The sequence below is a fragment of the Pituophis catenifer genome, unplaced genomic scaffold (genome assembly GCF_029215685.1).
Source record: "Pituophis catenifer annectens isolate HBS135680 unplaced genomic scaffold, rPitCat1.0.hap2 SCAF_9, whole genome shotgun sequence".
In the NCBI taxonomy this organism is placed as follows: domain Eukaryota; kingdom Metazoa; phylum Chordata; class Lepidosauria; order Squamata; family Colubridae; genus Pituophis; species Pituophis catenifer.
Window position 1 is genome coordinate 26,553,755 of NW_027256889.1, and position 62,642 is coordinate 26,616,396.

General features: G+C 40.5%; 1 protein-coding gene across 3 annotated transcripts; it reads right to left on the reverse strand.

Moving 5' to 3' along the window:
- Nucleotides 1–18,961: 18,961 nt before the first annotated feature.
- On the reverse strand, nt 18,962–60,406 carry SPOCD1 (SPOC domain containing 1). 3 transcript variants are annotated; one of them, XM_070949787.1, is made up of 14 exons: nt 60,058–60,406; nt 51,773–51,826; nt 50,389–50,493; nt 47,630–47,708; nt 44,997–45,120; nt 42,713–42,872; nt 39,969–40,082; nt 37,607–37,732; nt 36,124–36,172; nt 35,305–35,446; nt 30,937–31,090; nt 28,162–28,251; nt 26,473–26,659; nt 18,962–20,602 (listed from the first exon to the last, which is right to left on the reverse strand). In XM_070949787.1, exons 1-14 carry the CDS (start codon nt 60,289–60,291, stop codon nt 19,677–19,679), a joined length of 2,544 nt encoding a protein of 847 aa, XP_070805888.1. In that variant the 5' UTR covers nt 60,292–60,406; the 3' UTR covers nt 18,962–19,676. The 3 variants fall into 3 exon arrangements, with proteins under 3 accessions (XP_070805888.1, XP_070805889.1, XP_070805890.1); XM_070949788.1 differs by lacking the exon at nt 39,969–40,082; XM_070949789.1 differs by lacking the exon at nt 26,473–26,659 and having other exon boundaries at nt 20,469–20,602.
- Between the last annotated feature and the right edge of the window lie 2,236 nt (nt 60,407–62,642).

Consider the following 62,642-nt stretch of genomic DNA (forward strand, 5'->3'; position numbering starts at 1 on the left):
CATTGTTTATCCATTATTGTCTGCAGGGATGCTACAGCACACACACACACACACACACGCACACACACACACACACACACACACACACAAACACACACAAACACACAAACAATCTCCCCCCCCCCATCCCACCAGGTCCCCTCAGGCCTCAGCCTGCTCACAATCATCCAGACAAGGGAATTGAAACTCAGTCAGCAGAAGTTACCAGCACACGGAGGACAGTTATGGCTTGAAGGTAATTCCCATCCAACCACCCAAGGGACTTGTAGAACTCAGACAGTCTTCTCGAGATAGGGAAATCCTTTAACTACATAAAACCACTCCCCATCCCAGAACACTCACCCCAAATTGCAAGATCTCAAGCACACAAAAGATTAAGAGTTAAACACGCCTCGAAAGTAAGACATCCCCTGATAATAAGCCCAATCAGGCTTTTGAGCGTATGTGCTAAAATAAGCCTCCCCCAAAAAATAAGCCCTCCCCAAAAAATAAGCCCTCCCCAAAAATATTTAAATGCAGAGCTGAAAATCAGGTAAGATGGCAAGAGGAGCCGCATCTTGCTCCACGCGCCCCAAAATAATAAGACCTCCCCAAAAATAAGACCAAGCGCTTATTTCAGGGTTCAAAAAAATATAAGACAAGGTCTTATTTTCGGGGAAACAGGTAGAAAGTATAAAGAGTCATAATGGCTAGAGCCTCGGTGGTGCAGCGGACTAAAGTGCTGTTAAAGTGCTAGCACTTAGCTGGCAGCTGCCTGCAATTAGTACAAGTTCGAATCTCACCAGGCTCAAGGTTGACTCAGCTTTCCATCCTTTCGAGGTAGGTAAATTGAGGACCCAGATTGTGGGGGCAATAAGCCAATTTTGTATAGAACAACACCACTTAGGGAGGGCCAAAAGCCCTAATAAGCAGGTATATACAAAAAAGTATATACAGGCTATTGCTATAATGCATTGTAAGCCGCCCTGAGTCTACGGAGAAGGACGGCATATAAATTGAACAAACAAACAAACAAACAAATAAATAAATAAACAAACTGGACACTGTTTTCCAAGTGAGATCTCACCAAGGCAGTATCTCTATCTCAAATATCTTATCAAAAATGTTTTGTTCAAAGTTTGTTGAAAGAGTTTGAGGCCAAAACACATTTTGTTGTACTGTTTCCAAATTTGGCCTTGAAATCCAGAAGGCAGCAAGGAGTTTTCTGTACCTCAGTGCTATCCTCTAATAGTAATCCTGGTCTCTACAGTTTGATCTGGCAAACCTACTTCTGGTGTATCTGTTGGTACATAAATCTTACATTCCTTCTACAGTGTCAGATTCTAGAATGGAGGTACAATACATTTTTTCAGGAGGATGGCCTTTGAGTGGGGCACCTGAAGACAGTTCTCCAAAACATATAAGATGTCAGGAGGGGAAAAAAACACCTGAATTCAAAATCATGTTACCGTATTTTTCAGAGTATAAGACTCACCTACCGTTTTTGGTGAGAGAAAAGAAGAAAGAGAAATCTCCCCCTGCCTCTGCCTCTGAGCAATTTTGCCTCGTTGCAGCAAACAGCAAACAGCCTGCTTTACTTTCATTTTCGTTTTCAGCATAGCTTGATTAGCACAAGGGAAAAGAAAATCTGCCCCAGCAATTTATCTCTTTGCAGCAAGCAGAAGAGCCCTGCTGCAAAACAGCTGAGAGCAAATCAGATGAGAGTCGGGAGGCCGATCCAATCAACTTGTGCTAATTAGGCTGTGCTGAAGCTGAAAGGAGCTGTTTTTTCTTGCTGTTTGCTTGCTGCGAGGCAGAGGCCAAAGGGTGGGGGCCATTGGGTGGGCGGGGCTACATCCGGTGTATAAGATGCACCTAAATTTTCACTTCCTTTTAGGGGGGAGAAAGGTGCATCTTATACTCCGAAAAATACAGTATTCACATTTGAAATAATTCAGTGGTGTCAATAGAGGTAGTCCTTGACCCAAAGGATCAGGGATGGGTTCTAAAAAATTTTAAATTTAAAATTTAAAATTTTTTTGGGCGTGGCTTGATGGTCATGTGACAATTCTTTAGGATTTAGCAGAGGAACTGGTCTACCAGGCTTTTAACTGCTTGCAGAGCTGTACCGATCTACCCATTTATTTTTTGCAGGCACTGGTCTACCACCACACTGCCTTTTAACACTGATCAGCTGTAAGGCCTTTGAAGCCCCTCGGCAAGAGTTTAAAAAGTTTTTTTCCTTCTAGCCAATCAGCTGGGACTCAGGAGGGAGCAATAGATTGGGGATGGGACCAAATAAAAGGTAAGAGTAACGCGGGGGGCGGGGAGGGGGGCAGAACCGGTTCGGTGATGTCATATCGTCACCGCTACTGGCTCAGCGGAACCGGGAGGAACCCACCACTGCAAAGGTGCTTTTGCAGGAGGGAACTGAACTTTCTTCTTGTTGTAGGTAAGTCTGTAGGATGAACACCCTTTGAGTGATGAGGGAGTAGGAATGGATTTCCAGAGAAAAAATTGCAGATTACAGGAACCAGGAGCATTACTCAGGTGACCCTGAGGACACAGATCAACCTCCAAGTCCTTCAACAACTCTCTAAAACAGTGTTTCTCAACCTTGGAAGCTTGAAGATGGGTGGACTTCAACTCCCAGAATCCCCCAGCCAGCAGCGCTGGCTGGGGGATTCTGGGAGTTGAAGTCCACCCATCTTCAAGTTTCCAAGGTTGAGAAACACTGCTCTAAAAGGATGCAAATGATCAGCTGTCTGCAAGGAGTTAGAGCTGTTAGAGCTGAAGGAGCCTCTTGGATGAGAAGTGAAATATCTTCAAAGAAAACCAAAACAAGAAAGTCCAGCTGCCTCCTGAAAAAAAAGCACCTTTGGGACAAATATGACCTGAATGACTGAGAATCTCTACTTGCGACAATTGAGCCCAAAACTTGCTAAGTGAAACATTCGTTGTGAGTTTTGACCCATTTTATGAATTTTCTTGCCATTATTGTTAAGGGAATCACTGCAGCTGTTAAGTTAGTAACATGGTTGTTAAGTGACTCTGGCTTCCGCATTGACTCTCCTGGTCAGAAGGGGATTGTGTGACCCTGGGGCAATTGTGACAGTCGTAAATATGAACCGGTTTGCCAAATGTCTGAATATTGATCATGAGACCCTGGGGATGCTGCAACGGTTGTAAGTGTGAAAAAACGGTCGCAAGTCACCTTTTTTTTCAGGGCCATTGTAACTTTGGATGGTCACTAAATGAATTGTTGTAAGTCGAGGACTTTATTATTATTTATTATTACTCCACCAGCCTGGAAATAAATTGATCCTCAAAGAATTCTTGAGACTTCTGGCTTGGAAAAACAGGCCTGGAGCATTTTCTCAAGGAGGAGGAGATGTCAAGATGGCCCAGGACAGTGTCCCTTGAAAGAAAGAGTGTCATTTTCTATTAAATTGCACCATCTGGTGGTCAGAGTAAGAGGTTGCTGCCTCAGCAATGGCCAAAAAGTGCGCCTGAAAACAACTGGACGAGAGATTTTCTAGAGCAGGGCTGTCAAAACTCCCAGCCCATGGACCGGATGCATCACACGGTGGTTATGCCCACACAGGGGTGAAATGCTCCCGGTTCGGACCTGATCCGGTAGCAATGGAGGCGGGTGGTTCGGAGAACCAGTAGCAAAAATCTCTGCCCCCCCCCATGCCCAGCTGAGCCGCACAATCATCAGAGGCTTTTTTTTTACTTTTAAAAACATTTTTTCTACAACCTCTTCGGCCAAAAAAATGCTTTTAAAAGTTAAAAAAAAAGCCTCTGATGATCCCAGGTGAGTTGCCTGATCGGCAGAGGCTTTTTTTTCTTTTAAAAGCCTCTGACGATCCCAGCTGAGTTGCCTGATCAGCAGAGGCTTTTTTAAAAAGCCTCTGATGATCAGGCAACTCAGCTGGGATGGTCAGAGCCTTTTGAAAGCATTTTTTTACAACCTCTTCGCCAAAGAGGTTGTAGAAAAAATGCTTTTAAAAGTAAAAAAAAAAAAATTGGCCACACCCACCCAGTCACATTACCCCCCACCAAGCCACGCCCACAGAACCAGTAGTAACAAATTTTAGATTTCACCACTGCGCCCACGCCTGGTTTAGCGAAGGGGGGGGAAATCCCGATACGTCACGTGATGCCGCCGTGACGACATGAGTTTGACAGCCCTGTTCTAGAGACTCTTTCCCTTTACCATCACTCCACAGCTTCCATTTCTCTTGGTGGGGGGCACCTGACAAGGCCAGTGGTTGGCATGAATTTCTTTTGCTGGTAGAATCTCACAGCAGCAGCAGCAGATGCTCAAAAACTCTCTCTGGTCGAGTCCCCCAAGGTTTCCTCACATTACAGGCAGTCCTCGACTTACAACAGTCTGTTTACGGACTGTTTGAAGTGACGTAGGAGCATTTTCCACTTACAGTCAAGTGCTGCAGCATCCAGGTAGTCACATGATCAAAATTCAGATGCTTCACAATTTGTTCACATTTATGATGGTCACAGTATCCGGGGGTCGTATGATCCCCCATAACAACTGTGGCAAGAAAGGTCATAAAACAGGGCCAAAGCTCAGCTAACAAATGTCTTGCTTAGAAACAGAAATGTGGGGCTCAATTGTGGTCGTAAATTGAGGACTACCTGTAGTAGACTTCTGTTGCCCATAATGGAAACAGTAAAAAAAAAACCATGAAAGAATTATGGCGGGCGGGGCGGAGATTTGTTTTGCAGAAAGAGAAAAGAGCTAGAAGAAAGGCAATGAGAAAAGGGGGGAGGGAAGCCTGCAGAAGCTACTTATCAGATGATCAGTGATGGTTAACCTTTTTGCCATCGCGTGCCAGGAGCTGGGGAGGGGGGGTGTTCGTGCACATGCATGTCCACACCCATAATTCTATGCGCCCTGCCCCCGCGCATGCACGCACGACACCCCCCCCCCACGTTCCCCATGCTCTTGGCACGTGATGGCATGGTAGGCCCATTTTTTGTTCTCCCCAGCCTCAAAGAGCTTTTCTAGGAGTCTGAGGAGAGCGAAAATGGCCTTCCTCACCACCCCCACCCCTGGAGGCCCTCCAGAGGCTGAAAATGGCCTGTTTGCCAACTTCCGGTGGGACCGGAAGGCCCAGTTTTTGCTCTCCAGAGCCTTTCTAGGAGTCTGGGGAGGGCAAAAACGGCCTTCTCCCCCCCTCCCGGAGGCCCTCCAGAGGCCAAAAACAGCCCGTTTGCCAACTTCCGGTCCCACTGGAAGGGCCTCCGGGGGGCTGAGGAGGGCCATTTTCACCCTCCCCAGACTCCTAGAAAGGCTCTGGAGGCTGGGGAGAGAGAAAAACAGGCCTTCCCCACCACCCTCCAAAGGTCCTCCGGAGGCAGGAAACAGCCTGTTTCCCTACTTCTGGTGGGCCCAGAAGGCCCAAAAATCAGTTTTACCCTCAACAGCACAGAGGTGGGTTTCAGCAGGTTCTGACAGTTCTAGAGAACAGGTAGCCGAAATTTTGAGTAGTTTGGAGAACCATTAGTAAAAATTCTGACTGGCCCCGCCCCGATCTATTCTCTGCCTCCCGAGTCCCAGCTGATCAGGAGGAAATGGGGATTTTGCAGTAACCTTCCCCTGCCACACCCACCAAGTAATGCCCACCAAGCCATGCCACGCCCACCAAGCCATGCCCACAGAACCGGTAGTAAAATATTTTGAAACTCACACTAAGTTGCACTCTTAGCAACTTTAAGAATGTGTGGACTTCAATTCCTCAGCCAGCATATTTGGAGTTGCAATCCAGCCATCTTAAAGTTGCCCCAATTAAGAAACATTGTTCTAATGCAGGGGTCCCCAAACAATGGTATGTGGACCAGCATCGGGCCATGGCATGCCAGAAACCGGGCCACGCAAACAAGCGAAGCCCCATGCAGGCAGCATGTGAAACCAGCCGTCCCTGGTACCTAAAAGGTTGGGGGCCGCTGTTCTAATGCATCCTACAATGAGAAGGGAGTTGGACTAGACCAGAGTTTCTCAGTCTTGGCAGATGTGGATTGCAACTCCCAGCATGCTGTCTGGGGAATTCTGGGAACTGAAATCCACATATCCTAAAGTAAGATTAAATTGCTCAAAACCCTCTTGCAACTCTGGGATTCTATTCAGAAAACAACTATTCCAGAGCCGGAGGAGGCAAGGGATTCTTCTCCCGAGCCGATTCTCCATTCGCTGTACCCGGCGGCTTCATTGAAGCCAACACCGAGTGGGAAAGCTTGGTGGAAAAGAGGGGAGTTTGCCAGCTCTGTGTGGAAAGTGCAGGCTGCACGAAGAGACTGAAGTTCCTCCCCGATGTCGGCACAGTGAGAGGATGCCTATTATGGCGCCCCGAGGCTGTGGCTATACTGCTTGAGGAAGTCTATTCATCCAAACCAAACTAAAAGACTGATTCGGTAATTTGAGACTGTGATTCGATTGGAAGCCGCAAGGTAGTGGAGTTTAAAACTTTTCCTACTCCCAGAGCCTAAACTGAGTGCGGTGGCAATGAAGTTAGTTGGCAGTTTGAGAAGATTATCAATTTTGGATTATAACTGATTACTGCGATCTGATTTCACCCTGTTTTTACGATTGGTGAATTTTGAATTTTGACTTACCATTTGGGAATGTGATCCCCCATAGACCTTGAAAGAAAGAGTGCTGTACTTCCTTTGATTTTCCTATCTTTGACTTAGTACTAACATTTTCTGTTTTTGAAAAACGCCATTTGTATGAGCAATCACTTTTGAATTTGCTTTCCTTGTAAGAAGAGCTGGAGAACTGGAAAAGTTGGTGTCTGCTGCCATCTAGTGACCAAAATTGCTAACTACACCTAGATTCATTATAGTTGGACTTTTCCCCCCTCCCTTTTTTCCCTTTTCCTTTCCTTTCCTATTTTTAGATAGCCAGTAGGAATTAGATACCCAGTAGCAATTAGTTAGCAAATTTACCCCTAGTGTGGTTTGGACATTGGATGTAACGAAGTAAGAGTGAATTTTGATAATAGGTGGTGAAACCATTTGGTGTTGTATGATTGCTTGGAAAGACTTTTTAGGAATATCCAAAATGGCTACCATGACTACTACTTTGAAGAAGAAGGCAATTACAACTTCTTCAGCCTCATCTCCATCCACTACCTCTGTGACACTACGAAGATCATCAGAAGACGTGGCTACTCCGGGAAAAGCATTGACGCAAGATATTCTCCAGTCTATACAGGAAACATTGATTAAAAATCAAGATTCAACATCAAAAACCTTGGAAGAGCTGAAGAGAAATGTCGAAACGTTAACTACTGAGACAAGATTGTTTCATGCAAAGTTTGAGGAGGTCCAAAATACTTTGACTAATCATGAGGAACGGATTTAAGCTTCCGAGATAAAGACCGAGAAGGTGACATGTAGGATGGAGCGGCTCGAACTCCGGCAAGCCTTGGCTAATAAAAAAATTGAGGAAGAGATTATATTCCTCGAAATGGATAGATCTGGCTACTTCTTACGGTTTCAGAATGTCCCTGAAGAGAAAGGTGAGTGCTTGGATGTACTAATGGGAGAGATCGTTGCAGGAATTACTGGAAAAGATTTTGCAGAAGTTTCAAGAGATATTGACGATGTGTACCGAGTATATACCAGCTATGCTCGGCGCAACAAGCTCCCTAAAGAGATCCATGTTCGATTTACTAGAACAGCACTAAGAGATGAAGTGTTTCAGAAAACGAGAGACCAAGCTTTTACCTACAAAGATAACCGACTAACAGTATTGCCCCAGTTCCCGAGACGAGTACGAGACATTCGAAGGAAATATGACTTTTTGATAACATGGTTGAGGAAGCAAGGGATACGTTATCGTTGGCTTTTACCGGAAGGCCTGATGTTTACCTGGCAAGAACAGAGGCTACGATTGGAATCCATACAGGAAGCACAGGACTTCGCGGAGGCCTATATTAATCTTAGTGACCCAGAGAGTGAAGGTGGTAACCTAGGTAAGAGCCAAGAAGAGGTAGCCCAGGGAAGAACAGCCACAGAGCATATTGGACATGACAAAGACACACCCCACTCTGGAGAAGAAAGAGGAACGAATTTCCAAATGGAGACCAGATCCCAGAAACTCAAGAACGCAGGCAAGTAGAGGTATGGATGAGGTGCTCAACCTATTTTCCGTTAACATCAATGGCCTGAATGCTCCCATTAAGAGGAAAAAGGTCTGGGCTAGACTTCAAAAAGATAATTCTGATATTATATGTTTACAGGAGGCCCACATAAGGAAAGACCACTCTAAGATTTTAATTTATCCTAAACTGGGGAAGTTGTATGTATCCTTGGCCGACCAGAAGAAAAGGGGAGTTGTTGTTTACGATCGGAGAGGCCTGGTGAAACGTCAAATATATGCAGATACAGAGGGTAGGATACTGATGTTAGAGATTAGTATTGGCCAAAAAATAGTATTGTTAGTAAATATATATGCCCCTAATGTTAACCAAATGGGTTTCTTTAAAGATTTGTATGAAAAAAATCAATGAATTAAATTACGAGCATGTATGCATAGTAGGTGACTTCAATGCGATTGCTGATACTTCAATTGATTATGATCCAGGAAAGGGCTCTCCTAAATATAAAAAAGGGCATAGGAAGGTACTCCGTAAAACATGGGATAACCTAAAAACAGAAATAGGGTTAAGAGATGTCTGGCGAGACTTCCATCCTATGCAAAAGCACTTTACATATTTCTCCCCCAGGCACAGATCATGGTCCAGGATAGATATGGTCTGGCGACATCAGATCTGAAAGAAGACATAAATTCGGTTGAAATAGGGACGAATATATGGGCAGACCACCACCCCCTGGTAACAAATTGGAAGGGGTCCACTAGAAGAGTGAGATGGTCTATGAGGACTGAGATCATGAAAGACGAGGGATTTATAAATACGATTAAAAAAGAATTAGATCATTTTTTTACCGAAAACAAGAGAGAAGATACTTCTCTTCAAAATATTTGGGATACTGTTAAAGCAGTAGTTAGGGGATTGGTAATAAAATATACAGCTACCAAATGGAGAAAGGAGAAAGCCAAAGGGATTGAGTTAATGGCTGAATTGGAGAAAGCTGAAGGAGAGCTGCGTTTAGATCCGCATAATAATTTGACTAAGGAGAAAATTGACTTGATTAGGCATGAGTTATCTATCCTAGACCAAAACGATTTGGCGAATAAAATCCGGAAATGTCGACAAAATCAATTTGAGCATGCTAACAAGCCGGGCCGGTGGTTGTCATATAGATTAAGAAAAGAGGCAGAATCTAGAAAGATTGAATTTTTACAGGACTCTATGGGAAATTTGGTAGGTACTTCAAAGCAAAAAGCAAAGGTGGCCCAAGATTTTTATACCTCCTTATATAGCCAAGAAATCTATCAGGAAGATAAACTCAAGAGTTATCTCCAGAATCTACAATTGGAGTTGATTCCGGATCACTGTAAAGAGATTTTAAATGCAGAAATTACAGTTGGAGAAATAGCAGTAGCTATCAAGAAACAAGCCAATGGCAAAACTCCAGGACCGGATGGGATTCCTAGTGAATTTTATAAAAGAGTCTTTGACTCACTTAGTTTGCATATTAAAGATCTATTTAATGAGGTTTTACTATATTCTAGGATACCCCGGTCCTGGACAGAAGCCTACATTTCCCTAATCCCGAAACCCGAAACAAATAAAACTCTGATCCAGAACTATAGACCAATCTCGCTCCTGAATGTGGATTATAAGATTTTTGCGACAATACTAGTTGAGAGACTCCGGGTGTTCCTGTCCTGATTTATCCACCAAGACCAGAATGGTTTCCTGCCTCATAGGCACCTAAGAGATAACGTAAGGGTGGTATTGAATGCCTTAGAATACTATGAGACACACTCTGATAAACCAATGGTAATGATTTTTCTGGACGCCCAAAAGGCTTTTGACAGAGTCAGCTGGAATTTTATAATACAACAATTAGAAGTGATGGGTTTTGGGCCTCAATTTACAAGGGCAGTTCAAGCCATCTATTCTAAACAGTCGGCAAGGCTATTGTTTAATGGATCACTATCAGATGAGATACAGATTTATAAAGGTACCAGACAAGGATGCCCTCTTTCACCGCTGCTATTTATTTTAACACTTGAACCACTTCTTAAGACGATCAGGCAGGATTCGGAAATTAAGGGCTTAAAAGTTAAAGGGGAAGAATACAAACTCCAAGCATTCGCCAACGATTTGGTTTTCATATTAAAAGATCCTCTTAATATGGGACCAAAATTACTTATGAAACTAGACGAATACGGGGAGATAGCGGGATTAAAAATCAATAAGGATAAGGGACTTCCGGTTGGTGACTTGCAGCGACAGGGTATTTAGTGAGAGCTCGCTGCTCCTCAACACCTTTTAGCACCGCGTTTTGGGGATCCCCTTGGGGGACGCGGGACCCGGAGAGCCCTGCGGACAAAAGAGGAAGCCAGGCAAGCGGAAAGTGGGTGCGATCACCTCTCGCTGGACCAGGTGGCTCTGTCTAACCAACGCGGTGAGCCGGCCATTGATGGCGGGCGCGAAGCAGCAATAGCCAACAAAGACGGGAAGCTAAGAAGAAGATCGGAGGTGCGGTGACAGATTTAAGCCTATTTCCCTATACCTATGATTGTGCGGTAGAGAGGGGATCGGTGAAGTTGGGAGAGGAGTGCTCGGAGCGGCGAGAGGCAGAGACGGAGAGGGTGGAGCAGCTTGCACTCCCGGCGATCCGACAAGCCGAAGAGCAGACGAGAAAACAGGGGGAGTGGATTGCGTCTGTAAGGAGCTCTGGAGGGTGCGGTGTGGCGAGAGAGTAAAAGAAAAAGGAAAGACCATTGGTGTGGCTGGCTTTTTGTATTGTGATTGAGTGGAAGAAAGCAGGAGAAATACAGTGACTAGCTGTTTGAGGCTTCCAGCAAACAGGAAGTGCGTCCATTGATCCGGAAGAGTGGAATAGCAGTGGTTGAACAAGAAGACACTCTGGCAGAGACTACCACCATTGAGTTTTGTTGGAGCCCAGCAAAGTGGGAAACTGAAGATTTCCTATTTATACTCTATAACCCCGTAAATACTATAAATACTATAAAACAACATACTTATACCCACATATTTATATGTTTATATTTTCCTTATCCTTCTCTTGAATATCTGTGATATTAATAAGTGAACTCTGTTTCTCTCTCTAATTTTATAATTTTATAATTAATATTAATTAGACCTGTTAAGTCATCTTACAGATATATACAAAAAAAAAAGGTTGATTATATATGAGAATTTAGATTTCTATAATTATTACTAGTTAAGGGGAAAAAAATAGGGTCGGGTTTGTATCCTACTAATTAAATTATTATATAGGATTTTATATTTATTTATATTTATTGTAATCTATTTATACCTATTTATACCTATTTATATCTATTATATCTATTTATATTCAACTTTTATTAAGAGCTGAACTTAGAATTTATTAACTCATTAACTCATTGTGGTCAACTTATATAATTTAGAATATCTATTTGTATTTATCTATATCAATACTATCTATTAGGATTTGAAATTAGAATTTATTAACTTAAAATAATTACTTGTACTGCTAGCCTTTAACAATTTACATATATTACTTACTCTTTTCTAAGATTGAATTTAGATTTTATTAAGTGATTAATTGACTAGTATCGATATTTTGTCTACCTATTTGGAGGAGAATTATATAATTATATAATTAGTGATTGTTAATTGCTGGAAACTTTATAGTAGCCTACTATAGTAATTTGGAAATTTAGAACTTAGTATTAATTGGAACTTATTGAGAGTGTAGAGAGGACCAATAAAGGAGCGAAATAAAGGTCTAAGAAAGCTCCTCAGAGAAAACGTGGCAAGTGCCACTGGATGAGAATTTGGAGAAAGATAGAGGAGATAATAAGAGACCAAAAATCGGTTCTGAAAGAAATGGCAAGTTTGACCTCCACAATTGCGAAAACTGGTAAAAAAGCGACATCTATACCTACCTTAGCGATGTCTTCCCCAGCCACCCAGAAATCAGCAGAAGGTCTCCAGAAACTAGACAAACCCCCTATAACTCCTACACTGCAAACGGTACAAACATCTCTTCAGTCAATCCAAGAAACAATGCTTGCGATGCAAGAAAAACTTTTGAATAGTCACTCCGAATTAAAATCAGACATCCATGCTCTTGATTTTAAAATGAATGAGATCCAAACTGCTATTGCTAGTAATGAAAATAGAATTCTAAAAGCAGAACAAAGAATTGAAAAAAACGAGAAAAAACTGGACACAGTGGACCAAACTTTGTCGGCACAAAACAAAGAAACAGAAGACGCGCTGATCCAACTTGAGATGGACAAGGCCTCATTTTACTTGCGTTTTCAGAACATCCTGGAAGATAAAGATGAGGATTTAGGTGATAAGATGGCGGAGTTGATTGCAGAAACTCTGCAGCAAGACAAGCAGGAAATAATTCGTGAGATTGACGAGGTGTACAGAGTTCAGACGAATTACGTAAGAAGAAACAGACTCCCCAGAGAGGTCCATGTGCGTTTTGCTAGAAAAAAAGTTAGGGACATCCTGTATAATATAGCTCGGGAGGAAAAAATTACCTATGGGGGAAAAGAAATTAATATTCTGAAACAAATTCCGAGAAGAGTGAGGGAAAGGAGGAGAAATTATAGGTTTTTGACAAATCATCTAAACAGGAGAAATATAATTTTTAGGTGGCTTTTGCCAGAAGGATTGCAAATTTCCTGGCAAGGGAGGAAAATAAGAATTGATTGTCTAAGTGATGCTCAAGACTTTCTAGAACAACTAAGGGGAGGAGAGGAGGAACAAACCAGTAAGGAGGATAACGAGATAGTAAATACGGAAGAAGAGATATCCCAAGAGCAAATTACTAGGGAAGACATAGAAGAGGAGAAGAAAAAGGAGGATACTGAGGAAAGAGGGAAAAAATCAAGACCAGTGAGAGCAGTAACTTTAAAAGGTAAATAAGAACAAGAGACTAGAAACCAATTTCAGGAATGAATGATACCAAGATCATATCGGTAAATGCGAACGGCTTAAATGATTACAAAAAAAGAAGGATAATATTGTCGAAATTGGTGAAACAAAATCCCGATATTATCTGCATCCAAGAGGTCCATATAAAAAAAGATGAAGCTGACTATTTAAATTACTGTAAATTTGGTAAAGTATTTTCCTCACTAGCTGAGAAAAGGAAAAGGGGGGTCGCCATCTATGTTAAGAAAGGAATAATGGCAGAATGTAAATATAAGGATGGAAAAGGGAGAATACTCATAGTTGAAATAATGAGAGGTAACTCTAGGCTGCTATTAGTAGGGGTTTATGCACCGAATAAAAAACAAGGGAAATTCTATAGGAAACTGCAGGAACAGTTGGCAAATTGGGCACATCTTGAAATATGTATGCTAGGGGATTTTAATGGAATTGTAGATCCAAAGCTTGATTATCAGTGCGATATAACCAAAAAGAATAAAAGATCTCCCTTACCAAAGACTTTCTTTGATTTGGTGGATGAGATAAATCTAATTGACATGTGACGTACCTTACACCCCCAGGACAGACAATTTACATTTTATTCCATCCCACAGAACTCCTGGTCCAGAATCGATATGGTTTGGGTTACTAGAAAATTGGCGTTAGAAATTAAGAAAGTTAACATGGGCACCAATACTTGGGCAGATCATAAGCTCCTTGAAATCAGTTGGTCCCATGATACGAAGAAAATACAACAGAGATGGACCTTAAGGACCAATCTCCTAAATGAAAAAGAGTTCACACTCAAATTGAATGAAGAAATCAAACGCTTCTTCTTAGAAAACGGGAATCGAGGGACAGCCAAAGAAATTGTGTGGGACACCATAAGGCCTATGTCAGAGGAGTAGCTATTTCATATACTGCCTTTAAAAATAAGGAAAAAAGAAAGAGTAGAGAAGAATTTACTCAAAAATTATTACAAACTGAGGTTGAACTACAGCAACGACCGGGAGATGAGGCGACGAAACAACAGTGGTTGATGATGAGACATAGATTGAATCTATTGGACCAGGAGGAGATAGCTCAAAAAATAAGAAGATCTAAGCACTATTGTTTCGAGAACGCTAACAAGTCGGGGAGATGGTTGGCGTATAAATTAAAAAAAGAGAAGGAAAAAAACCAAATACTAGCTTTAGAAGACCCACAGGGCATCCTGCTGACGAAGGAAGAAGACAAATTAGAAAGCATAAGAAAATTTTATGAATGTCTTTACAAAAATGAAGGAATTGAGTTAAACAAGGTAGAACAGTATTTGTTGGAAGCCAACCTTCCTCAAATTTCGGAAGAAGAAAAGGAAATGTTAAATGAAAAGATCACCATAGGGGAGTTAAGAACCGCCTTATCCAAAATAAAGAAGAATAAAACTCCAGGCCCTGATGGTCTCCCCGGGGAACTATATCAAAAATTTGATGATGCCCTGAAACTGGAACTGTTAGAAATTCTAAATGATGTTATTGCTGGCATAACAATCCCAGACTCCTGGAGGGAAGTGTATTTGACTATCATTCTGAAAGAAGGTGCCGACCCGAAGCAGATCTCCAACTATAGACCCATCTCACTGCTTAACGCAGATTACAAATTATTTATGACTATAATAGCGGAGAGATTCAAGAAAATTCTAAATCGATGGATACATAAGGATCAAAATGGTTTTCTCCCAGGGAGACAGATTAGAGACAACTTGAGAACAGTCCTAAATACCATTGAATATTATGAACAACACCCTGAAAAACAGATGGCTTTAATGTTTGTCGATGCCCAAAAGGCATTCGACAATTTGAATTGGACTTTCATGATAAACCAAATAGATTTAATAGGATTTGGGACTAATTTTAGGAGGATGATAGAGAATATCTACCAAAATCAGAGGGCAAATATATTAGTAAACAGAGACAGAACCCAGACATTTCAGATCCAAAGAGGAGTCAGGCAGGGATGTCCCCTATCCCCCTTACTTTACATTCTAGCATTAGAGGTCTTACTTAGAAGGATTAGAGCAAATGAAGATATCAAAGGCTTGACGATTAGGAAGGAAATATTTAAAACACAGGCTTTTGCGGACGACGTTGCCTTCATAATAGAAGACCCATTAGACACCGGCTCAAAATTAATGCAGGAAGTACAGAATTATGGAGAAGTCGCGGGCCTTAAACTTAATAAGAACAAAACTAAAATAATTGTGAAAAATATGACAAACCTACAAATGAAAGAATTAGAAGATTTATTAGGCCTCCAGGCAGTTAAGAAGATAAAATATCTGGGAATATGGATTACGGCGAGACTCTCTTCATTAAAAGATGATAACTATATCCCCTTATTGCAGAAAATTAATCAAGACCTCGATAGGTGGAGGAGGCTTAAATTGTCCCTGACTGGTAAAATTGCGGCGATCAAAATGAATATCTTACCGAAATTTCTATTTCTATTTCAAAATATACCGATATCACTAGATAAAAAAATTTTTTTGGATTTGAATAAACATATCAGGAATTTTTTGTGGGAGGGCAAGAAATCAAGGATTTCTCTCAAGACACTTCAAGGGAAAAGAAATTTGGGAGGGTTCGGGCTCCCTGACTGGGAATTATATCAAAAGGCGGCAAAAATAATTTGGATAAAGGAGTGGATCAAATTACAAGAAGGTAGAATTTTGACACTAGAAGGACACGATCTCCTTGAAGGATGGCACGCTTACCTCTGGGATACAAAGGATAGGAGGAAAACTCATTTTTATAAACATAAAATTAGAGAGACATTGATTCGTACGTGGCTGGAAATTAGACAGAAGATATATACCAAGGTTCCTAGCTGGTTGTCGATTATGGATGCTCTAGTGGCCCCAAATAGGAGAGGGAACTATAAATTGGGCACATATAAGGATATCTTGGATGAAGAAGGGAAGCTCAAATCCTTGGAAGTATTGAGGGACCAGGGGGTTTAATCTGGATTGGTGGAAATATCTCCAGATTAAGTCTAGATTTCAAGAAGATAGAGATAAATGTGGTATTGAAATGAAATATGGATATTTTGATAAAATTATTTGGGGACCAGATAAGAAAATGTTATCGAAAATCTATAACTTTATATTAGATGAGGATAGAGCCGAGACGATAGCTAAAAATCAGCTAAGCATTTGGGAGAAAAACTTAGGATATGGCCTTAATTTCAATGACTGGGAGATAGCTTGGAACAGGAATTTCAAAATAGCGAAATCGGTAACATTCAGGGAAAATCACTACAAAATGTTGCATAGGTGGTACCTAGCCCCGGACAGGCTGGCCAAAATATTTCCAAATTCCTCTGCTTTATGTTGGAAATGTGGAAAGACGGTCGGCACCTTTTATCATCTGTGGTGGACTTGCCCTGAGACCAAAAAGTTTTGGTTAAAGATTCGACTCTGGCTCTCTGAAATAACGGGACAGGAGATAGCCCTGGCCCCGGAATCTTTTCTCTTAGGTATGACTGAAGATGGTCTCGACAACAATAAAACCCAACTGGCAATTCAAATTATTACTGCGGCTAGTTTAGCCTTTGCGAAACTCTGGAAATCTAACTCTACCCCCTCTGAGGAAACATTAATAAATAAAATTCTAGAGTGCGCAGAGATGGCTAAATTGACGAGCGAGCTAAAAAATGAAGAGAACTCTAAGTACTACGAAGTATGGGGAATTTGGTATAACTGGTTAAAGAATAGGATAAAAATATGATAATAGGCTATGATTTGTTAGACACCCGAAATGGACTTAATTGTATAGAAATGTAGAGAGTTGTATAGAATTGTATATCGTATAGTTATGGATGGAATTCACCTAATGTTTGATCTATGAAATGTGTAAACACTGCATCTCGGATCAAGATTGTGATTGTACATTGTCTTTTTAAAATTGGAAAATTCAATAAAGTATTTAAAAAAAAAATCAATAAGGATAAAACCAAAATGTTAACAAAAAATTTGTCAGGTGCCCAAAAGGAACAGATCCAAAGTATTATGGGGATTAATTGTGTCAAAAAACTTAAATATTTAGGTATTTGGCTTAGAAATAGATGTTCTTCTATCAAAGAGCTCAATTATTCTAAATTATTAATAGACACAGCGAACGAAGTGGAGAGATGGCAGCATATTCAGATCTCATTTTTGGGTAGAATTACCGCGATAAAAGCCCATGTTTACCGAAATGGATCTTTTTATTTCAAACGGCTCCTGCAAGATTGGATAAAATTTTTTTTAGGAAATTAGACCAAATTCTAAGTAAATTTATTTGGCAGAGTAAAAAACCCCGTATAAAAAGAAAAATGCTGCAAGAGCACAAAACAAGGGGCGGCTTGGGGCTCCCTATGTATGGGAGCTTTACTACCAAGCTTCATCCCTGGTTTGGATAAAAGATTGGGTGATCCTCTCAAGAAAGCGCATTTTAGCAATTGAAGGATATGATTTGCAGCAGGGATGGCATTTCTTTTTGTGGTCTCAGAAAGACAAACAATCCAAATATTTTACAAATCATTATATTAGAGGAATTTTATTAAGGGTTTGGGAAATGGTGAAAAAGCAAGTTTACACACAGATTCCTAAATGGGTGTCTCTGTTAGAGGCAGTGACCCTTCCGACTGTGCACAACACAAAGAGGAACTGGGTTTATGGTGACTTGTTGGATGAAGTCGGGAGACTTAGACCTAGAGCCGATCTCCAAACTAGAGGATTAGACATAGACTGGTGGTCCTATGCGAAAATTCAAACTAGATTCGCTAGGGATAGACAGGAACATGGTATTTCCCTTCATTTACAAACTTTTGACAAGTTTCTCCTAAGTGGCCAAAGGAAATTTATTTCCAACATTTACAATTTTCTTCTATCCAATTTTATGGCGGAGGAGATTGTAAAGGACACGATGATTGCCTGGGGGAGAAATATTGGAACAACAATTCAGCTTGATGCATGGCAAAATGTATGGAACAAAACTATGAAATTGACCCTTTCTTCCCCATTCAAAGAAAACTTTTATAAGATGATCTACCGTTGGTATCTCCCCCCCGCCAGAATCGCTAAGATGTTCCCAGGATCCTCTGATAGATGTTGGAAATGTAGGTCGGCCAAGGGTACTTTCTTCCATCAGTGGTGGATTTGTCCGTTGACTAGACGTTATTGGGGGAAAATACAGCAGTGGCTGCTGGAAATAACAGGTGTGAGCTTTCCCCTTCACCCAGACCTCTACTTACTAGGAATAAGACCGATCCACATTGACAACAAGGATTGGTACATATTTGTCCATGTCACAACAGTGGCAAGAATGGCATTTGCCCAACTGTGGAAAGATGCAGATACGCCCCCCGACCATCTGATAATAAATAAGATTCTTCGATGTGCTGAGATGGACAGGTTAACATATATATTAAAAGATAAGAAAGACTCAATATATAATAAAAGTAGGGACAGATGCTTTGTCTGGCTTAAAAAAAGGTTAAACCTAGGGTGATAAGATCGTTTTATTAGATTAAATAGATACTTAATAGGCTATATAATTCTTTATAATCTTGAAAAAAACAGGCCAATTGTTTTGTAGATAATTAAAAGAACTTGATTGTATTGAAATGTTTGGTTAGGATGATATTAGTTAATATTAATTGGAGAGTGAGTTTAACTCTCAGTTAGTCATGTTTGTTGTTTCGTTTTAGTCTTGTGTTTATGTGTCCTTACATTTCATTTCTTATATTGTTTTCCAATCATTATTATGTGTCAATTTTACTGTAAATATTTAATAAAGATATTTAAAAAAAAAAAAGAAAGAAAACAACTATTCCAACTTTTTCCTTACCTCAGCACAGGTTAAAAAAAAGATTTTTTAAAAAAACCTCAAAACCCCAGAATCTTACAAAAGTAATAAAACCTTTATTTTTATTTTTTAAAAAAAAACACTTTTGAATGGTTTTTTAAACATGGAAAATAAACTTTAGGAACAGTTGTCTTCTACTCAGACAATAACTTCAACCCCCAATACAATTCTCATTTTCCTCATGGAATCTGCCTCTTGCCCAACATGCATATTCAAAATCATCAGCATATAACATAAAACCATAAAACTATCCATCTCTTTTTTGCCCTGGAAATTACCAAATGCCCAATTTCCATTAACTTCATGGAAAACGCTCATTTTAAGTCTTGAGTTTGCAATGGTTTCTGGTGAGCCAATTAGCTACCTGTTTGTCACAATCATGGTATGTGATGGACATACTAGGATTTGCGTAATTTACAGTATCCAACTCAGTGTTTTTCAATCTTGGTAACTTTAAGGTGTGTGGAACTTTAACTCCCAGAATTCCCTATTGGCTGGGGAAGTTGCCAAGACTGAGAAACACTAAATACATTTTTAAACCCCAATCAATGCACAATTGAAACCTAAATGTACCCCAGGCTCTTAGAATGATAAGGACTAAATATGCAAGCAGGTTAAGAAAGTAATGAAGCTTCCTGCACCTGCAGCTTATTCTATCCCTATTTCTACCCTGTTTGCTCTCAAAGAGGAGTTGTCCTCTATTTTGCAGCTTTAAACTGCCATCATCACATCTGTCACCCTCCCAAGCATCTCAAGTTGGTCCTATGTAGTATCCACTGTCTTGCTGGACTGGAAATGACTCTATTCCTGCTGGAATCTGAGACAAGGCAGGGATCATTTCCTGTGTAAGGAGACTAAATGGTTGAGCTTCCAGATTTTGAATGCTGGACTGCATCTGTGTCACATATTGGATGAGACATAAAGTTTCCTGCACAGATGGGCTATGTTCTCCAATCGTGTTGCTATAAGGAATCTGGGGTGAAAGTTGAGCCTGACATTCTTCAACAGGTGTCACCGCTTCAGCACAAAGGACAGTAGGTGAAAGTGGATTTTCAAAGGTGTTTATCCCTTGGGCTCCATATGGTAATGCCATATGAGTTCCATGTTGATCTGGATGTAAAACCCCAGAAGGTAAAAGAGGCTCAAGCATGCTACAGAAATCGGATGGATGAGGATCAATGCAAAACTGTATCTCTTCCCCACTCTGACACGGCTGCACTCCCAAAATTTCCAGGGTTGAATTGCCCAACTGTTCTCCAGTTGAAGCAGAATCTGCTGTTGAATGGAAAGTATCGCCCAAAGAAGTTTGATTGACTTCATCTCTTGCATCTTGGTGGCAAGAAGAGGAAGGCGCTCTACACAGTATGTCTCTTTTGAGCTGTTCTATGAGACCGAGAAGACTATCAACTGTCAGCTCCTCTTGCTTTGGAAGGCTTGACAGACCTTCCCCAGAGGAAAGGCCCTCTGTGCACAGAGGCTGCGAGGTCTGTTCCTGACCAACAGCTACCTGTAAATGTGATGGGACAGTGAAGTAGCTGTTTTCCGGGCTGACCTTAGAAGTGACTCTCTTTCTCTTGGCTTTAGGTGGAAGATCATGACTTGTCTTCAGGATGTCCAGACGAGTTCTTTTGGGCAAAATCAGCCCTAACAGCAAAGCTGGATGGCATTGATCAAGCCCTGTTGAAAGAAACAAAGCCACAAAATTAAAAGGACGTACCCAGGGACAACTTCACAAGAGTCTCAGCCATTTTTAAAAGAAGCACTTTCTTTTCACCAGTTGCCAATACTGAAAAGAACGAAGTTCGTGAGGCAGGAACTTGTGGTTCTCAAGTTCCAGACAGAAACATAATGTCAACCTTAAGCATACCGTTCCCAATCTCAAGGCTGTGAAGAGAACAGCCAATTTTCTACTGTCTTTTCTGCAGGAAGTAAAAGCCTACCATTTAAATCATGCATATAGTGTATATGGCAATGTGATGGTGAATCTTTTGGGCTTGGCATGTCAAAAATTTGAAATGCCTAACCTGACTCCACAGGCATGTCAGTCTCTCTTACATACACACATACATCCTGAACAAAAGAGAAGCAACTCTTTTTCATTCATAATCCAACACACTTCTAGTTCACACAAAGTTGATTGCACACCATTGCTGATAGCATGCTCATTTTGCAGACTGTAGTTGCAAAATATTTGCAAAAATATTCTCTATGCTTGCTCCTCGAAAATGATCTTTGTGTGCAAACAACCACCCCGTGTTCCCATTGCATTTTGCAAGTTGCACTCTCTTTTGTGTCATTATCAATCACACCTTTGAAGATGACAAACTATATGCTGATATGGATGGGGAGAATCCATTTTAAGCTTTGGGTGGTGCAGGGTCACACGTATCTCTTGTGTTTGTATTCATTCAGTTTCTTTGGTAATTCAAACAGGGAGTTGTTGTTGGATGTTGGTGAACACTGGCATGTCACGCAAAATGTCATGGTGTATCACTTTGGACATACATGTCATAGGTTCACCATCACTGATATAGATATATAGACACAGATTATAGAGATGAGATATAGAGATGGAGATATTTATTTATTTAGTGTAGAGCAGTTAAAGGTATTAATTTTGGTGGACTGCCATAAGCAAAACTATATGTATATGATTTTCTTCCTGTCTCCACTTAAGCAATTAATCTAGGGATGTTGTGTCCCCAAGCTCTTGCTGTAAGCAGTTTCCTGAATACGGACATTCTGTAAGAGTCTGAAGAATTGGGACTTTTTGGTAATTGTGGGATTTTAAAACAAGTCTTTAAATTTGTTGGCCCTTATTTATCCAAAAGATTTAACTAACATTATATAGGTGCTGTACAATGCTTTACCTTAGTGCCCTAGAGATGTTCTGAAGTACAACTCTCAGAATCTTTTGCTTAGATTCGAAACAAAACAATGCAATGAAGGAGACTAATCTGCTTTCTTTAGAAAATGACGGAGGTGAATTGCTTTGACCAACTGGTATGCGCTCCCCTGCCTGTTTCTCTTCATCCCTCACTCTGGATCTAAGTAAATAGCACACTTGGTAGCTGTGCATATGATTCTCTGGCATTTTGCAATGCGAAACGAAAGGACAAGGCCAATTCCAAATGTCGATGGAAAAAATTTAATATCCTGTTCCAGTTGCCACAGGACAATCAAATACCATGTTGTCTCAAAACAGGCATGCAAAGGTCATCATAACAAAGCCAGTGAAAATGACAGCATTAGGCGGGGGGGGGGGGAGGTGGGAGATGACAGCTGAGGAAAGCAGACTTCCCGAAAGGTCCAATCATTAAAGATTCTGCAACAGTGCAGAATAGTTTTGGCTCATGTGGAGGTTGATTGTAATCCGTCCCACGCATTGGAGATTCAATGAAGTTCAATAAAAGTTCAAGCATCTCCATATTTGCCCCTGGAGCATACAAAAGTATAGGACACTGAATCATCCAAGGGGCCTGATATCCATCACACCCAGCAAAATCAAAATTGAACCCATCAATATAACACAAAGTTGCATCCCCTTTTTGGGCTAAGTCCATCTTTGCCTTTAGAACTTCATACAAACAAATTTATTTATTTATTATTTATTTATTATTCAAATTTCTATACCGCCCTTCTCCTTTCAGACTCAGGGCGGTGAACAGCCAAAATAAAACATTTATACATAAAGTGCGATTAAAAATAGATTTAAAATAATTAAATTTGGCCCATAGTTTAAAATTTATCAATTTAAAATCATATCAAAATTTAAAATCAACCATAAAATCATAAAATCAAGAGAGACCAGCTAACTGAAAGAGATGAGTTTTTAGGGCCCGACGAAAATACTATGTTTCAATTTCCAACAGTCCCCATTGGCTGACCTGTTACCATGTCTATTCCAGCTCATAATTACTTATATTGATACTCCTCCTTTTATGACTGGAATATACAGAAAACTGAATAATGTAATATTCTTCCCAGACCTGTATTTGAAGACCCAATTTCACAGTTCCCTTCAAATACCTAAGAATTCCTTTTTATATCCATCCAAAGCAATTGAGTTGGTGCAGCAGTAAAGCGACTTAGACTGCTTACTGCACAATGTCTGGTCTGGACCTCATTGTTGGCTAGTATCTTCCTTTTGTACACCCATTTGCACCCTATGGCTTTGCAACCCTGTGGCAAAGTCATAGATGTGAACACTCTATGTTCACCAATGGATTTCTTTTCCTTGTCCATGGCTTCTTTCCACTTTACTTGTTCAATTATAGGCAATGCCAATATTTCCTTGTTGTCTTGTTGTCTGCTACTTTTGCGCACTGGGAATGCCTTAAGACTTTGATTATTTACATACTGCACAGTCCAAAGATGCCTTACACCCCTTTAAGTTTATACCTTCTGCAAACTGTTGAATCTTTTATAAAACTCTGAAGCTGGCATGGCCAAGCTTTCTATGCAAGAGATGAACACATGAATCATGTTGTGCCACATTCCCAAATGTTTGTGTACATTTAACCTTTTGTCCCTATAACACATAAAGATTATCCTGCTTTTTGCCCTGTGCACATACACTTACATTTCTCTTTATGAGACACCTCCCATTTACAAATGTGGTCTCAAATCCATGCTTGCCTAAGCTAGAGACATTCAGTAAATTATGCTCCATTTCAGGCACACATAATATATCATTAAACCTTTGCTTCAAACATGGAACCAGGACACTGCCTTTTCCAATAACTTTAGCCTTCTGGCCATTTGCCAAGGCTACTTCATCTCTTCCAGCCGGATCCATCCTGGAAAACAATTTTGAATTATTAACAATTGTTTGACTAGCCCCACTGTCTATTAACTATTGGTCCCTACTATTACAATAGCCAACTTTTGCAACAGCAGCCTGTCCATCTGTTGTCCCTTTTCTTTTCAAATAGTCTTTCTTCAAATGAGTCTTATCACCACATATGAAGCACCATCTCTGCTGTGGGCTGTATTCCGGTCTCTGCAGACATCTTGTCTGTTGCTTTTCTCTCTCTGTTCCTTGGGCCCCCACCTCAGGAATTTCTGCTCGTGGCTTTTTCTAAAATGGTGTTTGTTCTCCTCAGAAATTAAATAGACTTTAAGGGCCTCCAAACGGAACTCTTGCTCTGGTTTGCATTAAATACTGCTGAAACAATGTCCCATGTTTCATCAAGGCTGTTTAACACTGACAGCACCTTTTGAGATTCAGGAATCTGCATCCCACGCTGTTCCAGCTCAATGAATAAAGTCTGCATGTGCAAAAAATGCTGCTCCACACTCGCTTGTGGCTGCAGCCTGGCTCTGTACAACTTTCTTGATAATTGCACAATATTGCATGCTGATGCACTCACATGCACACTTCTCAATTTCAGCCAGACCTCCTTTGCAGTCTTTAAATCAGCTACATTCAAGAATTGTTCATCTTCTAAACTTAAGATGATGTAGGTGAGTGCCTTATCATGCTGCCTTTGATCTGCAGCTGCTAATTGTGCCAGGGGTAGATTAACAACAATATCCCAAAGCTCCTTAGCCTTCAGGAAACATTCCAATTTTGCAGCCCAAATAATATAATTCTTCTGTCCCAAATGAGGCAGAGAGCTCTCCCTGAATTCAACACCCATCCTGCAATCTTTCTCTGCCTTGTCTCTTTTACTATAACACAGGCAGTCCTTCAGCTTAATTACAGTTCAGTCTTACTGTGTCTGATGTGCTCTGGGTCCATAAACTGTCAAAGTTCGTTGCAGCATATACACAGACAATTCAGCAGGATTCAAATTATATAAGAAACTTTATGTACAATACCATACAGCAGAATTCAGCATACAGTATCAGGAACACAGAATCAATATTCATAGAAGCAAGTCATTACAGAGTAGAGAGATACAGAGGCTAATATATTGTACAGAGGCCAAACCAACTCTTATATACAGTTCAGCAAGTCTAAGCCCAGACTCCAAACTGTCTCTTATGGCCCCACACAAACAAATACTATGTTTCAGTTTCCAAACAGTCCCCATTGGTTGACCTGTTACCATGTCTATTCCAGCTCATAATTACTTATATTGACACATTTTATGTGAATTTTATGTTATTTCTCTGCAAGAATTCTCAGTGGTTTCCCTCTCTGGTCACGTTAAACATAACAAATTATTGGCAATTATTAGAGGAATTTCTCAAAGCTTGCAGGTTCGGCATCCTTGACATAGATGATATCCTCCTTGGTGCACATACCAGAGCTAACATTTCTGAGTAGTGTCTCCTTTGCCAACTCTCATTCACTTAAATGTTATCTTAATCTGGAATTGCTTTAACAGAGTGACATCACATAGACTTCCCTGTCAATCTTGCTAACTACAAAAGGTCTTGACACCATTTAATGCATCTTCCCACAGAAAACTTCATTTCTATACCTTCCAGTATCTTGTGTTCTCTCAGGCTTTCTCATGTCAGCTTTCCTGAATCCTGTTTCTTTTTCTTTGGGTTGAGTTCGAGCTGCAACACTAGAACTGACATCTACTTTGGCCAGGTTGATTACATTGACTGGGAATCTGAGTTTAATTTTTCTTCTACTTCCACTCTCCACTTGTCTTGTACATTTTCTTGACATGTAATCAGAGAACTCTGTCAACCCTGGGCGAAACGACATTTTCTTTCGGTTACTCCTGCTCTTCCAGATACCAATAATCCTTGCAATTATCTGTGTGGTCCTTGATGCTCTCTGAGCTTGGTTGTTTTCTTGTAGGGGTTTCATGACCCAACTAAGTAACATCATCAGTACTAGCAGCCTTCTGCCATTCCCTTTTCTTCTTCTCATCTTTTTTTTTTCACTTCTCTGATTGCACTTGAGCTCTCATACTTCAGCTGCAAAAGTTCAGGTGCCACTAGATGGCAGCAAAAAAAATACAGAACACTCTCTTTCCTGTCATCTACTGTGTTTCCCCGAAAATAAGACCCAGACTTATATGGGGGGGGGGCAAAAGATGCATTAGGACTTATTTTTGGGAAAACATGTACAACGCGGGCAAGCTGAGAGATGGTGGGACAGATTGACACCCAATTTAATGGAGGGAGGCGATTCCAACACACAGCAGCACTGGCAGCAGGCAGAGGCGTGGGGGGGGGAGCATCTGATTTCTGCCATTCTCTTTCTTCTTCAGCCTTTTTTTTTTTTTCATTTTGCTGATTTCACTTGAGTTCTCGTACCACAGCTGCAAAAGTTCAGTTGCCCCTAGATGGCAGCAAAAAATGCAGAACACTCTCTTTCCTGTCATCTAGTGGCCATTCCAAGGTCTGCAGTCCAGAAATGGTAACTCTACAAAAACTGCTGAAACAAAGAGAAGTTTGCTTGAAAGAAAACCCATAACGGAGAGGTTGTATTAAATTATAATAGCCAAAGAAATAAAAACAAAAAACAAATCTATTTTCCTTGACAGGAAGCTTATCTTACAAAGAATATTTGTCCTGGTTTTAAGCTGTCCAGCTTCCTAAGAACCAAGAACATAAAAGAGACCTGGTCTGGTTCCTACCTGGTCCACCTACCGGGTGGAATTGGGAAGGCACCAATTGGTAGGCTGGTAACGGCACCAGGAATATCTCCATCTGGCTGCTTTCCACAATGCCGTATCTCTGTCTGTTGTTCAGATAGGTATACAATGTGTGGTAAGAATTGAAATCTCTGGATAAACTGGGGCGGAATCGTATCACCCCCATTTCCTTAATGGAAAGGTAAGAGAAAGGCCATTAGCTGATGGGAAAAAAAATGCAACATAAACATTTGTCTATATAATTTATGGTTTTTCTTGCAAGAATTAAAGCAGGAGCTGCCTATACGACCAGCACACTACAGGAATAGGCAAACTCTTTGTGGATTGTGTGTGTGTGTCTTTGTGTGTGTGTGTTCAGAGACTTACTGTACTTTATGTTAAGAGTTACACTGGCAAATTAAGCCTAACCCAAGAAATAACTGAAGAAGTGGAAACTGCAAAAGCTTTGACCTTGTGAGTGTAGAATTTACACTCAGGGGGTGTTCCAGATTTCAGCTCAGCCAGCTGACTTCATAAGCTAAACAGAGAGGATTTCAAGAATGGGAATCCTGAAGGGAAAAATTCTTCAGGAGGTTTGAGGGAGTCTGAAAAACAACTTAATTAAAGCCCAAGCACAAACAGTGCCAGAGAGAAAGAAAAATGAGAGACAACTGATGAGACCAGCATCGTTTCAAAAGATGCTCTCTTATAAATTCAGAAACACAAAGGATAACTTTTTTTAAAAAAATGGAACAAAAGGCTGTATAATGAAACTAAAATACAGCCCAAAGATGGGGTCAGGGAGGCTAAAACTGAGAATGAATTGAGGCTAGTGATGAACACAAAAAATAAATAAATAAATAACAAAAAGGCTTCTTTGAAGTATGTACCGAACTAAAGTCAAGGCAATAGGGAGTCTGCTGGTTGGAAAAGATGGACAGATAGACTAGGAACAGATCCTATGAGTACTAGTCTTTCCTTCAGCACGCAAGCTTCCTGGATGACTTTGGGCCAGCCAGACACTTTCAGCCAAATCAGGGGATTCCATTCCAGCTATGGGGAGAAGGTTGGATTAGATGGCTTCCAATGCAGGGATGAAATGCTCCCGGTTCAGACCGGATTGCCTGATCCGTTAGCGATGGCGGTGGGTGGTTCGGAGAACCGGTAGCAAAAATCCCTGCGCCCCTCCCCTCCACCATGCCCAGCTGAGCCGCACAATCATCAGAGGCTTTTTTTTTTTTACTTTTAAAAGCATTTTTTCTACAACCTCTTCTGACAAAAAAATGCTTTTAAAAATAATTTTAAAAAGCCTCTGATGATCGCACGGCTCAGCTGGGATCGTCAGAGGCTTTTCAAAGTATTTTTTCCTGCAACCTCTTGGTCAAAGAGGTGGTAAAAAAATGCTTTAAAAAGCCTCTGACGATCCCAGCTGAGTTGCCTGATCGGCAGAGGCTTTTCAAAGCATTAGAAAAAATGCTTTGAAAAGTTAAAAAAAAAAAAAGTTGGCCATGCCTACCCAGTCACATTACACCCCTCCACCAAGCCACGCCCACAGAACCAGTAGTAACAAATTTTACATTTTACCCCTGCTCCAATGTCCCTCACATCCTATATTTGGAAGTGGAAGTAGGTTTGTTAGGATATGAGTAACCATTCCTAAACAAAGGAAGAATTTGGGAAAAATGAAAATACCTCTCTCTTTGTTGGCCATATGCTGTCTACATAAACCCAGACATCCTTGGGGAGAATATTTCCCTTTGATTGAAGAACTGTTGGTAAAGCCTACAAGAAAATAAAAGAGGCAAACTTTCAGTGTTGCAAAAAAAGAAAGCTCCATATATAGTAGTAAAGCTAATCCAACGGATGCACTTTTTATCAGCATTCCTTATGGCAAGGTAAAGATAAAGAAGTCCCTGCAGATTTTATTCTTGCCAACCATAGGGGACGGTGCTCATCTCTGTTTCAAGGCCATTGAGCCAGTGCTGTCTGAGGACATTTCTCTGGTCATGTGACCAGCATGAGGTCCCAGACCGCTGCTACCTTCCCACCAAAGTGGTACTTATTTATCTACTCACATTTGCATGCTTGTTGTGGTCCGCCAGCAGCCTGCGGAGCTGGCAATGGAGTTGGACAGTGAGGAGGCTGGGGAGGAACATGGGCCAGTCCTGGAGTCTGGGGAAGGCTTGGATAAGGGCTCTGCATCAGAGGCAGAAATGGGGCCAGGGCCATCTGGGAGTTATGCATGGACTCCGGAGCCTCCAGAGTTGGACATCAAAGAGGCAGAAGAACAGGGGGAGCCTGTTCCTAGTGCGTGCATGTGCAGAGCTGCCAGAAGGCAAGAACAGTTAAAACAAAAGGGACGACTTGGCAGTAAGGCCTGGAGATGATTGGCCCCTCCCATAAGGCTTAAAAGAGGAGCAAAGGCAAGTGGGCCCTTTGCAGGAAAGCAATGTTGTTGATTCTGTTCCCAGTCAGCATCTCTGTTTGATTCTGGACTCTGTGTGGCTTTGCCAAGTAGGTCTTTGGCAGCATGTCAAGGGAGGTAAAGGTTGGTGATTATCCTGAAGGACTTCTCCCGAAGGACTTTTTGCAACTAATTGGGACTCAGCTGTGAATGAACGTAATTCACAGCTGTTGCAATAAAAGGGGTTTTGGGGACTACTTGTGTGTTTTAATGACTCTGGAAGTTGAGGTCACAACACTGCTTGGTTGGCTGGAGCTGGGGCGAGGATGGAAACTCACATCACATGGCACTCGGGTCTCAAACCTGGGCTGCCGGCTTTCCAACCAAAAAGCCCAGCATCTTAACCATGTGCTGAGCCACACCACGTAATTATGGACTATAAAAAAATAAGAAAACCAACAGGGCCAAAACCCCATAGCAAAACCACACAGATATGTTTGAGGCTCTCTAATAAGCTCCTGATGGAAGCAGAACATTCCTGCCCTATCCATAAGAATATAAGAATAACTGTGGTCCATTTCTGTAATCATAACTAATCTGATTGCTCTTTCTTTTCTCAGTTCTGCAATATCCCTCCAGGAATTCAGTGACCAAATAGTATACATTACTCTAACCATGGGTGCATTAGAGATGTATACAGTGAGTCCTCGGTTAACAACCACAACTGAACCCAGAATTTCTGTCGTAAGTAGTTGCGGTCATTAAGTAGGTCATTATGTGACCTGACTCAATTTTACAACCATTTTTATGATGGTCATAAAGCAAATCCATTCTCCTGAATGGGTGTAATGCTGTATTCCAAATTTCAAATGCCAAAAACCAGCAAAAAGTACTGGAAACTGGCAAAAATTGCAGTCACATGACTGGCTTGCAACCAGTGTCTCTCAGTCTCAACAACTTTAAACTGTGTGATTTCATCTCCCACAATCCCCCACCCAGCATTCATTAAAAAAAAATAATTCAAACCACTTATTTGAGATGTGGCGCTATCAAAACTGAATGAATGAATGAATGAATGAATGAATTCACTGCAGTTTGTTTCCTTTTCCAGACACCACTTCTTGCAGCTCAGTGCATTGTAATGCATTATGTAGTTATGTATTTAACATTTAGCCATGCTGGGTAATGTTCTAATGACAGAAGTGGAATAATGGAGAAATTGCACAATCCTTCTACGGGAGAACAAGAGCAGCTGTGCTAATATTATGTAAGTCAGGACATCAGGAAATTTTCTGCTGCCATCATCGCATCCCAATGAGGAATAGCACTAAAATATTTTGGCCCTTTTTGGTGGTGTTATGGGCAAGAAGAGGAATTAGAAGGTAATTACCATTTCAACTTCAAAGATGGATACCCAAAATCACATTGGCAAAATTGACCATTCTGTGGCCGAATTTCAGCAACAGGTCAGGTCTTGAGGTGCTCAGAGCTGCAAATGGGGTGTCGAGTGTGCATCTCACAGGTAGCCCATAGCGGATTCAGTTACTTAAAGCTACCACTACCAGTGGGGTCCTTCAGAGCACTCTGCACTTGGTTGTTTTCTACAAACATTTCATTACTCAACTAGGTAACATCTTCAGTGCTAGACTAGAACTGATGTCCTAGCACTGTTGATGTTACCTAGTTGGGTAATGAAACATCAGCAAGGAAACAACTAAGCCTTGGTAGTACAGTGGTTTAATGCACCCTGTTATTAAGACCAGCTGCCTGCAATTTCTGCAGGTTCGAATCTCGCCAAGGCTCAAGGTTGACTCAGCCTTCCATCCTTTCTAAGGTAGGTAAAATGAGGACCCAGTTTGTGGGGGCAATAAGCTGACTTTGTATAAATATACAAAAGTATGTAGGCTATTGCTTAACGCATTGTAAGCCGCCCTGAGTCTCCGGAGAAGGGCGGCATATAAATCAAATTAAAATAAATAAAATAAATAAATAAGCTCAGAGAGCACCAAGGACCCCACAGTTCAACTCTGAGCTACAAATATTCTCTTCTATAGGTACCCTACCTGACAGAGATGAGGACCAAAACCAGAAACAGGATATGCTTTGGCTACAAACTGCTTCACACTGAACATCTGAATAAGCCCATTCCAGATGACTGAGTAGCTGGACTGCTTTGCCACTGGTCGATTTCGGTTTGCAGCGCTAGCAAAGGCAGACCTAAAGAAAGAGAAAGAAATCTGCAGATTATGGTCTGTTGCACACCAGCTACTATTTCATGTCTTAATTAATCACTATGGGTTTCCACTCAATTTTAATATGCTAATATTTCTACATAATAAATTTTGAATAGAAATTATTACTGAAAGCCAAAGCACGTTTAATAGAGATTATCTGACATGGATCCAGTTGAAAGAATCACTTTGTCTCAGTTTGTAGCAATCCAACCAGCATACAAGCAAATAACTGAGCAGGATTCATTTATAGAAGAAACTTCTTTATATACAATAATATAAAACATGATGCATGTATACAATATCCATGCAGCTCTTGCAACATGGTAGAGAGAAGTAGAAGTAGCAAGGACAAGGACAAGAAGCAAGGAGGCAGAACGCTCAATCACAGACAAATGAACTCTTTTTTAATAAAAAAGTTTTTATTTTCTGATCAAACAAGTATACAATATAAACAATCATTCAAACTATCATCAGAAAAAAAGAAAAAAAAATCAATTTGGTAAACTCAATCTTCAACCCCTCCTCACCACCCCCCACCCCCGACTTCCCAGAACAAAAACAGGGCATAGATTTCACCAAACATTCGCTAAAATAAACTAGCTAACTGCAAGATTTAATAACTCCCAAGACCCCTTAACTCCCCTTTTACAATTTCATCAACCTCCCTTTTTATAGACACAAAATAACATGTAATCCAATAACTCTAAGAATTTTAAAACCATTAACAAATATTAAACATTCAAACCTAAAAACATTTTCCCCCTCCTACTTTTCTCAAAGTTCAGATATTTTGAAATCTCATAACAAAAAATAAACCTTAGATATTCACTAATTAAATTTCTACATTTTTATAATTAACCATTAGTACATTAACTAGAAAACCAAAAAAGATTAATCAACATATTTAAAAATCAATATTCAACTTTATACTTTTTCCCCCTCAGTAGTTATAACACCTAAAACATAATCATTTTTAACCATGAGTAGAACAACTACAAAGCCAAAAGAAAAGGTTAATCTTCCATTCTTGCTTTCTTTTTATATTTTTTCCAGTCTTTCTGCATCCCTCCTACTTCTATTTTGAGGAGGTTTTTCATTTTAATTTGAGGTTGATATAACTGCAAAGATTGTCCCCTTTTTAAGAAAGTTTCCTCTGATTTAGAGCCCCCAAATCGCCTCTTCATGCTTATATAAATTAGTTCATTCCTTCGTCTGTAAAACCAAAGTTTATCAAGAGTTTGTGAAAAAAAGTTCAGTTGTTTCTTTTCTATTAAATGTATAGATTCCACTGACAAATCTCCTTCATCTTCTGAAACTTCGAAAGCCTGGTCATTTACTACTTTTTTCCAAACCAAGTCATAATTTTGAAAGATTCTATCAATTTTTCCGAAAAGAGCAGAGAGTAAGCTCGAAAATTCTTGAGAAGATTCTTCCACCCTCTCTGCTGCAATATCTCCTGAATTGTCATCATGCTCCGTAGTTGTTTTTGTTTCCTCAGTCATTTCTGTTGTTATCCCTTTAAGAATTGCTATTTGGTTACTTATAGCTGCAGTATGATTATTCATGGCTTCTTTTATAAATTCTGTAAGTTCTGCATCAAAATCCTTATAACTCTGTAAATCAGACAACTGTTTCGTTTCTGACACCTCCAAATAGCATCCAGCACTTTCAAGATCTCCTTTCTTAGAAGCCATTTTATTTTAAAGAGATTTTCTTTCTTCCCACAACCATAAAATCATAAAGTCAGAGCCATCCTTTTGAGCAGCTTTCAGCAATACCAAACGAAATAATCTTTTCCCAAACAGCTCTTCAAAATCTATTCCAGCAACTTAAAGCCAGTCTCTGAGCACGAGTCTATTAGCAAAGACTTTCCTTTCTAACTTTCAGTTTTAAAATCGCAACAAAGAAACGCCATCTTAACTTCCAGCTCAGAAAATCCAATTAGAAACATTGTATCCCCGGAGTTAAGTATTATACTTGCAAAAAGCTTGTCCTCCTGCTTCTGTTCCGCCTGCTTTTTTGAAATCATTTAATCTTCTGTTCGACAGCAGAAATTGGACGCAACGCCTAGCTCTGTAAAAAAAAACAGAGTCCCCCCAGATCCGGAGCTTCAGTGGGCTGAACAGGGAGCTCTCACCCTCCTAACCCCTGGAATTAATCCAGGGGTTTTCGGGGAGCTCTACCCTCACCCACCTGCTCTCCTCCCCTTCTTTTCCCGAAGGGGAGATTTTCAAGCCGTTTGACAGCTGATTAACGCTGTCAGAACGGCTCAACGGAATCACGGGGGCGGCGGTCTAAAAAGACCGTCAATGGCGCTGCGGAGCCAACCTGGAAGCGACAAATGAACTCTTATATACATGGAACAGTTAAGCTAAGCCATGCCCAGGCTCTGAGCCATCTGACATGGCTCACAACAAATCCTGTGTCTCAGTCACCAAACAGTTCCCATTGGCTGACTTGTTGTTATGGCTATTCCAGTTCATAAATTCTTATACACTGACGCACTTTGATTGTGAGATGGGCAGTATATACATTTAATGATTGGATAAAATTAAAACTTAATAAAGAAATGCACAACAGATGTACTTGAGGGATGGTCACAGAGCAAGCAAACAAGCAAGAGATGAAAGATGGGTTTAATATCTAGCTGCCGACTGCTTGGCATTGACCAAAAGGATCTAACCAGTTTCTTTCTGGTTTTGCCGATACCTTCTTTTGCCAAAATGAAATACCTTGGGCTGCTTTGGCCAAAGAACAAACACTGACTTTATCTCCTATTCAAAGCCTGGAGAGAAGAAATAAACAGGCCCCACATTTTTTCAGCTCAAGTATCTTCTTTCAGAGAGAAGACAGACCAATTTGCATGGGATGGAAAAAGGAAACACTCTAGCCCAGTGATGGCTAACCTTTTTGCCATCCCATGCCAGGAGGGGGGCAGACAGGGGTGTGTGCACGTGCATGCCCACACCCATAATTCCCGCCCCACCCCACCATGCACGCATGACACCCCCCCACACTCCCCCCGCTCCTGGCACACGATGGCCCAGTAGGCCCATTTTTCTCTGTCACCTGGCTCCAGAGCCACTCTAGGAAGTTGGAAGTTGGACTCTCTAGGTCCCACCGGAAGTTGGCAAACAGGTCATTTGTGGCCTCTGGAGGGCCTCTGGGGGGGGGAGGCCGTTTTCACCCTACCCAGACTCCTAGAGAGGCTCTGGAGGCTGGGGACAGCAAAAAACGGGCCTTCTGGTCCCACCAGAAGTTGGCAAATGGGCCATTTCTGGCCTCTGGAGGGCCTCCGGGGGAGTGGGGAAGGCAGTTTTCGCCCTCCCCAGACTCCTAGAAAGGCTCTGGAGCCAGGTGAGAGAGAAGAACAGGCCCTCCCCACCACCCCCCGAGGCCTTCCAGAGGCATGAAACAACCTGTTTCCCTACTTCTGGTGGGCCCAGAAGGCCTGAAAATCAGTTGGCCAGTGCGTGCATGCGCGCAAGAGCTGAGCTTGCATGCCCACTGATATGGCTATGCATGCCACCTGTGGACGCATGTCATAGGTTTGCCATCATGGCTCTAACCTCTTAAATCTCCATTAAACACACTTCTTGCTGTCCAGAAAAGAATCTGGAAAGCAATCAGCCATAAATTAGGAGAATAAATTTGCAAAATGCAAAACACAACCTTACCTGCTAGAAGCTCAAATAATTTAGAGATGACCATTAGATGAAAATAACAGTGCCAAATTTTGCTCTGCATTTGACTTTCAGTATGTGTTCTTCTCCTGAATGTGATAGCGACTGGAAAGTTGGAGGCAGGGAGAAGTTTTGTCATTACAAAACTCTGCCTGGTGTCAGATTCGATGGTGTCCAGCCACCATGTTCTTTGGCAGCCTGGTTTCTTTTTACCACTAACTCTTCCAAACACAATTGTTTTCTGCAGTGAATTCCTCCACATGACATGGCCATAGTAAGTTGAGATGCAATTTCATTATTTTGCCTTTTAGTGATATGTCTGGTATCACTCCAAGTACTTCAGTACTGTTAGTCAGCCGAGAGGCTGGAATATTCACATAGCATTCCTTAAGATTTCTGGAAGCTTTTATTGAAAAGGTCAAGACACTCCGTAGTTTATGTTCACAGAAATGTGAACACGTGATTTGAAAATCATAAATTCCACCTGATTTGAAAATCATAAATTGAGACAGACCTGCCCTCATCCTGAGGTCTCTTGTCAATCTCCGAGCATGTGATGTTTTGATGCAAAATCTGAGAGGGATTTGTGTCCTGCTTAAAAGTAAATTTATATGTGGCCGGCTCAAACATCCGCTCATTCTCAGCAGCCAACTCTCCTGCAGAGCCAGAAAGAAAGATACTTGTAAGTATTGTTTTCAATTACAGGAAGTTCTCAACTTACGACTACAACTGGGATCACAATTTCCATTGCTAACAAAGGTGGTTGTTAAGTGAGTTGTGCCCAATTTTACAAATATTTTTGCCATAGTTATTAAACAGATCACATGAATACATTGTGAATAAATCACATTAAGTGATTACATGGTTAGTAAGTGAATCCAGCTTTCCTCCATTGACCGCTTGTCAGAAACAAGTTGGGAAGGTGGCAAAGGGTGATCACATGACCCAGGGATGCAGCAACCATTGTCAATACATGCTGGTTGCTAAAGGTACAAATTTCGATCACATGACTTTGAGTACCCTACAACCATTGTTAAGTGCAAAGATCAGTCAAAGCTTTCAACACTTGTTAAACGAATGACTGTAAGTCAAGGGCTACCTGGGCATTTTAAATGATCCTCTGTTGAGTTTTCAAAACCCATGTTCACAACCCTAACGTGAAAAGTTAATAAACTTTTTTTATTTAAAGTAGTTGTTTTTAACGTGTTTAGTTTGATAGATTTAATATGATTTTAATTGATTTTGAATGGGAGCAGCCAAGACGTGATGAGAAAATGGGCAGCTAGATAAATGCTTTCAATCAATAAAATATAAACCAAATAAATAAACTTACTTATTTGGTTGCTTCCAACTAATGATGGCACCTCGAGCAGCGATGATTCCTAAAAATAATGTACCACCAGGAGAGTTACTGTGCTTTTAATGTTTAGCCTCACCAGCTGACATCTATAATAAAGTCAATGAAGCTTGCAGCTTTAATACTATTTGCAAGGGGAGGAGAGTGGTAGGCAGGTAGCCAATGGAGCTGAGTAATACAGTTTGCTACAGGTAGACCTCAAGTTATGACCACAAGTTGGGACCAGAATTTCCATAGTTAAGCAAGGTAGCTGATAATTGGGTTATACCTGATTTTACATCACTTTTTTTTTTGCCACAGTTGTTAAGTGAATCATGCAATCATTGAGCAAATCCAGCTTCCCCCATTAGGTTTACTTGTCAGAAGCTGGCTAAGAAGGTTGGAAATAGCAATCGCATGGCCCTGGTGGGACACTGCAAAAATAACCGCTGGTTGCCAAAACCTCAAATTTTGATCAGGTGACTGTAGGGTTGCTGCAACTGTTGCGTGCGGACAGCTGTAAGTCATTTGTTTTAAAGTAGCTTACAAATGATTGTAAATTGAGGGCTACCTTTAACAATATCAGGAAAGGAAGTCACTAAGAAAAATCTAAACATAGACAGAACTCAAGAGTTCGATTTCCAGTGTAGAAATACCCATTTGGTTAATTTCTATGGCAATTAAAGGAAATGTTAATACCAAGTAGAGTAATGTAGGATGATAAGAGTCAAAAAGGAACTTGGAAAATCATCTAATCCAGACACCCTTTTGCGATGTTAGCTCCACTATCTACAACTAATTATACAGAATCCCAAGAATTTCACCATATATAACATGAATGCAAACCAAGGGTGAAATTAAAAAAATTCCCCTACCAGTTCTGTGGGCGTGGCTTGTTGGGGGAGGTCATGTGACTGGGTGGGCATGGCCAACTTGACATCACTCACATCGAGGGGCTCCTCACCGGCCCCTCCCCTCCCAGCCATTCCTTGTCGCGAATGGCAGGAAAATGGGGAGGGGAATATTCCTGCCTACCATCCTTCCCTCAGCCTGTGCTGAGATTGAGGAATGGATGACAGGCAGGAAAATCCCCTTCCCCATTTTCCTGCCTTTCACAAAAACAGCTCCATTCTAGCTGCCCCCCCTCCCCCCTCCCTCCTGGGGACTACCTTAAAAGGGACAGGCTGCAGCAGCTCTGTTCTGAATGGAGGGAGAAAAGTTAGCATTCTCTCTGCTGCATTGAACATTGAATTCTGTGGAATATCGAGTGGCCGGAAGAGGTGAATGGCGACCGGCCGGGCGTAGGTGGGGCCAAGGAGGGCTAATTACTACCGGTTCGGCGAACTGATGCCGATAATCCTTAGCGGTTCTCCCGAACCAGTCCGAACCGGGAGGATTTCACCCCTGCTTCAAACTCAAGAGAATTCCCTACAGCAAGGTTCAGTTGGTTGCCCTGGCCTGAACACTACCATCTACTCACAATTATTTCTTCAGATGCCACATCTATATCTGCTTGTCTGTATATCTCAACAATTCCTTTGTGGGTGAACTTTTCAGAGCAATGCCTTGGCACTTCTCGCTCCACTTTCTCAATCATCTCCAATTCCTGTAAGCATGAGAATGACACAGACATGTCTCCAAGGAGGAGGATCGTTTCACACATGACATTCAAAGGTACGTATCTGATATGGGAGTCAAGATGTTTGGTGACAGACCAGCGGCTTCTGAAATAAGCTGCTGGCTTGTGACAGCCTGACCATTTTTGGCTTAATCAGACAACCCCAAAATACCACTCAAGGATAAGAAAAGTACCCGAAGTAGCCCCAACAACAGTAGGACCCATAAATCTAACTAAGCAGTGAAACAGATGAATGTCAACGCCTATCTCCCACCTGCAGAAGCAACTAAAACATGAATAATGGATCCACCTTGATTTTTTTACCCCTCCAAAGATTATCATAGCAATAGCAATAACACTTGGACTTATATCCCGCTCAGTGGTGAAATCCAATTTTTTTTACGACCGGTTCTGTGGGCGTGGCTTGGTGGGCATGATGTGGCTTGGTGGGCGTGGCAGGGGAAGGATACTGCAAAATCCGCATTCCCAACCCACTCCAGGGGAAGGATACTGCAAAATCTCCATTCCCACCCCATTCCTGGGGAAGGATACTGCAAAATCCCCATTCCCACCCCACTCCTGGGGGAAGGATATTGCAAAATCTCCATTTCCACCCCACTCTGGGGCCAGCCAAAGGTGGTATTTGCTGGTTCTCCGAACTGCTCAAAATTTCCACTACCGGTTCTACAGAACCTGCTGGATTTCACCCCTGATCCCGCTTCACAGTGCTTTATAACTCTCTCTAAGCAGTTTACAGAGTCAGTATATTGTCCTCAAACAATCTGGGTCCTCATTTTACCAACTTCAGAAGGATGGAAGCGCAGGTAGATAACCACCTGGATCAAGCTCTTAGTACCACCCGTAACAACTATATCACTAAATATTTCCAGGAGTTTTGGCTCGTGGCTGCAGAAATACAGGTAGTCCTCGGCTTACGACCACAACTGAGCCCCAAAATTTTTGTTGCTAAGTGAGACATTTGTTAAGTGAGTTTTGCCCCATTTTATGACCTTTCTTGCCAGAGTTAAGAGAATCAGTGCAGTGCAGTGGTGGGTTGCTCCTGGTTCGGTCCGGTTCTTGCGAACCGATAGTAAAAGCAGCGGGAGGTTCCGTCTATCCGGCTGGACGTCATCGTGGATGATCTGCGCATACGCAGAAGCTCCTGCACCTGCGCTCCCGTTGCGAACCGGTAGTAAAGGTAAGTAGAACCTATCCCTGCTGCAGTTGTTAAGTTAATAACAGAATTGTTAAGTGAATCTGGCTGCCCCATTGACTTTGCTTATCAGAAAGTCTCTCAAGAGATGATCACATGACCCAAGGACATGACAGCCATCGCAAGTACGAATCAACTGCCAAGCATCTGAATTTTGATCACGCGACTATGGGGATGCTACAATGGTCACAAGTGTGAAAAACGGTCATAGGTCACTTTTTTTCAGAGCCATTGTAACTTTGGTCACTAAATGAACTGTTGTAAATCGAGGACTACCTGTATTGATTTTTATATTTATTTATTCATTTGTATCCCGCCTTTATTCTTTTCACAAATAACTCAAGGTGGTGAACATATTCTACACTTTCCTCCTTCTACTGGTGGCAAGAGTCCCTTGAAAATAAAATGGGTGGCATATACATTTACTAAAATGAACAAACTTGGCTGCCAATATTAACTTTTGCAGATGGAGGAAATAAGACTGGATTTGTACCCGTAGCAAATTCTTACCCTTCCAAATACCGTATTTTTCAGAGCATAAGACGCACCTTTTTTCCCCCTAAAAGGGGGTAAAAATTTAGGTGGGTCTTATACACCGAATGTAGCCCCGCCCACCCACTGGCCCCCACCCTTTGGCCTCTGCCTTGCAGCAGTTACCTCCTTGCAAGCAAACAAGAAAAAACAGCTCCTTTCAGCTTCAGCACAGGCTAATTAGCACAAGTTGATTGGATTGGCCTCCCAACTCTCAACTGATTTGCTCTCAGCTGTTTTGCGCAGGGCTCTGCTGCTTGCTGCAAAGAGGTAAATTGCTGGAGCTGATTTTTTTTTCCTTATGCTAATCAAGCTATGCTGAAAACGAAAATGAAAGTAAAGCAGGCTGTTTGCTACAACAAGGCAAAATTGCTCAGAGGCAGAGGGAGATTTCTTTTTCTTCTTTTCCTCACCAAAAAAGATAAGTGTGTCTTATATTCCAAAAAATATGGTAATAAGGGCAGAGGGACCTAAACTTACATGTTTGTTCTTCTTGGCTCTCCACTCTGCTAATTCCTTGGAGGCCATCTCTAAAGAGTTCATCTGAACAAGTCTCCTTGGGGTGATTTTTCCAAGCACCAACTTGTGGAAGAGCTGGGGAAAACACACAAGCAAAAGATGTTTTGCACGAGAGCTGTGATTAAAACAATAATAGCTGGCCTAAAATAGCCTTATTTTCCTTTCCGTGAAAGAGTACAAGAAACCAGCAATGCCTCTGAAACAAATAGTCGTATAGATTGCAAACCAGGATCTGTAATACAATATTCTAGCAAATTGACTGGGTCAGCTGGCCTCTCACTGCCTTCTCTAGATTTCTCCAACTCAAAATGGCTAAACTTCTTTCTTTCAAATTGGTGGGTGGGCCCCCATTTGCATTTCACCATCCACGGACAGCAAGTCTTTTCTGTCCTGTGAATTGCCTTTATCTCACCCCCAGCCCACAAACACCCCTAAGTTGTGCTTAGCTGTAGAAATGTTAAGGTAATATTCGCTACTTATTCCAACACTGTTCAAGGATGGCCTCCAAATATGTCATATTTGTTTGTTTCAATCACCTATATAACCTTCCAGGAAAGGTTGGGAAGTGAGTCAACGTAATTAGTCCTCAACTTATAACCGATTGTTTAATGTTTGAAGTTTATTTTTGTTTATCTACTGTGTTTACCCCCAAAATAAGACCCTGTCTTATATTTTTTTTGAACCCTGAAATAAGCGCTTGGTCTTATTGCCATGCGCTCAAAAGCCCAATTGGGCTTATTATCAGGGGGTGTCTTATTTTGGGGGAAATAGGGTATTTATTTGATTAATATGTCACCCATCTCAGAATAACAGGGACCTTGTAGGTCATCTAGTCCAACCCCCCACCCAAGGAGAAGACCATACACCAGTAGTGGGTTGCCCCCAGTTCGCAAGAACCGGTAGTAAAGCTTGTGGGAGGCCCCACCCACAGCCCCGGATGTCATCATCAGCGATTTGCGCATGCAATCCTGTTGTGAACCAGTAGTAAAGGTAAGTAGAACCCACCCCTGCCCTACACCATTTCTGACAGATGGCAGATTGAAAGCTTCCAGTGATGAATCTCCCACAACTTCTGAAGGCAACTTCTGTTCCATTGGTTGATTGATCTCATGTCAGAACATTTCTCCTTATCTCTAAGTTGAATCTCTCCTTGACCACTTTCCATTCATTATTCCTTGTCTGGCCTTTGGGTGCTTTGGGAAGTAGGCTGACCCACTCCTCTCTGTGGCAGCCCCTCAAATATTGGAACACTGCTATCATGTCTCCCCTGGTCTTTCTCTTCACTAGGCTAGCCAGGCCCTGTTCCCGCAATCATTCTTCATATGTTTTAGTCTCCAGTCCTCCAATCATTCTGGTTACTCTTCTCTGCACTCTTTCCAGAGTATCAACATCTTTTTTATAGTGTAGTGACCAAAACTGGATGCTGTATTGTAGGTGTGATTTTATTATGGCTTTATAGAGTGGTATTAGTACCTCACGTGATCCTGATTGTATCCCTCTGTTAATGCAATTTAGGATTGTGTTGGCTTTTTTGGCTGCCGCTGCTCACTGCTGGCTCATATTTAACTGGTTGTCCACTAAGACTCCAAGATCCCTCTCACAGATGACTGTACTACTACATGTTTACTTTTGGTTTTCTCACTTTGAAAAGTGCTGCAGTTACAATGGCATTGAAAAAAGAATTACAACTGGCCCTGCAGTCACATGATCAAAAAGCATGTTATGATCATAGGTTGCAACACCTGGGATCATGTGATTGCCAGTTGTAACTTCCCAGATGGTTTCTGAGAAGCAAAGTCCATGGAAGTTCAGATTTGCTTAACAACTATGTGATTGACTTATCTGTAGCAAAAAAAAAAAGATAATAAAACCAGGTGTGACTCATTTAATGATCACATAGTTTAGAGATTGAAATTTTGGTCCCAATTGTGATCATAAGTCGAGGACTACCTGTAGAGGCAGCAAATGGACCAACACGGGTGACAGCAAATTTCATGCTGATACAGCTTTCTGGCAACTCAAGGATGATTACATATTACCATTACTCCTTGTTTAGCAACCACAGTTGGAACTGACAACTTGGTCATTAAGCAAAATAGTTGTTAAGTAGAGTTTTAAGAGTGCCTATAGTTCTATTTCAGCTTTTCTTTGCTTTACAGACTTGCAAAGGTCATAAATACAAGGACTGGCCATAAAGTTACTTTTTCATCACTGTCATCTGTGAGCAGTCATTAAACACAGAAGTTGCTAAATGCTCAGTACAGAGTTAAACCCAAGAATTGCATGAAAAGCTCATTTTAAACCTTACCTAAATTGCAAATTATATGATGCAAATTCTAGCAGAATTTGGAGGAGCCATAAGCCCTAAACCACAGCCTCCTTAGCCTTCCTTTTATACTATTTTGAATAAAAACTGAGCAAGAATAATTTATAATTTATAATTTATCTTATAATTTATCATTTGCCTCAATTATTGATTATTCTTATAACTTATAAGAATAATTTATCCTGCTCACTAGATATTAGTTTAAAAGTACCCTTTCTGGTTAAATGTAATTTTAAATGGAACAAAAAAAAAATGAATGACAGCCCAGGATGGTAATAAAGCAAAGCCATAGTTCCTTGCTTCATAGTTAAGATTCTCTTTAATGTTTTGAAATGAATTATGAGGCAACTTAGCTTGCATTTTTTTTTGTATTTATGACCTGGTTGTCTGTTGATTTCAGATTGAAGAGCAGACTGCGATACTTATTTTTATAAAGCCGATCCACACGGCCAAAATGTTTGAATATCTCTGTCTCCACTTTCTTTGCTATTTTCGATGCTATATTTTTCTGCACATCGATGTCAACGGAATCATTCAGCCTGAAATGCAGAGGCAGGAGATAAGTTGGTGTAACCAGTCAATCGCTCGCACCAAATAACATGCGTTCTTTTCATTTCCACCAAAAATTAACAAACAGACCATTTAGAATGCTGTTCTCTTAAGACTTTTCAATTAAACGCATTATTTAAAGATACTGGAAAACACCAAGGAAGAATCTTTGCTCTGGAGTTCTATGAATCTCCTCGGATCACCCTGGGGATGCCCTTTCTGTGATGTCCCGTTGCCTGGAAGCGGTACGGGCCTCGATGGGAAGAAACAGGTTCAGACTCAACCCATCCAAGACTGAGTGGCTATGGATACCGGCATCTCGTGATCTAGTGGCCCCGTCACTTGTGATGGGAGGGCAGGTCCCTCAGAAAGGGTCCGCAATCTGGGGGTCCTCCTGGATCCACGGCTATCTTTAGAAGATCATTTGATGGCCGTGACCAGGGGGGCCTTCGCACAGGTACGCCTGGTGCACCAGTTGCGCCCTTTCCTAGATCGGGATGCCCTTGCCACAATCACTCATGCCCTTGTTATGTCTCGGTTGGACTACTGTAACGCCCTCTACATGGGGCTGCCCTTGAGATGCACCCGAAGGCTACAGTTAGTCCAGAATGCGGCCGTGCGGGTTGTTACGGGGGCTTCTCATTACTCCTGTGCGACATCTCTCCTGCACGAGCTGCACTGGCTACCAGTGGTTCTTCGGGTTCATTTCAAGGTGCTGGTGCTCACCTATAAAGCCCTACATGGCTTAGGCCCGGGGTACCTGCAGGATCATCTCCTGCCATCCTCCCATCATCTGGTGTGCTCACACAGAGCGGGCCTCCTCAGGGTGCGTTTAGCCGGACAATGTCGGCTGGTGGCCCCCAGGGGGAGAGCATTCTTTGTGGGAGTGCCGACCCTCTGGAATGGGCTGCCCACTGGCCTCAGGACAGCCCCTGACCTCCTCTCCTTCCGCCGCAAATTGAAGACATGGCTTTTTCACCAAGTGGGCTGAATCCGTAGGGGTGATTTTTAATAATTTTAATTAAATTTTTAATTAATTTTAACTAATTTTAAATTGACTTTGATGTTTATGTAATTTTTTTTGGCCTCCTTCTTGTAAGCCACCCTGAGTCCTTCGGGAGAAGGGCGGCATATAAATTACATAAATAAATAAATAAATAAATAAATAAATAAATAAATAAATAAATAAATAAATAAATAAATAAATAAATAAATAAATAAATAAATAAATAAATAAATAAATAAATAAATAAATAAATAAAATCAAGCAGAGGCCAACTCAAGCTACCACTCAATTCTAAAGCATACTAGATGAATGTTGGTGATCCTCCTTTTCTTAACCTATCTCAAAAAGCATCTTCATGAAGAAGGGATGCTATTTATACTATCACATGTGTAAGTAAAACAAATGGGACTTCAATTTGCCACCATTGTAAAGTGCTACTGTATTAGCAAAATAGAAACATAGAAGGAAATGTGTGCTAATTCAAGTATCCTTTGAAGTGTCTGGTTCTCAGCAAACTTTATCAAAATTTCTATCGCCAACTGATAGACTTCTTTCTATTAAGACAATAATTCTTTCTTGAAGACAGTAATAGTATAATCTCCAGCGCACACCGTTAAATAAGTAAGTTCTTCAGTGAGCGTTGATTATTGGTTTTTGGGTCCTGCATTTGATTCCACACATCAATTCATTTTTAAATGCCATTTTTTTTTTAATTTGATTTTTATTATAACATATAGTGATACAATCGGTACATTTTCGGTTCATTGGTGCAATTATATACATATATACATCTACATGCATTATTACTTGTCTTTTATTTGATATTGTTTCTTGAAGCTAGATTTAATTTCAAAACACTTAAAGATAATAATGCTCAACTCTCTAAGACTAAATATAATACTATTCATATAGATTTTGTTAATTAGTTAATATTTAATATTAATCTCTATTACCTTCTTTATTCCTTTTCCCCATCCATTCGTATCACATGTCCCATGCCATTATTTATCGAATTTGAAATCCCAATTTGATTAATAATGGTAATTAAAATTAATTTCATCAAGTTTGTCCTCTTGTATACCAAGGATGTCCAGCCATATTGACCTACCTTTTCTGGAGGGTTTCTGTCAAGGCTTCCATAACTTTAATGCGACTTTGTTCTTGAGAGAGCCAAGACCTAGGTATTGGTTTGGGAGTCTTTTTTGGTGTTATCTTCCCTTTTGTTCTGCAGTCTTTTAAAATAATAGAAAAGACTTGAGACAATACAACAGAGGAATTCGCTGAAGGAAATTTGAGGAAGGCCTATTACTTCCTTGCTAAAAGCTCCGCTCTTTGGCAATTTGTATGTACGCATTTAGCAAATAGAAGAATGCCTCCTAACTTCTCAAAAAAAACCAAAACTTCATTCTCAACCTTCCAATCGGTTTAATGAAATTTGCCTCAACTGAGATATCTTGTGTGGAGACAGGTACCAATTCAAAAGCTCTCTCTAATTATCAACCCAGATTCAAAAATTAAAATAATCTCAGAACTAAATGAGAGGATTAGGTTGGGGCACTTTAGTTCTTTGTACTTGTTTTCCAGTAATAAAAAAGAACTTGCTGGAAAGCCGCGTTTTTCAAATTGGCATCTTTAAAATAGGTGGACATTGACTCCCAGAATTCCTCAGACACCGTGCTGGCCAGGGAATTCTGGGAGTTGAAGTCCACACATTTTAAACTTGCCAAGATTTGGTCTGTGACCGCAAATAAAAGTTATTATTATTATAACTTGCCAAGTTTGAAAAACACTGCTGTAAAGAGATTAGAGCAGAAATTCAAATTGACATTCCAAATCACAAAAGATTGAAAACAGAAATTATTGAGCTTGTTATCTGAAGCACCTCTTAATTCCACTTCTCCGCTTCAATTTTCCTGGACTTCTCTTTTCTTCTGAAAATTCCAAGCTTTGCTTTCAAGCTCTGGGAAACAGGAGTAATTACACCTCTCTTTGTCTATGTGACATGAAGATGTGGATTCTAACTTTTCTGACTTAGAAGCTCGCAGGCTGCCATTCACCTCCAGTGCAGTTACTAATGCTTTTTACAAGATACCGGCCCTGAATTTAAATCACACAGAATTTCGTATTTTTCCATATACATTTCTAACTGATTCTAGAAATAAAACAGAGGAGTTTAAAATGAATGAACCGAATGAAATGCATTAAATGCATGACCCATTAATGCATGACAGATATTCTTCAGAGCCTATCAGGGCTTTCAACATTTTATAGACCATAATGAACACTCCTGAATTATTGCTGACATTGCAAAAAATATTCTAGCAAGAAGGATGTTATCTTCTTCATAGCTCTTTCTTCAGGGAAGCTGTTTCACCAACAGCTGCCCCTTCAATACCTCCCTCAACGTGTGTGTGTGTGTTTGTGTGTATCCTCATAATCTGTAAAACATTGTATATGAGGAAGACATTTTTTCAAGATATTAATCCTTAGCCAATCATGACTTTGGACCAGCATCTAAAAACCTTCTCCCACCCAACAAGACAGTCTTGCCCATCCCATAAATTATCCCATTACTGTATTGCGATGGATCAATCTGAGAGCTCTTATAGGTTCTATTTGCTCTTTATGACCAATAAATTTCACAATTCACAGTTGATCGTCAGTGTGATAGAGGGGACAGGCCCACAGCAAGCTGACATTTGTTCAAACTCTCACTCCATCATAAAGCTTATCACGCAGGTCCCCAGGGCAGGCTTTAAAAACACCAATATGTCTACAGACAATTTCGTTTGCGCCCTCCAGGCTCTGCGCGGAACGGGATGTTTAATTAAAAAATAATCGTAAACAAAATTAAGGAAGAAATGGGGAGGTTATAAACGAAAGCACCAGCTTCTAGCATCATCCATATTTCAAAATAATGCCTGTGGGGGCCATAACATTCCTATAAAATAAAAATAAATGGGGTTATTTTGTTTGGAAATCTGCCTCTTTGCTGAGAACTACAGGAAAAATAAGCTGCGGAGCCAAATGGTGTATTCTGCAATATTGGTGGGAAGCATCCTTAATTTTTTATTTTTCGTTTTTTAAAACTGGAAGCCAGCCATGATAGTTGTGGGTAACATACCAAAATGCAATTTCAAAATTCCTAGTGTTGTCACCAGCCCTTGAACTGGGAGTCATTGATAATGGGCTTAACCTTAATCCACTCTATTAATTTGCCCCTGAACAGATAAAATAAACAAACCCTCAACTATCCAACAGTCTCCTTTCTACTACAATATGAAGGACTGAAGTGTCTATGGAGATTCTCAGTCATCCAGGTCATGGTTGTCCCAAAGGTGCTTTTTCAAAAGGCAAATGGACTTTCTTTGTCTTTTCTTTGAAGACGTTTTTGCTTCTCATTCAAGAGGCTTCTTCAGTTCTGACTGAATGGTGGAGCATGAAAGGATTTATATTCCTTGCAGTCCTCTGGTCACTAGCACTAAGTTACTGCAAGGAATATAAAATGCTTCCATTCTCCACCATTCAATCAGAACTGAAGAAACTTCTTGCATGAGAAATGAAATGTCTTCAAGGAAAAAAAAAAAGAGAGTTCAGTTGCCTTTTGAAAAAGCACCTTTGGGAAAGATTGAAGTCAGAACTGATATCTGAAAGCATAAGACACATTTATTTTTTTATAAGATGCCCAGATCCCTTGGCTGGTTATAAATACTATAAATAAATAAACTAGCAGCAACGTACCTAAACACTCTGTTGCTAAACAGAGTCTATCTTCTTTTTTCCTCTTTGAAGAGAGCCTGGTATCATTGCCTTCACGTTTCTTGCATTACAGGAATTATGACAATCATGCAAGGAAAACAACCAGGATTAAATTAATGGCCTCTTGCAGATTTGAATTCGAATTAAATTATCCATTGGATATTGTCATTATTAGTATGGAGGCCACAGTTGCATAGGAGAATGAGTTGCATTAATCCATGGATTGTTTAACTATTGCCATTGTTAGAAGCAGTACGAGTTCACAGACGGAGCTACTCGAGACAGTAACTTGGAAGCAGCAAAGAACTTATTCACATAGTTGCAATACGGGTGCACACAATGTGGGCCCAGCATGAAGTGTTCACCAGCTTTTTATTCCCTTACACAAGGTCACCCCCACCCCCTTTGGCACAGCATCCTATCAAAGACAACTACCTTATATGGTACTTACTCCTCCCTCCCCCCAAGAGCCCTCTCACCTGTGTCCTATCTCCAGTTTAACAGTTTAACCATAACCTAGTTTTTCCTAGCATAGGCTCTATTTTTATCTTTGTGTTTCCTCTATTTGCGGTGTCAACTGATATTTAATTGTTAGCTGCTTATCTAATATCGAAACAGCTCAGAATTTTCCATGTAGAACATAGGTTAAGCATTTACTTTAGAAACAATAACAATTCTATTTTTTTTTAAATAAATGAAACTACCCCAGAAGGCTGGTCCTGCCCTGTGTGCAACACCTAATGGAAATACACACTGAGGTGGAGATTTCAAAAGACTTTATTCTGCACAAAAGAAGGACAAGGGAGGATCACTCCTACTCGGTCTGTATAAAGGCCATGCCTTAAACAGTACATTTTTAAGGATTTATTTCCTCACAAGCCCCGTAAGTCATCCCCTAAAAGACCAATCCAGTTTCATCCCCTATATTCAGCAAATCAATATATAATTAATCATCATTTTAAAAATTCCTAGCATTTACTATCCCAAAGTTCCCTTTTTTATGAGGTCACCTTGTGGTGACCTCAGTTGTGGTCATGAAGTCAAAAACTACCTTCATAGCAGTGGTGAAATCCAATTTTTTTTACTACTGGTTCTGTGGACGTGGCTTGCTGGGCATGGTGTGGCTTGGTGGGCATGGCAGGGGAAGGATACTGCAAAATCTCCATTCCCTCCGCACTCTGGGGCCAGCCAGAAGTGGCATTTGCCGGTTCTCCAAACTACTCAAAATTTCTGCTACTTGTTCTTCAGAACCTGTCAGAACCTGCTGGATTTCACCCCTGCACCTTACCCCATGGCAACATTTGGGGTTTCATCAGAGCAAGCATTTCTGAGGGTTTTACTGGCCAAGCTGTTTTCATTACCCCACTTATGCATTAGCAACTGATTGCAAAAGATCTGAAAAGCAAAAACAAAAATTTCTGGCAGACGTGAAATTTTTACAGGAAGGGGGTCTTTGAACCTTTCCTTCACTAGGAATTTCTAAATAAATCAATATTGGTTGTACAACAAACAAGAACCCATCAAACTTTCAGATATTGAAAAGAAACAAAGCAAGGGAATTTTGCTATTGTGCTTTGAAAATTATTTCATAGCAATGAGTCCTGGAAAGTATGTTCAAAATAAATGATTTTGTTATATAAGTACTCTTTTGGCTGAATGCTCTGGTTTTGAACCTGAGAATCCATTCAAGACCACCAGAAAGATAAGGAGGAAAAAAATGAACCAATAAATGATCAATACATTAGTTATTGCATTGCTGAGAGGGGTCTTTTTTTCTGCAACATCAATTGCTCTCGGTGGAAATTTATTCTTCTTGGAACAAATTATTAATTTTTTGCCTGAATGATGCATGCATTCTATTCCATCTTCCGTCATTCACAGATGTTTTATTCTGTCATTTATTCAATTACTAGCTGAATACCCATGCTCAGCTACGAAACTATATGATCGGACTTGATAAATAGACACAGCTTGAAAATTAATGAAAATTAACGATTGGCCTCTCCTCTCCCCTTCTCTCCCTCAGGCTTGCCGCACAGAGGCCTCTCCTATCCTATCCCCTTCTCTCCCACAGAAGCCTCCCCATCCTCTCCCTCAGCCTTACCCCACAGAAGCCTCCCCTATCCTATCCCCTTCTCTCCCTCAGGCTTGCCTCATAGAAGCCTCCCCTATCCTATCCCCTGCTTTCTGCTGTGAAAGTAAAAGTGAAACTCCTCTCCTCTGCTTGTGTTTTGCATTTGGAACAGATTTCTTTTCAGGTGGGGAGGGGGAATAGAACTCCTTAGCATCAGAGGGCTGTTTGGAAAGTGAAACAGTATTTGCTGTGTGAGCAAGAAGGAGACAGGAAGGAGCCTGGCTGTGGCTTAGCTCAACTGTTCTCTAGTAAAGCTGCTTGCTGCTGTGAAAGTAAAACTGAAACTGAAATTCCTCTCCTCTGCTTGTGTTTTGCAACAGATTTGTTTTCAGGTGGGGAGGGGGAGTAGAACTCCTTAGCATCAGAGCGTGTTAATATAGGAAATACTAATGCTCTGATGGTCATTTCAAAAAATCCTTTCTTAGTGAGCACCTAGAAGCCAAGAGGAACATACGTGGCAAATTTCAAGTTTTTAGGCTTCACAGTTCTGGAGATTTTGTGATGATGCGTATGTGGTATTTTGCTTTTATATATATATATAGATTCCATGAAGTTGCAAAGGAAGATGAAAAATAACAACACTGAAAGAAACTATGGAATGATTCACCTCAGCATTTGAAGAATCCTCCAGTTCTGTAAGTCTTCCCAATCTGGACTTTTTCTGATTAACACTGGGGCTTCCAAGAAGCTTCACTAGTGACCCAAACAGTTCCTGGAGGAAAAAAAAAAACCCACACAAAATCAAAATTCAAAAGCCTGATCAAAATTCAGACACTTGACAACTGACTTGTATTTATGACTGTTGCAGTGCCCCAAGGACATGGGATCACCTTTTGCAACCTTCTGACAAGCGAAGTCAATGGGGAGTCATTCACTTTGCAACCATGTTATTAACTTAACAATAGCAGTGATTCGCTTAACAGTTGTGGCAAGAAAGGTCATAAAATGGGGCAAAATTTATTTAACAACTGCCTTATTTACCAACAGAAATTTTGGGTTCAATTGTGGTTTACCTATGTAGTAAAAATTGTCTTATAAAAAATTCTTCTGAATTATTTTAAAACTAAATAATCACAAAAAGAGCAACGTTATTTTAAAGGGCAATATATTAGTACTATAGATTGTAAATTTATGTTGTTTTGTAAAAAAAAAAAAAAACCTCGGTAAATATACGACTTTAGGGAAAGAGGAAATTTTAAGTTTCTAGACAGCAAGCTTAAAACAGTTCTAGTGGATCCAGAAGTAAATGCCTGGGTGAGTAGCTTTGGATTTTTATCATTTTTATTATAAGTACCTGTTTCCTGCATCTGTGAATCTTAACAGACAAGGATGTCAAGACTCATCTGTTTCAAAGCTTACACATGAAAACACCCTTAACAATTCTCTCTGTTCTTTCACCTATAACATAAATATAACATGTACAGTACAGGTAGTCCTCAATTTATGACCTTAACGGAGCCTGCCCATTAGCAGGTTATCACATTTTATGACTCTTTTTCCAATTATTCCAATTATTCTCTATGGGATGTTTTTGCCATTAACTGGAAGTAAATGCCAGGTTTTGACCAAAATATCGTTAAGTTTTGGTAACATGATCATGGGAAGCTACATTATCCTATACATAAGGATTTGCTTAACAGAGCCACCACAAAAAAAATCATAAAATTGGATCGATCATGTGATGATCTCCTTAATGAACAGCATGACTTACAAAAGTAATTCTGACTCAATTCTAGCCATAAGCTGAGGACTATTTGTGAACATTTGGCTCTTTAAATTGTTTTGGAACTTTTGCCTCCAGATGGGATCATTGTTGTCATTGTAACCCCAAGACCACTAGGAACTCGTAATTTCAGAATTTGCACTCTAGAGATAGCAATTTGAAGCTGGAATAAGAACATCTGTGCTGCACACTGAGCAATTTCTCCAGTGGAGAAGTTTAATCAAAGGCAGTTCCTATCTATTATGCTGCAAAAAGAAAAGGAACTTACGTAAAGGACCATTTTTACGCTCCGAGACTGACACAGCGGAAAGCTTTCTTCTTCCTTAGAAAGAACATACAAATCTTAAGTTATCTTTTCAGATTAGTTTTATCTCTTTTTTAGTGACCAGTTTACACAAAAGGATCATCTCCTGATCTTTTTTCCCTCAAATCCATCATCAAAATCAAGCACAAACATGCTTCTGACTATTCCATTCAGCATACCGTGTTTTCCCAAAAATAAGACCCTGTCTTATATTTTTTTGAACCCCAAAATAAGCACTTGGCCTTATTTTCAGGGAGGTCTTATTATTTTGGGGCATGTGGAGCAAGATGGGGCTCCTCTTGCCATCTTACCTGATTTCCAGCTCTGCGTTTAAATATTTTTGGGGATGTCTTATTTTCGGGGAAACAGGGTAGGTCCAAATAAAGATATTTCCTAGACTAAATTTCCCTTCTCTGGAAGTTGGGACTCAAATTTGCATCTAAGAAATGGCACATTGAATTCTCCATTGGAGATCTCTTTTACCAACCAAACGTAGGCTAAACCTGAACAGAGAAACAAGTACTAGAATGTTTATGCTGATGAGTAAGATTAACATATTTTGGTGAGTGTGTTTTGTGATAAAGACCCAGCTTTTATTATTTATGCGATTTTTGGCATTTAGGATTTTAAGCAGGGGTGGGCTTCAGCCAGTTAGGACCGGTTTGGGCAAACTGGTTGTTAAAATTCTGCCCAGTTTGGCAAACCGGCTAATCCCACCATTGGCTGGCCCCGCCCCCACCCATTTTTCGGCCTGTTTTTCAGCTGTTTTTGACCTGTTTTTCAGGCCATTTTCCAGACTGTTTCTGGCTGTTTTTCGGAGTGTTTTTTGGTCATTTTCCGGGCTGTTTTGGATGTTTAGTATTAGTAAATAAATAGAGAGGGAAATTGAGTCAAAGGCCTCAACAAGGTAGAACTTCCCTCTCTATTTATTTACTACTACTGAACATCCAAAATGGCCCAAAAATGGCCCAAAACCCAGCCTGAAAATGGCCTGAAAAATGGCTGAAAACAGCCTGAAAAACAGCCCAAAAAATGGCCCAAAAAACAACCCATGAAACAGCCCAGAAAACGGCCTGAAAAATAGGCCAAAAAATGAAGATTTCAAATCTTCAATTACCTCTCTTGAAGCTGTACAACAATCTGGATTTGAAAGGGGAAGAGGAATTTGTAGCTTGTGTGGGAATACACTTCAGACCTCTCAGTACCTCATATCCATTGTGCTTTTTCCTGCCCCTCTGCACAAACTTTTTAAACATTTGAGGGCAAACATAAAGTGAGTCTTCACCCCTTCTGAATTTGGATTATTACACAACCATATGAAATAGTATAAAATTGCACTATTAAGCACACTAACACTTGGACTATAGCAAGGCTTTGTGAAAAAAAAATTGATATAAATCCCCATACCCCATATATAGATTATGTTGAACAAATGTAATGTCTTTGGGTTGATTTAAAGCCAAGATATGAAAAGAAGGAAAACAAGAAAACTTCATCAAAAACTTGAATTGCCATCATGTTGTCTTTTGAAAGCCCCGTTTCCTTCTTTGCTCCAATTACAATTTCTGTACTAATAAACTTTTAGAACCAATTCTGAAAAAATAAGCTTGAAAGAGGGTCAAAAATCCTTCCACCCACTTGGACCTTTTCCTCATATCAGTACCTCTCTTTGTAAAACAGGTTGTGCTTTAAAACACACATCTGTCTCTAGCACATTTAGTTGGACAATAAGCAGACTCTTTGGAAAGAAATCAAGGAAAGGAGGAACAAAAACCAAGAGACACCCCCCCCCCAAATGTAATGGGGTGGGGTAGGGAAGGAATCTTAAGTATCAGTGTAAAAGTCCCTTTTTTCCATTGATAACAATTCTAGGATAAATCAGATCAATAATAATGTCTGTCCATGTATCTCTCCTGCTCAGCTTTTCCTCATTATCTGACTATTCCAGAATATAAATAAAGAGAATGGAGGACAATTCTTGTGATTGAGAGAACTTTGTGTCTATTTTTAGGGCCAGAATGATCACAGCTCAATGACAGAGCATAGATATTGCATATTCAGGCAAAGCAGAGCTGAGGAAAACTTCTGTTGAGATCATTGTGAACTTCTTCTCATAAATTATGGTCCATGAAGGTGGGGAGATTAGTGATCCTTAGATGCCTTTCTATATTTTTATGCATAAAGCATGTTTCTATTAGAGTCCTCCTTCATAGATATGTTACTCAGGATAATCTGTAATATGTTTTTTCTTTTAAGGAGACAAAAGCACAGATCCCTATAAAGGGTATTAATTTGCCCATTTTTGACAGCGTTTTTTAAGCTTGCAATCCTAAAATGTGTGGACTTCCAGAATTGCCTGGACAGCATTCTGGAAGTTGAAGTCTACATATTTTAAAAGTTGCCCAATTTGAAAAACACTTATCTATCAGAACATCTAGCTCAGGGATATCCAACCTTGGCAACTTTTAAGACTTGTGGACTTCAAAATGGGCGGGGGCAGGGCCAGCCAGTGGTGGGATTAGCCTGAACTGGTCCAAACCGGCTGAATCCCACCTCTGCCTTTGAGGTGAGTGGCTGGGAGGCAGGGCTGGGTGTGATGAGTGACGTCGAGTTGGCCATGCCCACCCAGTCACATGCTCACCTGTCCACACCTACCCAGCCAGTCCTTAGGGCAGAGAACCGGTTGTTAAATTATCTGAATCCCACCACTGATCTTAAGCATTTAAATGTAATTGTCTCACAAAACCTAGGAAAGCAAATAATGACTTTAAATACTGGCACTAATAATGGATAATGTAAAAGATTGTTAAAACTTAACTGTTAACCAGGGGCATATGCAAGGAACTCAAGAGTCAAAATGGAAGCCATAATTATGTGATCAATGTTGCCATCTTAACTTTTTTTAATATATACACACACAAACACACACACATACCCTGTTGTTAACCAAAGGTGGGAGCACAGAAAGAGAGTACAAAGGTAGTCCTTAACTTATGACCTTTTGTTTAGCAACTGCTCAAAGTTACAACAGCACTGAAATAAGTGACTTATGATCAATCCTCAGACTTATGACCATTGCAGCATATTGGTTATCTTAAAGCACCTTTATGATATACCAGAAGCATTGCTGAGCAGAGGAAGAGAGAAGGCAATGTATTTCTGGATTTAATGAAGGTGGCTTTAAACAGTACTTCCTTTTGTATCAGAGGTGAGACAACTGTCTCTGATATAATGGCGACATGTTTTGTGGGGGTGCCGGTTCCAGGAAAATTTTTATTTGAGGAACCACGCATTACAATAGAACCAAATAATTTTAATTTGTCACATGTTATTACATTATTTGGGAGTTCACAAAGATCAACTAAATGGACTAATCAGAAGAAACTGGTGATTGAAGTTAAAACGATATTACCAGCATATGATTGTGTGATTTATAAACACCCTGAGAAACGACAAGAGAAGGTGATATATGTTCCTGTGCCTACTGAAAAAGTGTTTCACTGTTTGGAAATGGAGGAAGTGGAAGCTATTAGCCAGGTTCTGAATTTACCTAAAGGTTGGTTTCTCTTTTGTGGATTGTATGCTTATGCATATATCCCTGCACATGCCATAGGTGGTCCTTGTACTATTGGCCGTTTTAACTACTGTTATGGCTGTTGCACATTTAAAAGACATAAATTATAAAACAGAGTTTTACTATGAGATGATGCATGAAAGTTTATATCATACTGATCGTGTTCCTAAGAAGGTGGTGACCAAGGTAACTACACATGGTTCACATGTTGGTTCACATGTGGGCTGGGAAGAAGAGACTTGTAATATTTTTGTCAAAATTGATGGATTTTGTGGTGCAAGGTTAGCCCTTGTGTATACAAGCTGAGGCTGCAATTGCACCTTCAGTGGAGGAGAGTAGAGAATTAACCTTTGGTGGGGCATTGTTGGTGAGTAGTCCACATCAGGAAAGTACAAACCTGATGCAGAAAGCCAAAAGGGTGGTGCACCAATATTACAAGTCTCTTCTTCCCAGCCCACATGTGAACCAACACTCCTTTGGCTATACCATCTTCCACTGCTACAGACAAGTGGAATATTTTTCTTAAACCAGGCAAGCTCAACACTGGAGCCTGTATCATTACTTTCTTCAACTCTTCAAACCTTCCTTCCAAACAACTTCCTATAGCTTTTCATCAATAAATACTCAACTCTCCCCACTTCGGAGGAATCACACCACACCTCTATAAACCATTTCCACAAGCTTCAGAGAAATACAAAGCTTGATCTAATTCACAAGTCACAAATCTAAATCACAAATCTATACAGACTAACTTACCGGTAACTTGCTAGCCAGACCAAAAAGTCCATCTTTACCTTCTACCAGTAAGTAATTCTTCCCTTAAGGGAACATGCCTTATCTGGGTAACACTAAGCTAAAATAACATAGTCCGCTATACACCAGGCTATTCAATATCCAGGCCATCCTAGAAATCTACTTCTCAGCATTCAAAATCATTCAAAATGCACAGACATAAAGACATAAAAGAGGGTGATAAAAAGAACACCTTCAAAAAGTAAAAGAAATCACCTAATAGAGGTACTCCGGGTCTCTATTCCAAAAAATATTTGTTCCAAACTTTCAATGTCACTTCTCTATTATATAAATTCATTTAAACACCTCAAACATTTCACAAAAAGAAATAAAATCAAAACTCAGAGCAAGACAGGAAATATATCTGCTTAACTGCCATATGCAGTCAGAAACAATGCTGCAGGATCAAGTCACCCATTCGCCCCTCCTTTCTCTCAAACAAACTCAGCAAAGGAAAAAAAAATGTGTAAAAGGGAAAACAAACCACATCTCCCCCCCCCTTCCTACTTCTCTTGTTCAGAACAAAAAGAAAGGGGAAATATAGGGAGGAAAGATACTACTCTTGTCTCCATTTAACATCGTAAATATCTCTTTCTAATCCCACTTCTTCGTAGGATATCTCTCTCATCTCTCTTTCTCATTCAAACACTTGCTAATACCTTCATAACAGCAACAACAACAACAACAAACCAACCCTTGCCACTTACTATTTACAAAAGGAGATCTCTGGGGGGTTCAGCGCACAGGCATTCACAAGTGTCAGGATCACCTTACCACTCCTGTCTGAGGGCTTTCCACACACACACTCATATTTATTCTGCAATCAGATCTTTTAGTGTACACTAACACACACATATGCTTTTTCCCTGCCAACCAGTAAGCATAATATTTTAGGGAGCTTTATTATTATTCTCAGTATTATTATTATTATAGTATTCTAATAATACTATTATTATTCTTACAATCCAATGAGCTCTATTTTTTAAACAACTCTCATTACACACAAATGTCTTCACACATACATACCATTTAACAACAGTTGCAAACCTGGAATAAAACCTAGGAAAGTTTTATCCCTTCAGATTCCCATTTTGCTTCCATCCTGGGCATCTTATAGCTTATTCCTCAAGCAGTGGAAAACTTCAGGATGTGGTTTCTAATCAAAAACATGATTTCGGGCCCACCACCCGTTTTCCACAGCTCCAAGCTCAAATCAAGAAGTTCACTTAATTTGCCGGCACACACATCACTATCACATCACATTAATCAAAGACAAATTATTTACATTTAACTTCAGGTAGGAAGAACAATAAACCTTTTCTTCTTTACCCTCATTCTTTCAGAGTTTTTTTTTTTTTTTAATTTGATTTATATGCCGCCCTTCTCCGGAGACTCAGGGCGGCTTACAATGCATTAAGCAATAGCCTTCATACTTTTGTATATTTATACAAAGTCAGCTTATTGCCCCCACAAACTGGATCCTCATTTCACCTACCTTAGAAAGGATGGAAGGCTGAGTCAACCTTGAGCCTTGGAGAGATTCGAACCAGCAGGAAATTGCAGGCAGCTGTGTTAATAACAGGGTGTGTAGACCACTGTACTATCAAGGCTCTTTTCTGCCTCATCCACCCATAACAGCATAAAGCAAAATCATCCCTCCAGATATTTCTTATCTCTTTATAAGAGAAAGGGATAGGGGGGACATAGAAGGAGTTTCCCTATATTTCCCTCCGTAAATTCCTCAGGATCCTTAACAACTATCGGGGCCCCATAGTTACTTATCTATTTATAGCTAAAGCCGATACTTCCCTCCTTGAACTCCTCTTCCCTTAAAAAAAATCCACTCAACACGCTTAGCCTCTGGCCACTCCAGTCTCCCAGATGGAACCACAGAGGAAAGCTCAACGTGAGTACTAATCACGTCTAATGCATCTCAACATGCCACACAGCACCAGACATTCAAGGAGTCAGACCACCCCAGCGAGACATCCCATAAGTACCCCGTACTTATACTCACTCTGGGTCAGTGCACTGTATTCCTGGTCCCACGTGGCTCAGACTTCCCTGCTCAGTTGTTCAGGTCTCTGTCACATCAGTTTAAAGAAGAACAATTCCCTCTGGAAAAGAACCACCCGGTCCGGACCGTTAAAATTAGTGGGGGTACCCACCGGCCCTCAGGTAAAAATTCCACTCCAGAAGGACGTCTTCAAGTCCCATCCGGGCGCCAATTGTCAGATGCAGAAATCAGCATTACCATTTAATAAGTGAAACAGAGAGCATGAACAAGAAACAACAGCAGATTTATTATGAACTTTTGCAAAAGGATTCCTTCCTGGGTGGAAGGAACACTGGCCACTTCGGTTACACGAGTTAAATGCAGTTTTCAGGATACAGAAGCCCAATACAACAGGATACAAACGGTCCACCAAGGAATTGGTTTCAGGTCTTATATAACATATTTGGCACATGTTCTGCCCTGGAAATTCCCCTCCAACAATACCCTTCGAAAATATCCTACACAGATATTTCCATGCTAAATGGTATCGTCAATTGTAGGCTTTTCCTCAGGCTCATTTCAGAATGTTACCAGAACATCCATTTCCTCAAAAATATGCATCATATATCCTGCAAAACAAGCATCTCAGGAACAACACAGTTTCCTTTCTTATGTCCTCACTACCAAGTTATATAATCAGGTTATATCAGGTAAAACATGGCATTTAAAATGGCGTTACTCAGGTTATGCTTTTTACAGGAATAATTCTTATTTCTCTCCATCCCCATGGATGGGTGTTTGGCAACCAGCATGGACGAACAATGGCTGCATTGTCCCAGGGTTGGTGTAATAATCATTTGGGATGTCAATGGAGTTTCTCCATCATCCAGGTGTCATGGTTGCCCCAAAGGTGTTTTCCCAAAGGCAACTGGACTTCTTGGGGTTTTTTCCTTGAAAACATTTTGCTTCTCATTCAAGAAACCAGAACTGAAGCAGCTTCTTTGGATGAGAAGCGAAACATTTTCAAGGGGAAAAAAACAAGAAAATATAGTTGCCTTTTGGAAAAGCACCTTTGGGACCATCATTTCAGACCTTCCCAGCCAGATTTCAACAAGCAAAATCAAGGGGAAAAGCCACATTCATGACCACATGGTTCACTTAACAACTGCAGAGATTTTACTTAACAACTACGGCAACAAAAGATCATAAAAATGGGCCTGACTCATTTAACTTGCTTAGCAAGAGAAATTCTAGTTCCAGTTGTGGTCATAAGTCAAAGACTATCTTTATATTTTTAGATTGTCTTACTACTATTCCTAGATTTAGAATCTGGTCACATTTGATGCAGCCTAGAATCAGGGGTGAAATGTAAAATTTGTTACTACCGGTTCTGTGGGCGTGGCTTGGTGGAAGGGCGGGGAAATGTGACTGGGTGGGCGTGGCCAACTTTTTTAAAAAAAAAAAAACTTTTCAAAGCATTTTTTCTAATGCTTTGAAAAGCCCCTGATGATCGCGCAACTCAGCTGGGATCGTCAGAGACTTTTCAAAGCATTTTTTTAACCACCTCTTTGGCCAAGAGGTTGCAGAAAAAAATGCTTTGAAAAGTCTCTGATGATCCCAGCTGAGCTGCGCGATCATCAGAGGCTTTTTTTTTTTACTTTTAAAAGCATTTTTTCATCGGAAGAGGTTGTAGAAAAAATGCTTTTAAAAGTAAAAAAAAAAAAGCCTCTGATGATCGTGAGGCTCAGCTGGGCATGGGGGGGGGGCACAGGGATTTTGCTACTGGTTCTCTGAACCGGTAGCATTTCACCCCTGCCTAGAATGCACAGGGGACATTTTCCTAAATTGAATTGTTACCCTCCATAAAGAGAATAACTATAATCATACTCCCATAGAAATGTTTTCTTCTGCTGGCGGACAATCCATATTTTCTTCTTCATCATTGAAGAAACAGACTTCTTTGTCTTCCACTGGCATTGTTGCTTCTTTGATCTCAGTGTGTATGAAGGCTCCATCGTTATCATCTGGACATGTCTGATTTGCTAAATTGCCATCCGATAGTAAACATTCAGCACCGTGATCTGAAAGGCCATCATCTCCACATATCAAATATCCAGCCATTTTTTCATCAGCTACACACCCCGGAGCTTCATCGTATCGAATTTCATTATTTTTTAGCAGGAGCCAGAATCTCTCTCTATTTTTACTGCTATCTCTGCTATTACTTTCCTCCTCTTCAGGGGTCACTTGATCTTCACAGATCTTGTCAGTTAATGTGCTCAGACTGAGACCCATCATTTCCTTTATTGGCAGCTTAATTTCACTCTTGTTGGAAGTTAGAGTTTCTGGATCTAACTTAAGATTGATTTCTGAGAACGATGAGAGCAGTTTGGATACCTGGCATCTGCCTCCTTCATGAGATTTTTTATCAGTCAAGATCATTCTGCTAATTGATGTTTTGGAGAAGGTGTCCTTGCTAAAGGCAGGGATCATTTCCTTACGCTGCAAAACTCCTTTATCAGAGATAGAGATTGAATGTAGGCTGTAGGGTTGGGTTACATCAGTAATAGTTGTTTCACTTGAACCTCTTGAGCGCATTATTTCCACATCTTGACCATCTTCTGTTTTATAATAGGCACTTTCCTTCTCTGTTTCTTTAACCACATCGCTCCCAGATTCCATACATTTTTCAATTGGTTCAAGACATTTAGTATTCAAGTTTTCTGCGTCAAAAATCAGAACAGAAGCCTTTTGAAACCTTCTTTTCCTTTCTTCATCTGTTTGGGTGTGACAAGGATCCCTTACTGCATTTCCATGGTTTGGTTCAATAAAAGATAATGTTGCAAACAAGCTCTGATCGCTCAAGGCCAAGAATTTTGAAGATCTGGCTCCATTTCCAGATTTTCTAATGTCGCAATCTGAATTTGTTTGCCCAGGGTCCAAGTCTCCAGAAAATCCCCCTGCTTCCGTAGAATTATCCACCTCTGTGGTGCCTTTCTCTTTTGTGTCCTTTTTTTCCTTTTCTAGCAATGCCCCAACATTTGAAATTTGGAAGGGCTTCTCTAGAATGGGAACACAATTTTTATCCAGTATGTCATACAGCGCGACTTGCAGTTTTCTAAAAGCTGGAAACTTCTTGTGCTGTGTTTTTGGTGCCAATTGCTTTCCACGTGGAGCCGTTAAACAATAATCATGCTTTTTTTTTCTTCCACAGTTGATGTTTTTCAACAGTACAAAAGATGCCTTTATTATTGTATTCTGCTTTAGAGATTTATTTCGGCTTCTGCAAGACGTTGATAATATTTCTGAGGTCAAACCAATCTGTTTTCTACTGTTTTCTTTCTTTGCTCCTGCTTTTTTGGAATGATATGTTGTAGATTCCATTTGTAATTTCACCAACTGATGCTTTTCGTAGTGAAAAGGAAAAAGTTCCTCAGTGTATTCTTTCCTTGCAAGGCAATTGCTATTTCATGTTCTTTTCTCTGCACAATCCTTCAAAGAGTATGAATTCTGTATTGTGAAAAGAAGAAAAATCAAATACAGATACAGCACAGTCTTTCTCCCTTATTTCTTTTATCTATTTTGACCCCTCCCCATCATCTTTACCAGCTCTGAGGATAAAATCAGAGCCAAGTCTTTAATGAGGGTTTAAATAAGGGTGCAGCAAAAGCACATTATTTCACTCTTTCAGATTCTTTTGGTCTTCTTAAGATTAAAAAAAAATCTTCCCTACTTGCTCCCTCTCTTCTGCAGACTGTAACCAGTAACTCCGTTCAGTTCACTACTTTGCTTCCCTCTTAAAAGGCAGCAGTTTACAAGCAAAGCATACATCACAAAAGAAAAACAAAACCAAGGAAAATATATGCTATTTAGTGTTTAAGAGAAAGGAAAGATAAGCAAATGAACATTTACATGACATTTTAAAACTGACAAGAAACCAAACGCTAAGTGTCCCTGAAGAATGTTAGATTATTCAAAGCATTTAAAGAATAGAATAGAATAGAATAGAATAGAATAGAATAGAATAGAATAGAATAGAATAGAATACAATACAATAGAATACAATAGAATACAATAGAATACAATGGAATAGGAATAACAGAGTTGGAAGGGACCTTAGAGGTCTTCTAGTCCAACCGCCTGCTCAGGCAGGAAACTCTATACCAGTGATGGCTAATCTTTTCTGGACTGAGTGCCCAAAGCACGTGTGCACGGCCGGACCCCCAAAATGCAATGCACGCACAGCCCGCTGCATGCGCCCCGCCCCCCACATGCACACATGGCCGCCATGCGCCCCCCCCCACTGTATGAGCCCTCTCGCATGTGCACACAATCCCTCCACAATCCCGCTCGAACTGGCTCTCAAAATCATCCATTTTGCTTCATCATATTTTAAAATTGATTGTAGAAACTATAGAGATTCCCTGCCATTATTAGGCAGCCTGATTTGTTCAGCTTCAATTCCCAGGAAG

Coding starts and splice junctions, on each gene's coding strand:
- SPOCD1 (XM_070949787.1), bottom strand. CDS start 60,291: ATGGCTGGATATTTGATATGTGGAGATGATGGCCTTTCAGATCACGGT. Junction 51,827..60,057: donor AAGAAAACATTTCTATGGGA/GTATGATTATAG, acceptor GTTCTTTCTAAG/GAAGAAGAAAGCTTTCCGCT. Junction 47,709..50,388: donor AGGATTCTTCAAATGCTGAG/GTGAATCATTCC, acceptor CTGTAATGCAAG/AAACGTGAAGGCAATGATAC.